The following is a 72,089-nucleotide window of genomic DNA, read 5'->3' on the forward strand; positions in this document are numbered from 1 at the left end:
ATCGACAGTCATCTGCTGAGCGGGTTTAGGAAGTCGTTTCTCGTCCACATAACACCTTTGTTTATTAGACACGCATGGATGGCGAGATATGTGCGAAATGCCACTTGACCCTTCAGCGTGAGAGTCAGTTTCACCGCACAGCGAACAGCAAACAAAATTAACGGTTTTCCTAACGTCATCCGCGATAGACTTTAATAGGGTCCAAATTGTACTTTTAAAATTCGTTCCAGGCTGTGTAGTTCTCTACTCACCACTGATTAGTTTTTCTTTTACTTCCCTTTTTCTTGACATGTGCTCCTTCTTCTGCAAACCACGTTTAGTTTTCCTCTCTCATTTTGTGTGTTACGAAAAAAATGAAGGAATCCCACCACTGCACCAAACACTGCTCCACTCACCCCTCGTAGCCCGTAGCTTACAACTGCGGTCAGTCCTATCAACAGCCAGTAAGCCGCAGCACACCGATGCTTGCGCAAGGCACTGGCGCAGTGACGTCACGGTCTCGTTCACTGTGGAGCAGTGAGGTTGCGGACCGTGGGCTCCGACTCTACGCGCAGCTCAGCTCAGTCCGTTGCATACGTGTTCTTTCGCAACAGCACTGCTCGGCCCTTGGCTGACGTCAGGGACTCGCTCGGCCCGCGGCTGCTCCAGCCCAGTGCTGCCGCAGCTCGTGGGCCGAGCCTCTTCGCACGACTCTCCCGGCGGACCTCGTTTTGGCTGCTCCTCCCGAACCGGCAGCGCGAGGCAAGGCTCGCACCCCTGCCCTGGCTACGGTCTTGGACGGACCGCGCATTGATTCCCGCCTCTGCTGCAAAGTGCACAACCAGAGCTCACACTCAGCCGGTTGTCACCGACCGATTAACGTCATACAAGTCAACTGCGAAGTCCCTCCAGCAGTGGCTGCATCAATTACCACGGGAAGACACGTCCCTCAACTGATCCCTCTTATCCTCAGAACATTGATACCTTTCAAATTTTAAGTTAGTGTATCTTGTACAAATATCTCACGTGCGAATGTAAATGATTTGTCAAACGGTTTATTTAAAACATGTCAAATAATGTATTGTTTTTCTTGTATACACCAGTCTTGTATTTTTGTTGTACACGACTTGAATGAGTAATCATGTAACGGCCAGTATAGTAGTCAAACGTATCGGAGACAAACGTAAGACATCAAGAAAATTTTTCTTTCTTTATGTTTATGATAATATGTGTTTACCAGAGAGTCCCCAAGTGTTGAAAAGTACATGTAATACTTTCTATGATGATAAAGAACACAGATACCTTCACATTTTTTCTGCAATCAGCTAAGGGATGCCTTCCTGTTTCGTATCGTCCTTTGTTCTTCCGCTTTCGCTGTGCAAGTATCTACACTACAGTCCATTAAAATTGCTACACCACGAAGATGATGTGCTACAGACGCGAAATTTAAATGACAGGAAGAGGATGCTGAGATATGTAAATTATTACGATTTCAGAGCATTCACGAAAGGTTGCTGCCGGTAGCGACACCTACAACCTGCTGACATGAGGAAAGTTTCCAACCGATTTCTCGTACACAAACAGCAGTTGATCAGCCTGGTGAAGCGTTGTTGTGATGCCTCGAGTAAGAAGGAGAAATGCGTACCGTCACGTTTCCGAATTATTTAAAAGTACGAGAGTAGCCTATCGCGTTTGCGGTTTATCGTATCGTGGCATTGCTGCGTTCGTCGAGATCCAATGGCTATTAGCAGAATAAGGAATCGGTGGGTTCAGGAGGGTAGTACGGAACGCCGTGCTCGATCACAACGCCCTCGTATCATTAGCAGTCGAGATGAGAGGCATGTTATCCGCTTGGCTGTAACGCAGTGTGCAGCCACGTATCGATCCCTGAGTCAACAGATGGGGACGTTTGCAAGACAACAAAAATCTGCACGAAGAGTTCGAAGACGTTTGCAGTAGCATGGACTATCAGCTCGGAGACCATATCTGCAGTTATCTTTGACGCTAATCACAGACAGGAGGCCTGCGATGGTATACTCAACGACGAACGTGGGTGCAAGAATGGCTATATGTCATTTTTTCGGATGTTTACAGCATCATGATGCTCGCATCTGTGTTTGGCGACATCGCGGTGAACGCACATTGGGAGCGTGTATTCCTCATCACCATACTGGCGTATCTACCAGCGTGATACTATGGGGTGCCATTGGTTACACGTCTCGGTCACCTCTTGTTCGCACTTTGAACAGTGGACGTTATATTTCAGATGCGTTACGACCCGTGGCTCTACCCTTCATTCATTCCCTGAAAAACCTTACATTTTAGCAGGATAATGCACGACCGCATGTTTCAGGACCTGTACGGGCCTTTCTGAATACAGAAAATGTCCGACAGATGCCCTGGCCAGCACATTCTCCAGATCCCTCACCAATTGAAAACGCCTGGCTCATGGTGGCCGAACAACTCGCTCGTCACAATACGCTAGTCACTACTCTTGATTAATTGTCGTATCGTGTTGAAGCTGCATGGGCAGCTGTACCTTTACACGCACGCACTCCAAGCTCTGTTTGACTCAATGCCCAGGTGGTTGTTCGGGTATTGATTTCTCACGATCTATATACCCAAATTGCCTAAAATGTAATCACATGTCAGTTCTAGTATAATAGATTTGTCTAATGAAACACTTTATCATCTGCATTTCTTCTTGGTGGAGCAATTTTAATTGCCAGTAGTGTATCTAGTAATCTCTTAAGAACCATGGATATATTTAAGTGTATTTAAATTAATAACATTCAGATGTATTAACTTAAGAAACTAAATATATCTCTTTGTGTAAAGCTATTCGTGAAAGAAATGCAAAACTGCTGACGTGGAGCCCGTCCGCCTTTGGTGTGATCCAAATACCAAGTAGCAATTTATCAGATCTTTTATGATGCCCCAACGAAACTGCAGTATGTCAGAAACGAAATTCGATACTCAATTTACTATACAGAATAATGAGATTGACCGATCGCATTATGTATTTGCCTTGTGGAATTTACATCGGAGACAAATCTGTAACTTTGTGTTTCTCTCGAACACCAACCTGAAGTAATAGGAAATCATAACAGGAATCAACAAGCACTGCTCGGTTAATTTCAGTTGACATTACTGAGCTGACTACCTGCTGGTAAGTGGTAGATGATCACGACTATTTTCTTTACGTTCTCTGTCTTCCTTCCACCTTCAGAAGCAGGCAAGGTAACAGTTATGGCTCACTTTCGTTTCTGTAAACCATGGCTTCGCCACAGGAACAGGCTTCGCTGTCCGATCTTGTACGTTTTCAGGCTCAGCAAATGACGCAGCTGCTTGCTGCCATAAATGGGCTCGTCACACTACAAACTGCAGCTACTTCGGAACCTCCTACACCACCGCCTGTACCGACGCTGTCGCCGATGGCGCCGCCATTTCGTGCCTTCAGTCCTGACGTTGAACGCTGGCCGGAATTCACCGTAGAAGCTCGAGGCACACTTCGCAGCTAACAACATACCAGGTACAGAGCGGCTTGCTTTTTTCATTGTCAACGCGTGTGTTGTGTTGTACCGTGTGCTCGTAAAATTGTTTCCCACTACCCGCCCAGAAACTAAAACTTACGACGAAGCGATTGATGCTCTGAATTCCCTCTTTTCGTGATAGTGTAAATGTGGTAGCTGGACGCTACAAATTCTTTCGCCACCGGCGTGGCTCTACTCAATCGAATAAAGCTTGGTTAGCAGGCCTTCAGAGACTAACTTCTGATTGTGACTTTAATTGCTCATGTGGACGCTCATATGCGGATGTAATGATTAGAGGCGCTATTGCACACAATGTGCGGATCACCGCATCCGCGAACAAATCATCAGATTTAAAAACCCGTCTTTGCAGAAACTAGTAGACTTGCTAGACACACAAGATACACTATACATGGCTACTTCTGCGTTCGACGTGACACCGGGTGTGTGTACTGTTAGCGCTGCACAACACGTGCCCTCCAACCAGCCAGCACGGCCAGCCACGCCGCGCAGCTCGATCGCAAATAAACGAATTTCACACCAGGCACCCACTAAGAAACTGAAATTACGTCCGAACTGCTTTCGTGCAAACCCACGGGACATTTGCCCATCCCGTCAAGCACTGTTATTTCTGTAATAAGGAAGGACATGTGCAAGCTTTGTGTAGTAAGAGAAACTCTAATTCACAACTTGTCTCCCGTCCTCGTAACTCATGTAGGCGTCACAGCAACGGCAACCGCCATGATCATGATTCACATCAGCCTATGGATGTTAATGAAAAATATTCAATGCCTTCTGCTTTGAGTGTTTCGACAGCTCGTCGTGTGAATCAAGTTTTGCCAGATATTTCCTCTCGCATTGAGCGCGATGCGAGGAAACTTTTTGTGACTTTGCTCATTTGTGGATGTGCTGATCACATGCAGCTGGACACTGGTGTGCCAAAAATATATTCAAATGTGTGTGAAATCTTATGGGACTTACCTGCTAAGGTCATCAGTCCCTAAGCTTACACACTACTTAACCTAAATTGACGTAAGGACAAACACACACACACACACACACACACACACACACACACACACACACACACACACACACCCATGCCCGAGGGAGGACTCGAACCTCCGCCTTAAAAAGCTACACAGTCCATGAATAGAGCGCCTGATACCTCTCGGCTAATCCCGCGTGGCTTGGTATGTCAGTTTCTTTACTGAACAAATTGACGTATGACTTGCTTTATTCACTCCCGCTTCATCGTTCACATTCCACCCTGAATACACTTGCTGGACAGGGAATCTCAGTCAGTGCTTGGCGTGTGTATTTTGCTAGCCACATATGGTGCCACGACGCGTACAGTTTCTTTCCATGCCCTCTGCTCTACTCATGCTAAGAATATTATTGGCGTGGACGCATTTGGCCTCGCTATTCAGGACAATGTACTTTGCATCAACGCCATTGACTATGCAGACAGTGTTGCCACACTAAGCGACGATTTTGGTGATCTCTTTTCTGATGGCCTTGGTTGTGCCACAGACTTTTCAGCGCATGTTGTAGTTAAAGATAAGCCTATTTTTCGGGGTGCACGCACGGTACTGCATGCACTGCGCGACACCGTAGCCTCTGAACTTAAGCATTTGCAAGACATTGGTGTCATTGAACCCTGTATCTGCTTCGCCATAGCCTTCGCATATAGTGTGTGTGTGAAGAAACCAAACGGTCGTCTCCGTATCTGTGCTGACCTTAAGTCTACAGTAAAACTCCGACAGTGGTAGCTACATTCCCCTTACTGCACCCTGAAGATACTTTTGACAAGCTTGGTGCGGGAAAATTCTTTTCAACGATTGACTTGTGCGTCGCATTCTTTCAGATTCCACTCGAAGAAAAGTCCCAATGCTAATTTGTGATCAACATCCACCTTGGATTGTTCAAGTTTCGCCGCCTTCCGTTCGGTTGTGCTTCGGCTCGTGCTATTTTTAAGTCTTGTTTGCAGCAGTTGTGTGCCTCTGTCCTTGGTTGCTCAAATTATCTGGATGATATAGTGGTATAAGGTCGCACCCCGGACGAACATTTGCAGAATTTCCGTATCTTATTGTACTTTTGCAGGCAGGACCAAAGTGTAACAGAAGCAAGTGCAATTTTTTTCAAACTGCGATTCAGTATTTGGGACATACGATTAACGATCAGTGTATCCAACCCTCGCCCTCACATCTTAGTGCAATTAGAGACTTGGAGGCACCGTGGAACCTGAATGAACGTCAGTCTGTGTTGGGCAAAATTTCATATTGTATTCGGTTTATACCAAATGCAGCGCAAATTGCAGCGCTTTTGCATCGCCTTCGGCGTAAGAACGTTCCTTTTGTTTGGTGTTCAGAATATGAGGCTGCTTTCGACAAGCTCAAATCTGCTTTGTTGAGTGATCGCTGTTTGATTCCTCTCGATCCCTACAAACCGGTTTTTTTGGCTATCGGTGCACCATCTCACGGCATCGGAGCGGTTCTCTCACACTGCGTTAAGTCTGTCAATCTGCCTACAGGTTTTGTGTCTAAGTTGCTCAATTCTGCCCAGAAAAACTATTCTCAAATCGAAAAAGAAACTTTAGCTATTGTACGGCATGCGATGTGACATGGTTCACAATTTCTTGTACGGTCGCAGTTTCTATTTGCTCACCGACCATATGCTTAGGATGTCGTTGTTCCACACGTCAAAGCCAGTTCCGGCCCGTACTGCACAAAAGTTGCGAAGTTGGTCTTTGTTTTTGTCTAACTACAAATACGAAATCTTGTTTCGGCCCACGGCCCAGCATGGGCTTAGTCTCTTATGCCTATCGGCTCTGACGAAGTGTCTCATTCTTCCGAATTGTCCTGCATGTTTATTGATTCACAAGATAAGGAATGAGCTGATGGTTTTCCGGTGGATTTTCGTCGCATTGCTTCCGCGACAGCCGCCGATGCTTCTTCGCAGATTCTTTCTCAGTATATTCGTACTCAATGGCCTCCATCTTCTACGCAGATTCGTGATCCGCTTGTCCGACGTTACTTTGCGCAACGTCACAACTTCTTGTACACCACGGTGTTATCTTGTTACGAACTGACAATGATCAGGTTTGTGTGGTTGCACCCCATTCGTTGCAGTCCGCTTGCTGGTCATTGTGGTATAGTGCGGATGAAGCAATTAGCGCATCGTCACTGCACTTGGGTCGGCATTGATAAACATATTGACAATTTGCTTGCTAATTGTCGCTCTTGCATGGAGCATCAATCTGCTCGCCACCAGCGCTTCTTTGTGTGGCCGACTCCTACTGCGCCTAGGCTGATTTTTCCAGTCCTTTCTGGGACACCCTCTGGTTAATAGTCATGATGCGTACAGATAGTTTCCTTTTGTTGTACCTATGTCTTCTACTACATCTGCCAGTAATATTCAGTCTTGGACGTATATTTTCTTCATTGAGGGCTTTCCTGAAGTTATTGTCTCCGACAAAGGCCCCAATTCATGTCCTTGGAGATTGAATAGTTCTGTGCTGCTAATGGCTTTCACCATCTGACCTCAGCCCCATTCCACTACCAGGTGAACGGCGGGGCTGAAGGCTTTGTACGTATGTTTAAGTCGCAGATGAGCAAGTTGCGCGCCACGCACTCTCGCGAGCACATGCTTTGGACTTCCCTTGCTACATATTGCTCACAGCCGTTCGGCATCCGTTCCCCAGCGGAACTGCTACATGGCTCGCCCAACGGTGGATCCTGCAGCTATTGCACCTGTAGCCCTGTGTTCCCGCTGCTTCGCCTCGTTCTGCCTTGGCGCCGCATGATTTAGTTTTCTGTTGCGTTTTCTCCGGCAAGCAGTGCTGGGAGCAGGGACACATACTTCGCCAGCTTGGCCGCGCCTTATTTGTTATTTCTGGTCCCTCTGGCGCTGAAAGTGACTTCGGAACCAGATCCATTTGTGCCGTCCTCGGTTTTCTGCCGCTGGTTGTTTTGCAGCAGAATTGGAGGCTTCACGGGTTCCACCGCCTCAGCCCATTTCTCCACCGCCAGCCCCTCCGCCGGTCACGCCCCGCCGTGGGCGCGCCTGCCGTCGTCGAATTCTCTGCTACCGGTCCGGTCACCTGCATGGGGTGGGCGCCTTCTGCCACCACCACAGCATCATCTCCAGCCGCCGTCGCCGTCGCCGCCGCCGACATGTTCCTCCACACAACCGGTACTTATGGACGCTGACGCTGCTGTCACGCCGCTGTGGCCATAGCCCATGGTGATGGCTGCTCCGACTCCTCATCCGAGCATATGCAGTGGCGGTGCGCGGCCTGAGCATGTTTTCCACGGGGCGTTTTCCTAGCCCCCTCACGAGCTATTCGGGGTCGTGTGTGGGCAGCATGACTTCTCAATTCCGCTGTCTACTCCCGGAGCTGCGCCCCCCTGGGTGCTCCACCTGTCGCCGGAACCCCTACTCAATGACAGTCCATCATTTCAGAGGGGAGGGATGTGGTATCGATAGCTACGATGCCACGGCGTTGGTAAAAGTTCCTAAGTTGGTGCTACAACAGACACCGATGACAGCGCCCTGTGAAGCTCTACGATCTCCGTGACAGCTTCTGCTCGTCTTGATCAAGAGCAGATGACGGGGAGACTTCGCTTGCTATAGAGATTATGTACTACTTACGATGGGTATAAGGCCTCACAGTGCAAAATTATGCATTAAGTTAATATTGTGATATAGTAAAACCATTACTAAGAGCAGTACGGAGTGATTTTCACCTTTTCCTGTTCCTGTTATCTTCCTTCATTCCGGGAATCTTTCAGTTTACAAGAACAGGCCCACGCACTGCCTTCCAGGTGGGATACAAAAGCTATTTTGCCATGGCTGTTGCAAAAGACTTTGTTAGTGGGCCAGCTCAGAGCCACCAAACAACATTACGTCAGATGCAGCAATGCCACTGGCAGATTTCCACATTGTACTCCAGGAAAGGGGCTGGCACTGTCAAAACGACGACGCTGCAGAAAGGCGTTTGTAGGCCAGTTATTACACATCCAATCAACAGACCTGCTATGGTCAACATGGTAACAAGCAGTGATTTGCAAAGCATAATAAATGATAATGAATGATGATAAATGCTAGTCAATGATAATCAATAAAAATGAATGATAATGAAGAAAAGTACAGTATTGCATGCATTATCCTCTTGGAATTTGAATTTGGGGCCTATTCTTTCTGTGGGCTTAGGTTAGTGGACATAGCCCAATTTGTCTATTATAATAATAATAAATGATAATGAATGTTAATAAATGATAATCAATAATAATGAATAATAATAAAGACAAGTACAGTTCTGCACGCATTAACCTGTTGGAATTGAAACTTCCTGCCATTTTTTTCCTCTGGAGGCTTAGGTTAGTGAACACAGCACAATTCGTCTGTTTTCACGCCAAAATTCAAACTTCCCGCCGTTTTTTTTGGAGATTGGGTTAGTGGACGTAAAACAATTGGCCTATTTTCCCTCCAAAAGCCTCCATCTTGGATGACGTCATACATTGTTACCAAGTCTACATGCCGATATCTTGGATGACGTTATTGCCGACATTTTGAATAAATTTGGCACCAATGCACTGTGTCGTCGTACATAGGATGCCCCACTACACACGTTATGGAATATCCATTGGTACTGCTAGGTTTAATTCGAATACATTCCATTGCCTTTCATTTAGTTCCATTGAGGGTTATCTTATAATCACTTTCCAGGCTATTCCATTCAACTGTTATTCCAAGTTCTTTGCTGTCTCTGACAGAAGTGCAGTGTCACTGGTAAACTTAAAAGTGTTTATTGCTTCTCCTTGATATTTAATTCTGTTTAAAAATTTATCCTTGTATACTTTACTGCTTGTTCAGTGTAGATGTTGAGTAACATCGAGTGTAGGCTAATTGAATGTCTCACTCCCATCTTCCCATTGCACAACTAGAAATTCAGCAGCTGGAGTAGCAGAATTTATGTACTTCAACAAGATTTGTTTTTTGATGTGGTGGGGCTCTGGAATACATGTCCAGTCTCATTACTCCTCTCTTCTTTATACTGGAGAACAGCAAAATTCATATTTCAATGCATGTACAGCAAAAATTCAATCTTTAATTCAGGACAACAAGGAGTCCCAAGGATTCATATGTTAACAGTTGTGGAGGAACATGTAGGAATGAGAATCTCTTCTATTTCAGAACATTCAGTGTTATTTTAGTAACTTTCAGTACAGCAGAGTGCGTTGAGATAACTATTTCTACATCGAAAGGTAAGCCAGTTCCGTTAGAACCGACTGGCGAAAACGAAGAGAAAAGATGGTTGGAGATGTAGTAAAGGGGAATGTCGTTACAGTGTATTCTGGGATTGGTGAAGTATGAGGAAGGATAACTGTTGTATCCTTTTCATGACTCTACGCCTCTTATCTTCAGATATCATTTTTAAATGACGAATGGTCGCCAGAGGATGGTTGCTACCTCACAGCATCTCTGGACAAATAGCTTTACATCTAAGTATAATTTTACGCGTTTACGTAAAAGTCCGAGTTCTGAAGCTTCTCTTTCTTGGGGCGACTGAATCAGATGCTTTACCATTGTCATCATCCATGTCAACAGAAGGTGCAGTGGAGGTACATTCTACAGCTCTAATACATTGGACGCCGCTTTGAACAGCTACAAAAACCCTTACGTTTTTAAGCTTTAAAATAAACGTTTGCGTAAAAGAACTACAGTAATAGAATAGCATGTTGTTGTTGTGGTCTTCAGTCCTGAGACTGGTTTGATGCAGCTCTCCATGCTACTCTATCGTGTGCAAGCTTCTTCATCTCCCAGTACCTACTGCAACCTAAATCCATCTGAATCTGTTTAGTGTATTCATCTCTTTGTCTCCGTCTACGATTTTTACCCTCCACGCTGCCCTCCAGTATTAAATTGGTGATCCCTCAATGTCGCAGAACATGTCCTACCAACAGATCCCTTCTTCTAGTCAAGTTGTGCCACAAGCTCCTTTTCTCCCCAATTCTATTCAATACCTCCTCATTAGCTATGAGATCAACACATCTAATCTTCAGCATTCTTCTGTAGCAGCACATTTCGAAAGCCTCTATTCTCTTCTTGTCTAAGCTATTTATCGTCCAGGTTTCACTTCCATACGTGGCTACACTCCATACCAATACTTTGAGAAACTACTTCCTGACACATAAATCAATACTCGATGTTAACAAATTTCTATTCTTCAGAAACGCTTTCCTCGCCATTGCCAGTCTACATTTTATATCCTCTCTACTTCGACAATCATCAGTTATTTTGCTCCCCAAATAGCAAAACTCCTTTACTAGTTTAAGTGTGTCATTTGCTAATCTAATTCCTTCAGCATCACCCGACTTAATTCGACTACATTCCATTAACCTCGTTTTGCTTTAGTTGATTTTCATCTTATATCCTCTTTTCAAGACACTGTCCATTCCGTTCAACTGCTCTTCCAAGTCCTTTGCTGTCTCTGACAGAATTACAATGTCATCGGCGAACCTCAGTTTTTTTTCTTCTCTATGGATTTTATTACCTACTAAGAACTTTTCTTTTGTTTCCTTTATTGCTTGCTCAATTAACAGACTGAATATCATCGGGGAGAAGCTAAAAACCTGTCTCACTCCCTTCCCAAACACTGCTTGCCTTTCATATCCCTCGACTCTTATGACTGCCATCTGGTTTCTGTACAAATTGTAAATAGCCCTTTGCTCTCCGTATTTTATCCCTGCCACCATTAGAATTTGAAAGAGAGTATTCCAATCAACAATGTCAAAAGCTTTCTCTAAGTCAACAAATGCTAGAAACATAGGTTTACCTTTCCTTAATCTTGCTTCTAAAATACGTCGTAGGGTCAGTATTGCCTCACGTGTTCCAACATCTCTACTGAATACAAACTGATCTGCCCCGAGGTCGGCGTCTATCAGTTTTTCCATTCGTCTGTAAAAAATTCCTGTTAGTATTTTGCAGCTGTGACTTATTAAACTGATAGTTCGGTAATTTTCACATCTTTCAACACCTGCTTTCTTTGCGATTGGGATTATTATTTTCTTCTTGAAGTCTTAGGATATTTCGCCTGTCTCATACATCTTGCTCACCAGATGGTAGACTTTTATCTGGACTGGCTCTCCCAAGGTTGTCAATAGTTCTAATGGAATGTTCTCTACTCCGGGAGCCTTGTTTCGATCAGGTATTTCAGTGCTCTGTCAAACTCTTCACGCAATATCATATCTCCATTTCATCTTTATCTAGATCCTCTTCCATATTGTCCTCAAGTACATCGCCCTTGTATAGACCCTCTATATACTCCTTCCACCATTCTGATTTCCCTTCTTTGCTTAGAACTGGTTTTCCATCAAAGCTCTTGATATTCATGCAAGTGCTTCTCCTTTCTCCAAAGGTCTCATTCATTTTCGTGTAGGCAGTATCTATCTTACCCCTGGTGAGATAAGCCTCTACATCCTTACATTTGTCCTCTAGCCATCCCTGCTTAGCCATTTTGCACTTCCTATCGATCTCTTTTTTGAGACGTTTGTATTCCTTTTTGCCTGCTTCATATACCGCATTTTTATATTTTCTCCTTTCATCAATTGAAGTCAATATTTCTTCTGTTACCCAAGGGTTTCTACTAGCCCTCATCGTTTAACCTATTTGATTCTCTGCTGCCTTCACTATTTCATCCCTTAAAGCTACACATTTTTCTTCTACTGCATTTCTTTCCCCCATTCCTGACAATTTTTCTCTTATGCTCTGTACAATCTCTGGTTCTTTCAGTTTATCCAGGTCCCATCTCCTTAAATTCCCACCCTTTTGCAGGTTTCTTCAGTTTAAATCTACAGTTCATAACCAATAGATTGTGGTCAGAGTCGACATCTGCCCCTGGAAATGTCTTACAATTTCAGACATGGTTGCTAAATCTCTGTCTTACCATTATATAATGTATCTGATACCGTTTAGTATCTCCATGGTTCTTCCAATTATACAACCTTTTTTATGATTCTTAAATCAAGTATTAGCTATGATTAAGTTATGCTCTAGGCAAAATTCTACCAGACGGCTTCCTCTTTCATTTCTTAGCCCCAATCCATATTCACCCACTATGTTTCCTTCTCTCTTTTCCTACTGATGAATTCCAGTCACTCATGGCTATTAAATTTTCGTCTCCCTTCACTACCTGAATAATTTCTTATATCTCATCATAAATTTCATCAATTTCTTCGTCATCTGCAGAGCTAGTTGGCATATAAACTTGTACTAATGTAGTAGGTGTGGGTTTCGTATCTATCTTGGCCACAATAATGAGTTCACTATGATGTTTGTAGTAGCTTGCCCGTACAACTATTTTTTTATTCACTATTAAACCCAATCCTGCATTACCTCTATTTGATTTTGTATTTATAACCCTGTCTTCACCTGACCAGAAGTCTTGTTCCTCCTGTCACCGAGCTTCACTGATTCCCATTATATCTAACTTTAACCTATCCATTTCCCTTTTTAAATTTTCTAACCTACCTGCCCAATTTCGGGATCTGACATTCCACCCTCCCATCGGTAGAACGCCAGTTTTCTTTCTCCTGATAACGACGTCCTCATCAATAGTCCTCACCCGGAGATCCAAAAGGGGGAGTATTTTACCTCTGAAATACTTTACCCAAGAGGAAGCCAACATCATTTAACCATACAGCAAAGCTTCATGTCCTAGGGAAAAATTACAGCTATAGTTTCCCCTTGCTTTCAGCCGTTCGCAGTACCAGAAGAGCAAGGCCATTTTGGTTAATGTTACAAGACCAGATCAGTCAGTCATCCAGACTGTTGCCCCTGCAACTACTAAGAAGGCTGCGGCCCCTCTTCAGGAACCACACGTTTGTCTGGCCTCTCAACAGATATCCCTCAGTTCTGGTAGCACCTATGGTACGGCTATATGTATCGCTGAGGCACGCTAGCCACCACACCAACGGCAAGGTCCATGGTTCTTGGTGGAAGACAGAATAGCATACATAAGGTAAAAATTTCTTTCATCAACATATTGTCAGTTCCTTCATTTTGGTCTATTTCTCTCTTCTTTGACAATGTTGACAAGCTTTTGATAATGTTGACTGGAATACTCTCTTTCAAATTCTAAAGGTGGCAAGGGTATAATACAGGGAGCGAAAGGCTATTTACAATTTGTACAGAAACCAGATGGCAGTCATAAGTGTCGAGGGGCATGAAAGGGAAGCAGTGGTTGGGAAGGGAGTGCGACAGGGTTGTAGCCTATCCCCGATGTTATGCAATCTGCATATTGAGCTAGCAGTAAAGGAAACAAAATAAAAATTCGGAGTAGGTATTAAAATCCATGGAGAAGAAATAAAAATTTTGACCTTCGCCGGACATTGTAATTCTGGCAGAGACAACAAAGGACTTGGAAGATTAGTTTAACGAAATGAACAGTGTCTTTAAAGGTGGATATAAGATGAACATCAACAAAAGCAAAACTAGGATAATGGAATGTAGTCGAATTAAGTCGGGTCATGCTGAAGGAATTAGATTAGCAAATGACACACTTAAAGTAGTAAAAGAGTTTTGCTATTTGGGGAGCAAAATAACTGATGATTGTCGAAGTAGAGAGGATATAAAATGTAGACTGGCAATGGCGAGGAAAGCGTTTCTGAAGAAGAGAAATTTGTTAACATCGAATATTGATTTAAGTGTGAGGAAGTCGTTTCTCAAAGTATTGGTATGGAGTGTAGCCATGTATAGAAATGAAACGTGGACGATAAATAGTTTGGACAGGAAGAGAATAGAAGCTTTCGAAATGTGGTGCTACAGGATAATGCTGAAGATTAGATGGTTTGATAACGTAACTAATGAGGAGATAGTGAATAGAATTGGGGAGAAGAACAGCTTGTGGATCAACTTGACTAGAAGGAGGGACCGGTTGGTAGGACATGTTCTGAGGCATCAGAGGATCACAAATTTAGGATGGGAGGGCAGCTTGGAGGGTAAAAATCGTAGATTGAGACCAAGAGATGAATACACTAAGCAGATTCAGAAGGATGTAGGTTGCAGTAGGTTCTGGGAGATGAAGAACCTTCCACAGGATAGAGTAGCATGGTGAGCTGCATCAAACCAGTCTTAGGACTGAAGACAACAACAACTCTCTTCTCAGGGAGCTTCTCGCACAAAGAGATTCTACCATTGCCAGTTGCTTATTGCAGCGAGTATCAATAGACTGACTCAGTGGTCTATCAAGAGCATTAAGAATACCACTTTTTTTACTTAAGTCACGCGTTCTTTCGCCGCAATCAAAACACCATGAACTTATGGACAATTGACGCATTTATACTCCACATAAAAATTATTTCGTAGCCATGTATTTAGCATAAGACAGGAACAATTCAGTCCTGACTAATCACGCTGTGTAACTACTATGTTTGAACCTTGATCAGTCGTGGGCATATGTCGTTCAAAGTAGAGTGGTGGACACCAAGAGACAATTCTCTTCGTATGTTACTGCCCGTTTTTTGTTCGTCTGGAAACTGAGTTGTAAACAAAACGCGAGATCTGAGATTCCAGTCAATAAAACAGGAGACAGTACATGTCAGATAATTATTTCTTCTCGCACAGGATGTCCACATGTCTGTATTCACCTTTTGTTAGATGAGCAATTACCTCAGGCATAATTATATGTCGTAGGCTTTTAACACTTTCTCCCATGTACCGCGACACAGTTGTGGGGTGAGACATAATGGCCGTTGCACTGTCGATGAACGTCCAAACAAGGTCCATAAGATCTTCACACTTATAGTTCCATACGTCCTTACGTCTCGTGCACACATAGCCACTCATTTATCGACGGTTATCTCCTCAGCTGGTTTAGAAAGTCGTTTCTCGTCCACATAAGACCCTTGTTTATTAGACAGGGGTTTGTGACTGGAAATGTGCGAAGTGGCACTTGACCTTTCAGCATGAGAATCAGTTTCACCGTACAGCGAAGAGCAAACAAAAATAACGGTTTTCCTAAAGTCATCCGCGATAGGCTTTACCATGGTCCGAACTGAACCTGTAAAATTCGTTTCAGGCGGTGTGGTTCTTTTCCTTTCACTTCCCGTTTTATTGTCATGTGCACCTTCTTCTGCAAACCACGTTACGTTCCACTCTCATTTTGTGCGTTACGAAAAAAAAAATGAAGAAATCCCACCACTCTTGCAGTTTAAGGCGCTGTAGTCATGGACTGTGCAGCTGGTCCCGGTGGAGATTCGAGTCCTCCCTGGGGCATCTACATCTACATCTACATCTACACGATTACTCTGAAAATCACATTTAAGTGCTTGACAGTAGGTTCATCGAACCACAATCATACACTCCTGGAAATGGAAAAAAGAACACATTGACACCGGTGTGTCAGACCCACCATACTTGCTCTGCACACTGCGAGAGGGCTGTACAAGCAATGATCACACGCACGGCACAGCGGACACACCAGGAACCGCGGTGTTGGCCGTCGAACGGCGCTAGCTGCGCAGCATTTGTGCACCGCCGACGTCAGTGTCAGCCAGTTTGCTGTGACATACGGAGCTCCATCGCAGTCTTTAACACTGGTAGCATGCCGCGACAGCGTGGACGTGAACCGTATGTGCAGTTGACGGACTTTGAGCGAGGGCGTATATTGGGCATGCGGGAGGCCGGGTGGACGTACCGCCGAATTGCTCAACACGTGGGGCGTGAGGTCTCCACAGTACATCGATGTTGTCGCCAGTGGTCGGCGGAAGGTGCACGTGCCCGTCGACCTGGGACCGGACCGCAACGACGCACGGATGCACGCCAAGACCTTAGGATCCTACGCAGTGCCGTAGGGAACCGCACCGCCACTTCCCAGCAAATTAGGGACACTGTTGCTCCTTTGGTATCGGCGAGGACCATTCGCAACCGTCTCCATGAAGCTGTGCTACAGTCCCGCACACCGTTAGGCCGTCTTCTCCTCACGCCCCAACACCGTGCAGCCCGCCTCCAGTGGTGTCGCGACAGGCGTGAATGGAGGGACGAATGGAGACGTGTCATCTTCAGCGATGAGAGTCGCTTCTGCCTTGGTGCCAATGATGGTCGTATGCGTGTTTGGCGCCGTGCAGGTGAGCGCCACAATCAGGACTGCATACGACCGAGGCACACAGGGCCAACACCCGGCATCATGGTGTGGGGAGCGATCTCCTACACTGGCCGTACACCTCTGGTGATCATCGAGGGGACACTGAATAGTGCACGCTACATCCAAACCGTCATCGAACCCATCGTTCTACCATTCCTAGATCGGCAAGGGAACTTGCTGTTCCAACAGGACAATGCACGTCCGCATGTATCCCGTGCCACCCAACGTGCTCTAGAAGGTATAAGTCAACTACCCTGGCCAGCAAGATCTCGGGATCTGTCCCCCATTGAGCATGTTTGGGACTGGATGAAGCGTCGTCTCACGCGGTCTGCACGTCCAGCACGAATGCTGGTCCAACTGAGGCGCCAGGTGGAAATGGCATGGCAAGCCGTTCCACAGGACTACATCCAGCATCTCTACGATCGTCTCCATGGGAGAATAGCAGCCTGCATTGCTACGAAAGGTGGATATACACTGTACTAGTGCCGAGATTGTGCATGCTCTGTTGCCTGTGTCTATGTGCCTGTGGTTCTGTCAGTGTGATCATGTGATGTATCTGACCCCAGGAATGTGTCAATAATGTTTCCCCTTCCTGGGACAATGAATTCACGGTGTTCTTATTTCAATTTCCAGGAGTGTAGTATCTCTCTACCATTCCACTCGAGAACAGCACTCGGGAAAAGCGAACACCTAAACCTTTGTGTTCGAGCTCTGATTTCTCCCATTTTTGTGATCATTCCTACCTATGTACGTTGCGCTCAACAAAATATTTTTGCATTCGGAAGAGAAAGTTGGTGACTAAAATTTCGTAAATAGATATTGCCGCGACGGAAAATGTCTTTGTTTTGATGACTTCCATCCCAACTCGCGTATCATATCTGCCACACTCTCTCGCCTATTACGTGATAATACAAAACGAGCTGCCGTTTCTTGCACCCTTCCGATGTCTTCTGTCAATCCCACCTGGTAAAGATCCAACACCGTGCAGCAATATTCTTACAGAGGGCGAACGAGTGTAGAGTACACTGTCTCTTTACTGGACTAGTTGCATCTTCTTAGTATCCTGCCAATGAAACGCAACCTTTGGCTCGCTTCCCCACAATATTATCTATGATGTCTTTCTCACTGAAGTTGCTTGTAATTTGAGCACCCAGGTACTTATGTGAATTTACAGCCTTGAGAATTGTACTATTTATTGAGTAATCGAATTGCAACGGATTTCTCTTGGAACTCATGTTGATCACCTCACACGTTTCGTTATTTAGCGTCAACTGTCACCTGACACACCATACAGCAATCTTTTCTAAATCGCTTTGCAACTGATACTGCTCTTCGGATGACAATACTAGACGGTAAATTACAGCAACTGCTGTGAAGAACCTAAGTTAGGCTTATAATACCACAATTCTTCCAACACAATAACAGCTGCAGAATAATTAATCTTGTTGCTGTAAGATTTTATAGCAAGTTCATCAATCCTCTATTGGTTGTTAGGAACAAGGAAGGCGAGGCGTAGATCGTCAGGGTAATTTCGGATATGGTCCCAGTTGGCATAAAAGAGTTATAACGCAGACATTAGCTGTAAACAAATACCTTTATTTAGAATGTAACATTACCTTTCCTCTTACAAAACGTCATATAGACTCTATTCCTTACAACAAACGTAACGTATTTTACTCTACTCTGAACATTATCGTTTTTCTCAGGTTCATCACAAGCAATTTGAAGTCCAATGTAAAATGGATTGGTACCTTCAAGAAGGCGATTCTTTGCTTTACATTCCTTCTCTAGATGTGTCCAGCTTTGTTCAGCTTTGTTCAGGCTTTGAGTACGTAACAAACTTAAATCTATTCCTCCTACTATATTTACGCCATGGTACGCCGGTTGACCTCTGAGGATTCAAATCAAATGCACCCATTTTATTACTACAAGTAATACGCACTTTTTCAAGTGCGCCCTGATCCTCAAATATTACTCTGTTACCTTTATCGTCCAACGCTAGTCGTTCAGTCCTAACATTAACCCTATAAACATTTGTTACAATTTTATTAATGATTACAGAACCATATTTATTACCAAGAAACATAAATTCTTCAGTAATATCATAATGCTGAAGAGTAGAAAAGTTCTTTGCTTTTTCGTCATGTTTCTCCAAAATCTTTTCGACCCATAGTCGTCAACAATCACAAGGTGATGAACATAACACAATTAATTCTTTGCCAGAGCACAGGAGAAGTGAAGACTCTTCACAATATCATTTTGACGACGGATGGGAAGCGCCACTGTCGTGCATGCCAACGTACCTATTCGGAGCTGCAGGGCCATCGTCTGCGAGTGAAAACCCTGGAGGTGTGTGTGTTTGTCCTTGGGATAATTTAAGTTAAGTAGTGTGTAAGCTTAGAGTCGAATGACCTTAGCAGTTAAGTCCCATAAGATTTCACACACATTTGACCATTTGAACTAAACTCTGCTCTGCATACCGCTCGCAGCCCGTAGCTCACAACTGCGGTCAGTCCTACCAACAGCTCGTAGGCCGCAGCACGCCAGCGCTTGCGCAAGGCACTAGCGCAGTGACGTCACAGACTCGCTCAGTGCAGAGCAGTGAGGCCGTGGCCTGTGGGCTGCGTCTCCATGCGAGAGTCTGTTGAGCGTGTGGCATACAAGTTGTTTCGCAACAGCACTGCTCGGCCCTAGGGGCGACGTCAGGAAGTCTCTCTGCCCGAGACTGCTGTAGCCCAGTGCGGCCACATGACTCTGCACCGTGCGGAACGCCGGACGCCCATGCGGCTGCCCCGGCTGAACCGGCAGCGCTAGGGAAGCCTCGCACCGCTGTCATAGCTACGCTCCTGGATGGGCCCCGCACCTCGATGCCCATCTCTGCTGCAAAGTGCACAACCAGATCTCGCTCTCAGCCGGTTGTCACCGTCGGACTGGCATCATACAAGCCAACTGCGACGTCACTCCAGCAGTGGCTGCATCAATTCCCACCGGCAGACACGTCCCTGAACTGTCTTAACCTTGCTGTACACGACTTGAATGACTACTCATGTAACAACCAGTATCGTAGTCAAATATTTCGTAGGAAAATGTAAGACACCAAGAAAATTTTCTTTTCTTTATGTTTATGAAATATGTTTGTACCAGAAAGCGCACAAATTTTAATAAGTACACGTAATACGGGCCGATAATGAAGAACGCAGAAGCCTTCACATTTTTTCTACGATCGGCTGGGAGATGCCTTCCTGTTTCGTATCGTCCTTTGTTCTTCAGCTTTCGCTATGTATACATCTATCCTGTTGGCTATTAAGAACCATGAATATACAAGGGGCGTTTGAAAAGTCCTTGTAAAATAAAAACTGCTTACATGTTTGTGGTAAACCTTTTTTATTTTTCAACATAGTCTCCTTTTAGACTTATACACTTCGTTCAACGTTGTTGTAATTCCTTGATCCCTACACACTAATAGGAATTGTCCAAGTCTGCAACATAGCAAATAGTTGGTACAATCACCTCCTCGTTTGAATAAAAAATGTGTCCCACCAGCCATTTCTTCAAATTCGGGAACATATAGTAGCCCGAGGGAGCCAGGTGTGGAGAGTATTGGGGGTAGAGGATGTGACACGAGATGGAATCCAATTTTCATTAATTTCGCGACCACAACTGCTGAGGTGTCTGCTGGTGCAGTGTCGTGATCGAAAAGGACGGTCCAATTACGATGAATAATATTCACAGAGTTTTACCCTTTTCCAGATAGTCGATGAGTATTGTTCCTTGAGAATCCCAAAACACTTCGCACAATTCCTTTTTTCGTCAAGCGTGAGTAATCGCGTTTGGCCTTTCATAAAGTAATGTTAAATCGCCACACGAAATACTTTTTCGGACATTTTTCGACAGTTACTCGACTTCCTTTTTTCGTCAAGCGTGAATAATCGCGTTTGGCCTTTCATAAAGTAATGTTAAATCACCACACGAAATACTTTTTCCGACATTTTTCGACAGTTACTCGACTTCCTTGATTCACAGGAATGCCAGACACAAAGAAATAGACCAATATGAGTGAAACTTGGTGTGCGTTCATTCCAAAGATGCTAATACATAAACATGACCTCGATAGGTGACATACCTCAGACTCTGCACAGACTTTTCAAACGCCCCTCGTATTTAAGTATATTTAATTTAATACCTTTCTGACGTTTTAATTTAACAAATTAAACTTATCTTTTTGTATTAATGTCTTTATCAGCTTTGTAAACAGCTATTCGTGAAAGAAATGCAGAACTGCTGACATGGAGACCGTCCGCGATTGGTGTGATCCAAATACTGATTAGCAGTTTATCAGACCACTTATTGTGCACCAAAGAACCTACAGTCTTTCAGAAACGAGGTACGATACTCAATTAAGTGTACACCATAATTCGATTGAACGATCGCGTTATGCACTTGCCTTATGAAAATTACGTTGGAGCCAAATCTGTAACTTCGCGTTTCTCTCGAACACCAACCTGGGGTAATAGGAATTAACAACAGAAATCAACAAGCACTGCTCAGTTAATTTCAGTTGACATTACTGAGCTAACTACCTGCTGGTAAGTGGTAAGTGATCACGACTATTTTCTTTACATTCTCTATTTTCCTTCTACCTTCGCAAGCAGGTAAGGTAACAGTTACAGATAGGGACCACTTATACTCTATGGTTTCAGTTTAACGCCATACCAGAGACACATCTGTTTACAACAACAAAATACACAAGAACCGCTACATAAGTTGGTTTCATCGCCCAACAGTGAGAGATAAATAGTTTTACTCATACGAGAATGAGCAACGCCATTAATTTAGAGCGATATAGAAACGTCTTTTGGGATGTCAACAGCCGAGGGCGCTGATCACACGAGATCAACCTTACTCATAAGGTCTCCCAGTAAACAACTTGCAAAGTTGTAGATCACAAGCCTACCTCTCCGTCCCACCCCCTTCCTCAATGCTGTTGTTGTGGTCTTCAGTCTAAAGACTGGTTTGATGCAGCTGCCCAAGCTAGTCTATTCTGTGCAAGTCTCTTCAGCACTGCACAGTTACTCAATGTGCATCAGTTTGAACCTGCTAACTGTATTCAAGACTTTGCCTCCCTATACAATTTTAACACCAACCCTCCACAACACCCATATATACACAGTTCTCACCATTACGAAACTGAGAAGTCCTTATTGCCTCAAGATATGCTCTATGAAACGAAGTTGTGCCAAAAATTACTTGTTTTCCCCAATTCGACTCGGTATCTTCTTATCAGTTATTCCATTTGCAGTGTCACCACTATTTCTAGGTGCTACTTAGTAAAATTTTGATGTTCCCATGGCTGTTGCAAAATATCTAGGGATTGGTCCAGCTCAGAGCCGACCAAACACCATTACGTCAGATGCAGCAATACAACTGGCAGATTCCCACATTGTGCTCCAGGAAAAGGGCTGGCACCACTATAATAACGACTCAGCAGAAAGGCGTTGGTATGCCAGTTACTACACATCCAATCAACAGACTTCTTATGGTCTACATGGGTACAAGCAGTGATTTGCAAACCAAGAACGCTCTGTGCCAATATAAATTACCATTATCAGTCAAAGGTGTCTCAGTCTGGTAGCTACTATTTAAGAAGAGAGGTGTTGCCGCTCAACGACGCGACATGACGCTAGAAGGAGCCACCGTGGGATTTGGCCTCCAGTAACTGTGGGCCCAGCTGCAGATTTTAAGATCAGTTTTGTTAGGTTAGCATCTTCCAGCCTGTGGGCCAACTACCAGGTGCAACTAGCCTTCAGCGATAGGATGCAGTCGTTTGAGACCATGGCCACCTGTTGCATAAGTATCTTAACACTCTCTCTCTTCAGCACTATGGAGGACGTTGGACCACAGAATGTTCTAGTATGTTCTTCAGTAAAATATAAGACCAACACTGAAGTTTTTTTGAGCAACCATGGATAATCATTCCGACAACAATACACCACCTCAACTCAGACGTTCACATATAGAGGTCATCCATCTTGGAACCCCACATTTTGATGTGAGAAGTGGCACCTCTAAATGTCAATGACAAGGGAACCTTACCAGCCACTCTCCCTGGAGAGGATGACACTCGACTACCTCAGTGTAGCTGTTTCGTCGATACACAGCATCATCGTGCAGTGGGTGTGTGCAGTTACAGTTCTGTTTTTTCCAGCGGTAGTATCATGTCGATCATTGCACCTTTTAGCAGCTTTTCAGTTCTGTTTTTACGTGTGACATGTGTCAAGTAGACTCAGAATGTATTCTGAGGATGTGTAAATATGAGGGTGGTTGTTTGTCTGGAAGTGTATAAGGTATTAACCATGCGTAGCGTCTTAGGAGGGGAAGATACGTTTTGTCGAAAAGTCAGAGTTTTGTGGTAGTTTTCGACGTTTTGAATGGGCAATGTATTTCATTTTGAGAGAATAATGTGGCTCACTGCGTTTAAGAGTGTAAAGTAGTTGTCATGAGTAGCCGCTCAAGCGGGGAAGTTAAGTTACAGTAAGTGTTATGATAGAATTCGATTAAGTGTCCTTGTGGTCGTCCTTTTTTGTTCTCCCCCTTTGTTGTTTTCATAATTAGTGAGTTATACCCTGGCGGAGAGGTTGCAGATTTCTGCAGCCTGGACCAGATGTGGAGGGAAGTGCATGTTCCGATGATTTTTTTTTTTTTTGTCTTGCAGAGTGTAAGACAGTGCAACTGCCGACAGTAATTTTGCTGTAGATACTTCGGAGGTGACACAGTAAGCTATCAATTAGGCTGATTGTATTGCAGGTGTTGTGGGTACTGAAATTGTACGGACGGATTTAGTATTTCCGATTGACGCAGATTCGCATAATCTTTGGCGGCACTGCCTCCTCATAATGTGGGAGGAGAAGGAAGAGGAAATGTGTTTGCGACGTTTATGATCGGGCCCACAAGGCATATGCCAGTGGGTCAGGAGATTGACAAAAGTGACAACACTTTCAGTGTAATGCGTGGTGCAGACGAAAATTGCTGAGCAGTCCCAGAGCAAGACTTCCTCATCAAGCATCATAACGAAACTGACTTTCGATGACTCGCTGCGGAACCCGGGGGGATAATGTTCAAGCTCGTGGAAGCTGTCACCAGTGAAATGCTGTCACAGCCTTCGTTTATCACGATAGGACAAATGTAGGCAAAAAAACTAAAGCTTAATTTGCATGATAAAGGCGCACAAGGCACTAGGAAGTTCCTTTAGGTGACCGAAGGTCTTGTTAACTTATTCGATTCTGGACTTCGCCTCTGGGTAGGGAATCGTCGTTGAGTACGCAGCGTTCAGTGATTGAGAGCACTTCTTCTGTCTATAGTGGCGTAGAAACGTTATCTGAATTCCGTCCGTGCGGCTGGGAGTTCACGTTTATCTGTAGAATACAGAGAGGAGAAGATAGTAATAGATTATACTGGTCAGAGGACAGCCTTCTGCCGTCCTAGTGTTAAATGACTTTTTTTTATTTTGTGACTGGAGTTCTCCCATCGTTCCAGACGTGCACGAGTACCATCACTCCGACGAACGGGACGCAGGACATTCGGTGATATTAGTAATTGCTTTGGCTTATTAGGGCTATAAAGCTGAACAGCTGTGATCACGTAAGTTTCATTTCCACTGTGGTTGCACACCACTGTCGATTATCTTTGAAAGTAGTGTCTTCTAGTGATTGGGACGTACATCACATCAGTCATCTCGCGTTATTAATTTTAGATTGCGTAGTCATAAAAAGTGGCAGATTTAGGCAGTTTATAAATAATATTAGTAAGGAAATTCCTTTGTATTTCTTTATGTTCATTGCATATTGACATACAACATTTATAATATACAAAGGGGTTTTAATTTTCAATAAATATATAAGCAGAAACAACATTTCTAGTTTAGTAGGTGCTAGTTCTCTATAGCACTCATTTAATTTATGTTGTAATTTATATGTCAAGGGCAAGGGGGAGGAAATAATGGATTCTAAGGCCTGCTTCAGGGGGTAGTCAGACTGGGCCAAAACTTTATTTTCGCGTTCAGTATTAACCATTGCGCACATTCATTGTTACATCCGACTGGAGCAGCATCTTAGAAACTATTCAAATACCTTCAAGACATACTTCCTAAGACTTAAATTTATATTCGATGCTAGCAAATCCCTTTTTTCATTAATACTTTTCTTGCTATAGTCTGTCTTCATTTTATATTCTCTCTACTTCAGCCATCATCAGTTACTTTGCTTCCCAATAGCAGTTTTAGTGCCTCATTTCGTAATCAGTTACTCTGAACACTTTCTGATTTAACCCTCACAATACCAAGGGAGAGGGAAGCGGTACTTTATGCCTAACTTTTCAGAATACTTTAATCTAGTAATGTACACTATATTTTAATTTTTGAAATTAAAATTTTCGTTCTTTAATGATTTCTTCTACCAGACACCATAAATGTTTTAAATTTTTCAGTAAAACTTAATGGAATAATTTACGTCTTGTCAGTGGATGTGAATTTGCAGAACAGGTGTCAAATTCATATTTTCAGGTTTAGGACCCTTCTTACACATAAATATATCTTTAAAAAGTATGTTGTGCGTTGAAACGTCCCCTTAGAACAATTATATACACGACTGTGCTTAAACTGACACACAATATTTTTTATCGCAACGCAATCTGACTTCCAAAAATCCTTACGAAAGAGTGGTCCTGATTAACATTAACCTATACGTTTCACAAATCACTTACCTCAAAAAAATCTTCGGTACTCAAGCTACTGCAATAAAGCGAGCGCCACTACTGCCAGCTAAATAAAAGATTCAAACTACTGAAGACACTAACTACTGATAGGCATAGTTAGCAAATGAAAGATTTTAATACAGAACAAACAATGTATTTACCTTAATAGTCATAATGTATATATCAGTTCGTGACACCAATTCTTACAAATTTCAAAGCTCCGCCATCTCTCTCCCCACGTCTACGACTGCTGGCGGCTCACCTCCAACTGCGCAACGCTACACGCTGTTAGCATCCAGCTGCCGCTGCCCGACACTACAATGGCAGACAACAATGCAAACTAAACACAGACTGCGCACAGCACAGCCAGTGATTTTTCATACCGAGCGCTAAGTGGCGTTACCAATAAGAAAACCTAAACAGCCTCCTTACATAGCCCCCATGCTCCCCACAAAAAATTTTTACAAATTGTTTTGGGCAGTGGCCAATAGTGATTTGATGAAATTTTTCGTAATTACTATGACAAAGAAATGAAATGCACACACTTATCGATACAATGTTGGTCAAATTTAAAATTTTCTCACAGTCCATAAAGACAGTCCTGATCATTCATCAAAGTAAAATTGCAGTGTTTTTCTCAAAGTCTGAGTAGTAAAAAAAATGCACACAGAAGTAGAGGATTTCCATGCAGTCTTGAAGAAGTAGTGTTGTCCTTCCAACAGAAAGACAGTGCTGACTCTTGACATGCTGACAGGTAATGGGCCACAACAGAGCAAACCCACAGCAGAGTGAGTCCAAGTTTTGAAGAATATTGGTAGGTAGGTCGTCACAGAATAGGCCCATTGTAGTCCTGGTAGAGATTACGGTATTGGTGGGCCACCAGAGGTGCAGACCCATTGCAGTCCTTGTAGAAATAATGGTATTGGTGGGTCGTCAAAGGTGTAGACCCACTGTAGTCCTTGTAGAGATGGCCAGCAGCCATCTGTTTGACTCTGCAGGTGCACAATCACCATTGAAGAGTCTTGCGGATAATATAGCAAGTCCATAACCACCACATGTGCACTCACAAAAATTGTTTTTGAAATGTCCTTACAACCAGCAATGCTGTTATCCAGTCCCTTACTGAATTATTAACACACGTGCAAACACTATCAGTCCCTACTTCTCACATATTGTCCATATACTATGACCAACAGAAAAGTGTGCAGTGAAATGTAATTTACAAGTTACTTAATTTGATGAACTGGTGTCAATTACAATTTTATAACATAAGAATACAATAACAAAGGTACAAAATACATCATTAAAGAACATAACAATACAGATAACATTAGCAGTAGTACAGGCTTTACAAAAGAATCGAAATAGCAAATACATCAGTGTTACAAAAATTACGACATAAGTACATACATCAAGTTCAGAATAACTTTTGAAACATCAACTTCACACATGATCATTAAAACAAAACACAATAAATAATGTCTGAACATATTTACAAAGAAAATAACACAGTATTTGAAAAATTCTACAATATAAATCTTATTAGCTAAACACATAAAGACAAGAAAAAGACAAATACACAAGGGTACACAAACACACAGAGGGATAATACGAAAGGAAAGGACAGGGTTTGTTTTACTGCAGTATTTTGCCTAGAGATCTCCCTTAGTTTATCATTATTCCCAAAAAGTCCTATCTAAACCGGCTTTCTGTATTCTGTTCACATCCTCTTTCAAAAATACTTTTTTGGCCAAACCATTTTCTTAAAGCTTCTCAATGCTTTTCTTCCAATTCATCATAGTTAGTTTCTTATATAGTCTACCCCCTCTTAAGCTAACGTAAATCTACTGAGCTCAGATGCTTAACTAAGGGACAAGGCAGCAGCAGCAGCAGCAGCACAAAACAATTAATACAAACAGCAATGACAAAAAAATGCAAGTAAGCATAGCGAGCAGCAATAAATGTGATAATTTATATCTAAACATGACAAAGCTGAAGCAGAAAAAATATTACAGTAAAAATGTTTAATACCTATGTCACATCTTAACACTAGAGTGATGCATCATGAGAACATACGCTAGCAGATAAGTTACCAAATCATAAAAAAAAATTATTTTTGCAATTCCCGTGAAGGGAAATGTCTATTTGTGCTCTCTTTTCCAAAAAAGTAAATCATAAAATGATTCTTTACTGGGTCTGTAGACAGAAGATAGTGATATTAGTACATCTATTAAATTTTATTTTAACCAATGCTGCAGTGCAGATAGAAACTGAATATTAAACAAAATGAGCAATCTCTCAGCTAGAAAGACAATAGATATAAAATGTTTCTCATCATTTCATTTCAGTAATATCATAAATTAAGAACTCTGCAGTGTAATCATGTTTTCAAGTTTGAGGGTGCGGTATTTACGATGCTTTCTACAAAGGAATGTCAATACCGAGGAAGGCTTTTTTTTTCACCTGTGTCTCTGACAGGCACACACTGGCTTTCTTTTGTCAGGTGGTTGTCGCGCAGCTGGCTGCCCACGACGCATTACGTGCAGGTGGTCACTTAACTGTCTTATCGAAATATTTACGACACCAGTTTCCGCTATGGTGGCAGTCTCATATAAAAAAATTTCACAGGTCAAGAATTTGCGTTACAAATCTGTAGAAATAAAATCATTTAAATATAATAGTGTCCAAAAAATTTTCACCAGCATTGTAATACATTACGCATTTACAAACATTTCATAACTCTTAAAGTACGATTCTTGGTTTCCAACATCCTTTTTCACAAACCAGAGTCCCTAACCACTACTCATTGCACATATACATATTCGTCGACACTTTTTCAATATTTCATCGTAACAGATATGTAGCATAACCAAATAACTCACATAGCATCAGCTTAAACATACCTCAGCAGCATAATTCACATCGTCGTCGTAATAATATCATAACACCTCAGTCAAATTCTCAAAATCTCCGTAGCTTCCTCCAATAATTTCAAAACCTAAAATAAAAATCTCTGCTCATGTCAAAAGTGTCATCTGCCTCATACGTACTTTAAAAATCCTGATCCCATACCAAATACATCATTCATAGCTCTCATAGTATCACAATGGTTCTGAAAAAATATGAACAGTTCACAAAGTACAGACAAAATACAATTTCGTAAGTGTGAAGTTATCCAACTGTGTAATTACGTAAACATCTGTCACTGATGTAGTATAATAAATGTTTGTTTCTCTCAGTTAAATGATCAGAGAGCTGTGTAATTTATGTGTTAGAGAAATGTGGTACCGATGTGTAAAGTTGTATAAGCAAATGTCATATTAGCTAGGGCTCCTTGTGCTTGCCAAACACATGGTACACAAAGTAGGCGTGTACCCCCCTGAGGATTAATGTAATTATACCCTCAGGTGTTACAGATTACAGCAATGGAATGAAATGTATCACAAAAAACTTTCTTTTTAATTCAACAATATTAATAAATAAATGGTTTAAGTAGGAAATTAATCACTCAAATGCGTGCCCTGTGTTGCTAAATGTGCGATTTGCTGTAAGATAATTCTGTGGAACTGTCGTAGTTATCGTCCTCTGTAAGCAAAGTTCTGCTGAAGTCAATGTACTTACCTCATCATAAACGAAGGTGAAATGCTTTCCGTATAGATATCGTAGTTATTACGTACCTTACCGTGATCAAGAAAGTACTATAATGTAACGTATTGTTGTGCTACGATAAAGGCTGTCTCATTGTAGCTATACCACAAAAGTTGCTACTAAAACATGTTTTACTTTCCAGAATAATACAGAAAAACTGTGCAGATATAAAACAGATACACCGCAAAAGCAACAATGTAAATCGTGTCACATATTAGTAGCGTCGTGATATAATCGTGTAGCTATTAGAGAAACCAAACGCTGAGTCATCTTTAATCTCACCGAATGAACTTCAAATAAAGAATGTGTTTTCAAGTAAACCAAAATGTTGCATTAAAGTCTCATTAGCAGTACTGGTAAATGTTCTAAGTATGTAAGCCTTATAGTCGTTACGTAATTGTGCAACTAACAAGCAAGAATGTACACACACAATAACACTGTGACGTCTGTTCACTATAACAATGTACTCGTAAATACTGTCTAAATAAGTTCTCTAAGTTCTAGACTGGATAGTTAACTTCAAAACATTGTTGCATGTTAACAGATTCTTAGTGTAACAAAGTATACTAGTGACGTGATGTGAACAGCTTTATGGCAAACACAAAGTTAAAAAGCAGATTATCTTTCAATAAATGGTTTTACATGTGAAATGTGGTGTAAACCTTTCTACCACTGCTGGCGGCTCACCTCCAACTGCGCAACGCTACGCGCTGTTAGCATCCAGCTGCCGCTGCCCGACACTACAATGGCAGACAACAATGCAAACTAAACACAGACTGCGCACAGCACAGCCAGTGATTTTTCATACCGAGCGCTAAGCGGCGTTACCAATAAGAAAACCTAAACAGCCTACTTACAGCGTAAAAGACAAGGAAAAGTGACGAAATGCGTGTACCTTTGTGTTGGTCATATATTACGCCCCCTTTTGTAGTACACGTTATTGGTAGTGCTGGGTTTAATTCGAATACGTTCCATTACCTTTCATTTAGTTCCATTGAGGGTTATTTTATAATCCCTTTCCAGGGCACTGTCTATTCCACTCAAATGTTCTTGTCTGTCTCTGACAGAATTGTAGTGTCACCGGGAAAATTCAGAATGTTTATTGCTCCTTCCTAATATTCAATACTGTTTACAAATTTATCCTTGTATGCTTTACTGCTTGTTCGGTGTAAATGTTGAATAAAATAGAGTGTAGGCTACCCGAATGTCTCACTCCCATCTTCAAATTGCACAACGAGAAATCCAGTGGCTGGAGTAGCAGAATGCATGTGCTTTAACAAGATATGTTATTTGATGTGATAGAGCTGTGAAATACATGTCCAGCTTCATTATTCCTCTCTTCTTTTTACCTGAGGAGTGCAAAATTCACATTGCACTGCATATATGGAAAAATAAAATCTTTCAATTAGGACAACATGGAATCCCAAGGATTCATGTGTTACCAGTAGTGGAGGAAAATGCAGGAGCGTGAACAAAGAGAAAAGACGGGTAGAGATGCACTAAAGGGAAATGTCGTTAGAGTGTATTGTGGGATTGGAGAAGTGTGAGGAAGGAAAACTATTGTATCCTTTTCATGACTTTACGATCTCTTATTTTCAAATATCATTTTAAATGACAAATGGTGGTCAGAGAAAAGTTGCTACCTCACAGTATCTCTGGACCAATATTTTTCATCTAAGTATAATTTGAGGTGTTTATGTAAATGTCCGATTTCAGAAGCTTCTCTGTGCTGGGGCGCCTGACTCAAATGCGTCAAAATTGTCATTGTCCATGTCAACAGAAGGTGCAGTGAAGGCGATTTCTCCAGTTCTAAATACTTGGACTCCGCTTTGAAGCGCTACAAAAACCCACATGTTTTAAAAGCTGTAATATAAACTACTGCGTATATAATTTACAGTAGGAATAGCATATATATCGTGAAAAGTTCTTTCATCAGCATGATATCAGTTCCTTCATTTCGGGCTATTTCTCCCTCCTCAGAGAGCTTCTCGCACAAAGACATTGTAAAATTGTCAGCTGCTTATTCCAACGACTATCGTTAGAATGGCTCAGCTATCTATCAAGATCTTTAGGAAGACCACTTTTCTTTATGTAAGGGAAGCGTTCTTTCACCGCAACCAAAAGACCATGAACTTATGGACAACTGACGTATATATCTCCGCATTAAAATTATTGGATACAAAGGGACATAAATCGTGTAAACTATTCTCTCAGAATGTTACAGTCCGTTTTTGGTTCATCTGGAAACAGGGTTGTAAAGGAAAAGCGAGATCTGAGAGTCAAGACAATAAATTAGGAGACAGTACATGGCAGATAATCGTTTCTTGTCGCACTGTTTGTCCACATGCCCGTCGTTGCAAAGTATGCGTCTTCTGTTATATGAGCAATTACCTCAGGCATAATTATATGTCGTAGGCTCTTAACACTGTCTGCCACTTACCGCGACACAGTTGTGGGGTGAGATACAATGCCCTTTGCAGTGTCGATTAACGTCTGAACAATATCCATAACACCTTTACCTCTTAGAGTTCCGTACGACCTTAAATTTCGTGCACAAATAGCCACGCAATTATCGACAGTTATCTCCTGAGCTGGTTTAGGAAGTCGTTTCTCGTCCACATAAGACCTTTGTTTGTTAGACACGCATGGATTTCGAGAAATGTACGAAGTGCCACTTGACACTTCGGCATAAGAGCAAATTTCACACAACAGCGAACAGCAAAGAAAATGAACGCTTTTCCTAACGCCATCCGCAACAGACTTTAATAATGTCCAAATTGTACTTTTAAAATTCGTTCCAGGCTGTGTGGTTCTCTACTCACCACTGATTAGTTTTTCTTTTATTTCCCTTTCTCGTGACATGCACTCCTTCTTCTGCGAACCGCGTTTAGTTTCCCGCTCTCATTTTGTGTGTTATGAAATAAATGAAGGAATCCCACCACTCCACTAAACACTGCTCTACTCTCCGCTCGCCTCCCGTAGCTTACAACTGCGGTCAGTGCTACCAACAGTTCGGAGGTGCACCACACCAGTGCTTGCGCAAGGCATTGGTGCAGTGACGTTACGGTCTCGCTCAGTGTGGAGCAGTGAGGTTGCGGCCCGTCGGCTGCGACTCTACGCGCAACTCGGCTCAGTCCGTGGCATACGTGTTCTTTCGCAACAGCACTGCTCGGCCCTTGGGGTGACGTCAGGGACTCGCTCTGCCCGAGACTGCTGCAGCCCAGTGCGATGCAGCTCGTGGGCCGAGCCTCTTCGAACGACTCTCCCAGCGGACCTCGATGCTGCTGCCCCTCCCCAACCGGCAGCGCAAAGGAAGGCTCGCACGTCTGCCCTGGCTACGGTCTTGGACGTGCCGCGCTTCGATGCCCGCCTCTGCTGCAACGTGCACAACCAGAGCTCACACTCAGCCGGTTGTCACCGACCGATTAACGTCATACAAGCCAACTGCGAAGCCCCTCCAGCAGTGGCTGCATCAATTACCACGGGAAGACACGTCCCTGAACTGACTTAACCTCTTATCCTCAGAACATTGATACCTTTCAAATTTTAAGTTAGTGTATCTTGTACAAATATCTCACGTGCGAATGTAAATGATTTGTCAAACAGTTCATTTAAAACATATCAAATATTGTATTGTTTTTCTTGTATACACCAGTCTTGTAATTTTTTTGTACACGACTTGAATGAGTACTAATGTAACGGCCAGTATAGTAGTCAAATGTATCGGAGCCAAACGTAAGACATCAAGAAAATTTTTCTTTCTTCATATTTATGAAATATGTGTTTACCAGAGAGTCCACAAGTGTTAAAAAGTATATGTAATACTTTCTATGATGATAAAGAACACAGATACCTTCACATTTTTTCTGCAATCAGCTAGGGGACGCCTTCCTGCTTCGTATCGTCCTTTGTTCTTCCGCTTTCGCTGTCTAAGTATCTACACTACAGTCCATTAAAATTGCTACACCACGAAGATGATGTGCTACAGACGCGAAATTTAAATGACAGGAAGAGGATGGTGAGATATGCAAATGATTACCTTTTCTGAGCATTCACGCAAGGTTGCTGCCGGTAGCAACACCTACAACGTGCTGACATGAGGAAAGTTTACATCCGATTTCTCATACACAAACAGCAGTTGATCGGCGTTGCCTGGTGAAACGTTGTTGTGATGCCTCGTGTAAGGAGGAGAAATGCGTACCGCCACGTTTCCAACTTTTTTTAAAGGTACGACTGTAGCCTATTGCGATTGGGGTTTATCGTATCGCGACATTGCTGCTCGCGTTGGTGGAGATCCAATGACTATTAGCAGAATAAGGAATCGGTGGGTTCAGGAGGGTAATACGGAACGCCGTGCTCGATCACAACGCCCTCGTATCATTAGCAGTCGAGATGAGAGGCATCTTATCCACTTGGCTGTAACGGAGAGTGCAGCGACGTATCGATCCCTGAGTCAACAGATGGGGACGTTTGCAAGACAACAAAAATCTGCACGAAGGGTTCGGAGACGTTTGCAGTAGCATGGACTATCAGCTCGGAGACCATGGCTGCAGTTATCTTTGACGCTGCATCACAGACAGGAGCGGCTGCGATGGTGTACTCAACGACGAACCTGGGTGCACGAATGGCAAAATGTAATTTTTTCGGATGTTTACAGCATCATGATGTTCATTTAAAACATGCCAAATTGTGTACTGTTTTTTCTTGTATACACCAATCTTGTAATTTTGTTGTACTGACGACTTCAATGACTAGTCATGTAAAAATGTTTCAGATATTTCGGAGCACTATGGAACTTAACATCTAAGGTCATCAGTCCCATAGAACTTAGAACTACTTAAACCTAACTAACCTAAGGACAACACACACAGCCATGCCCGAGGCAGGACTCCAACCTGCGAAAGTAGCGGCTGCTCGGTGCCAGACTGAAGCGCCTAAAACCTCTCGGCCACACCGACCGTCGCACTACTCATGTAACAGCCAGTATCGTAATAAAATATGTCGTAGAAAAATGTAAGAAACCAAGAAAATTTTTCTTTCTTTATGTTTTTGAAATATGTGTGTACCAGTAAGTCCAGCTACTGCAATGTGCATCAGTTTTAACCTGCTAACTGTATTCAAGACTTTGTCTCCCACTACAGTTTTAATAGGTCCCCTGTGCCCAACACTCACATATACACATTTCTCTCCATTACCAAACTGACAAGTCCTTGGTGCCTCAGAATATGCTCTATGGAACGAAGTCGTGCCATAAGTTTCTTGTTTTCCCCAGTTCGACTCAGTATCTTCATTTCAGTTATACTATATACAGCGCCACCACTAATTTTCGGCCCTACTGAGTACAACTGTGATTGCAGTTTCGATAGTTACGATGCCACGGCGTAGGTGGAAGCTCTTAAGTTGTCACTACGACAGACACCGACGACAGCGCCCTCTAGCCGGTGCTGTGGAATTCTGCGATCTCCACGACAGATTCTGGACATTTTCATCAAGAGCAGACGGCCAGAACACTTCGCTTGCTATTGAGACTATGTACTACTTACGACGGTTCTAAGGTTTCGCACATCAGCGCTAAGTTATATATTCAGTTAATATTGTGACACAGTAAAACCACTTCTAAGAGCAGTACCGAGAGATTTTCACCTTTTCCTGCTCCTAGTCACTTCCTTCATTCGGCCGACCTTTCAGTTTGCAGGAGAAAACCCACGCGCCGCCTTCCAAGCGGGATACAAAGCTTGGCGACGAACAAGGATTTAAATTTTTTTCCTCTTTTCTCATTTCCTTTTTTGATCGGTACTACTTTACGGCCGGCCGTGGTGGTCTCGCGGTTCTATGCGCGCATTCCGGAACCGTACGACTGCTACGGTCTCAGGTTGGAATCCTGACTCGGGCATGGGTGTGTGTGATGTCCTTAGGTTAGGTTTAAGTAGTTCTAAGTTCTAGGGGACTGATGACCACAGCAGTTGAGTCCCATAGTGCTCAGAGCCATTTGAACCATTTTAAATACTTTAGCTTTTTTGTGATATGCCTGTGAGGCTGGGTGACTGTCTTTAGGTGTTCCCACCATTTGCTATTAAGACTTTAAATTGTGTATATCATGGCTTCGCCACAGGAACAGGCTCTCCGATCTTGTACGTTTTCAGGCTCAGCAACTGACGCAGCTGCTTGCTGCGATAGATGGACTGGTCACACTACAAACTGCAGCTTCTTCGGTGCCTCCGACGCCACCGCCTGTACCGACGCCATCACCGACGGCACCGCCATTTCGTGCCATCAAGCATGACGTTGAACGCTGGCCAGAATACATCGCACAGCTCGAGTCACACTTTGCACCTTACAACATACCAGGTACAGAGCGGCATGCTTTTTTCATTGTCAACGCGGGTGTTGTGTTGCACCGTGTGCTCGTGAAATTGTTTCCCACCACCCGCCCAGAAACTACAACTTAGGATCAAGTAATTGATGCTTTGAACTCCCACTTTCGTGATAGTGTAAATTCTTTCGCCTCCGGCGTGGCTCGGTCTATTCAGTCGAATAAATCTTGGTTACCGGGCCTTCAGGGACTATCTTTTGATTGTGACTTTAATTACTCGTGTGGACGCTCATATGCGGATGTAATTATTAGAGGCACTATTGAGCAGAATGTGGCGTATCACTGCATCCGCGAGCAAATCCTCAGATTTAAAAATCCGTCTTCGCAGGAAGTGGACTTGATAGACAGAGAAGATACATTATACATGGCTACTTCCACGTTCAACCTGGCCCCGGGTGTGTGTACTGTTAGTGCTGCAGAACACGTGCCCTCCCCACCCGCCAGCACGCCCAGCCACGTCACGCCACTCACGCGCAAGTAGACAAATTTCACACCAGGTACCCACTAAGAAACTGAAATCATGTCCGAACTGCTTTCGTACCCACTCACGGGACAGTAGCCCATCCCGCCAAGCACTGTGTTATTTTTGTAATATGAAAGGACATGTCAAGCTGTGTGTAGTAAGAGAACCTCTCATTCACGAATTGTCTCCTGTTGGCGTGACTCGTGTGCGCGCCTCCGCAACGGCAACATCAGCCTATGGATGTTAGTGCCATTTATTCTTTACTGAAGAAATCGACGTATGACTAGCTTCATTCACTCCCGCTTCATCGTTTACATTCCACGCTGACTACACTCACTGGACAGGAAATCTCAGTGCTTGGCGTGTGTAGTTTGCTAGCAACGTATGGTGCCACGACACGTACAGTGTCTTTCCATGTGCTCTGCTCTAGTGATGGTACGAATATTTTTGGCATGGACGCATTTGAACTTTTTGGCCTCGCAATTCAGGACAATGTACTTTGCATCAACGCTATTGACCATGCAGACAGTGTTGCCGCACTATGCGGTGGTTTTGCTGAACTCTTTTGTGATGGCCTTGGTTGTGCCACAGACATTGCTGCGCTAATTGTAATTAAAGACAATGCCATGTCTATTTTCCAGCGTGCGCGCCCAGTACTGCACCCACTCCCCGATGCCGTAGCTTCTATACTTAAGCATTTGCAAGACATAGGTCTCATTAAACCTGTTTCTGCTCCACCATAGGCTTCTCCTATAATGTGTGTGAAGAAACCAAACGATCGTCTTCGTATATGTGCTGACTTTAAGTCTACAGTAAATCTCCAGACAGTGGTAGCTACATTACCCTTACTGCGTCCTGAAGATGTTTTTGATAAGGTTGATGAGGGAAAATTCTTTTCCACAATCGACTTGCGGGAAGCAAACCTTGATTCCGCTCGACGAACAGTCGCAGAGCTATTTTGTGATCAACACACACCTTGGATTGTTCAAGTTTCGCCGCCTTCCGTTCGGTTGTGCTTCGGCTCCTGCTGTTTCTCAGTCTTATTCGCAGCAGTTGTGTGCCAATGTCTCTGGTTGCTCAAATTATCTGGACGATATAGTGGTATAAGGTCGCCCCTCTGACGAACATTTCCAGAATTTGCATGCCTTATTTATTGTACTTTAGCAGGCAGGACTAAAGTGTAACAGGGGCAAGTGCAATTATTTTCAAACTGATATTCAGTATTTAGGACATATGATTAACGAACAGGGTATCCACCCCTCGCCCTCACGTCTCAATGCAATTAGGGACTTGCCAGTACCCAGTAACTTGAAAGAACTACAGTCTGTGTTGGGCAAAATTTCCGATTATATTCCGTATATACCAAATGCAGCGGAGATTGCAGCACCTTTGCATCGCCTTCGGCGTAGGAACGTTCCTTTTGTTTGGTCTTCGGAATGTGACGTTGCTTTCCACAACCTCTAATCTGCTTTGAGTGATCACTGTTTGATTCCCTTCGATCCCTCCAAACCAGATGTTTTGGCTGTCGATGCACCTTCTCACGGCATCGGAGCGGTTCTCTCTCTCCGCATTTAGTCTGTCGATTGCCCGATAGCTTTTGCCTCTAAGTTTTCAATTCTGCCCAGCAAAACTATTCTCAAATCGAGAAAGAAGGTTTAGCTATCGTCTATGGTGTGAGAAGTTTCATGATTTTTTCTACGGTCGCAAGTTCTATTTGGTCACCGACCATAAGCCTTTGACGTCGTTGATCCACTCATCAAAGCCAGTTCCGGACCATACTGCACAAAAGTTGCAAAGTTTGTCTATTTTTTTCTCTAACTGCACTTACGAAATTTTGTTTCGGTCCACATCGTAGCATGGCAATGCTGATGCTTTGTCTCGTCTGCCTATCGGTCCTGACGAAGTGTTTGATTCTTCCGAATTATCATGCATGTTTATTGATTCACAAGATAGGGAATAAGCTGACGGTCTTCCAGTGGATTTTCGTCGCATTGGTTCCGCGACAGCCGCCGATGCTTCTTTGCAGATTCTTTTGAAGTATATTCGTACTCAATGGCCTCCATATGCTACGCAGATTCGTGATCCACATGTTCGACATTACTTTGCGCAACGTCACAACTTGTCTGTACACCACGGTGTTATCTTGTTAGGAACTGACAATAATCAGGCTTGTGTGGCTTTACCTCGTTTGTTGCAGTCGGAAATTCTCCGCTTGCTACACGCTGGTCATTGGTTTACAGTGCGGATGAAGCAATTAGCGCGTCGTCACTCCACTTGGGTCGGTATTGATAAACGTATTGAGAATTTGCTTGCTCACTGTCGCTCTTTCGTTGAGCACCAATCTGCTCGCCGGCAGCGCTTCTTTGCGTGTCCGACTAATACTGCGCCTTGGCAGCAAGTTCATATTGATTTTGCGGGTCGTTTCTGCGACAGCCGCTTGATAGATGTTGGAGCGTATAGCAACTTTCCGTTTGTCCTACCTATGTCTTTTACTACATCTGCCAGTACTATTCGGGGTTTGACGACTATTTTCTGCATTGAGGGTTTCCCTGAAGTAATTGTCTGCGACAATGGACCCCCATTTCGTGTCCTCAGAGTTTGAGGCGTTCTGTGCTGCTAATGGCATTCGCCATCTGACCTCAGGCTCGTTTCACCGCCAGTCAAATGGCAAGGCTGATCGCTTAGTGCGTATATTTAAGTCGCAGATAAGCAAGTTGCGCGCCATACACTTACAAACACCCACCCTGGACTTTAGTTGCTTCATATTGTTCGCAGACACTCGACATCCAATCCCTAGTGGAACTGCTACATGGCGGCACCAATCTGTCGCTCCTGCAGCTATTGCGCCCGCCGCCTTGCGCTTCCGCTGCTTCGCCTCGTTTTGGCTTCGCCCCACATGATTTAGTGTTATATCGCGTTTTCTCTGGCAGGCAGCGCTGGGAACAGGGACGCATTCTTCGCCTGCTTGGCAGCTCCTTATTTGTCGTTTCTGGTCCCTCCAGCACTGACAAGTGACACCGGTACCAGATCCGTTCGTGCCGTCCTCGGTTTTTTGCCGTTGGTTGTTTTCCGGCAGAATTGGAGGCTTCACGGATTCCGCCGCCTCAGCCCACGTCTCCACTGACGGCGCCTCCGCTGGACGCGCCCCGCCGCTGTCGCGCCTACCGTCGTCGCCCATAGAGGTCGTTGCTCTCCCTCCTCATCCGAGCATACCCTGTGTTGGTGCGTGGCCTGGGCTGGTTTCTCACGGGGCGTTTTCCTCGCCCCTTCGCGAACAATTCGGGGTCGCGGGTTTACAGCACTCCTCGGCAGTTCCGCCGTCCACTGCGCTCCCCTGGGTCCCTCCAAGTGTCGTCGGAAGCCCTACTCAGCGACGGTGTGTCGTTTCAGGTGGGAGGGATGTGGTATCGATAGCTACGATATCACAGCGTAGGTAAAAGTTCTTAAGTTGGTACTACAACAGACAGCGATGACAGCGTCCTCTAGCTGGTCCTGTGGAGGTCTACGATCTCCGTGACAGATTCTGCCCATTTGGATGAAGAGAAGACGGCAGGGAGACTTTGCTACCTATTGAGACTATGTACTACCTACAATGAGTCTAAGGCTTCGCACCTCTGTGCAAAGTTATGTATTCAGTTAATATTGCGATATAGTAAAGCCATTTCTAAGAGCAGTACCGAGAGATTTCACCTTTCCCTGCTTCTACTCACTTCCTTCATTCGGCCAACCTTTCAGTTTTCAGGAGCAGACCCACTTGCTGCTTTCCAGGCGGGATAAAAAGTGATATTGCCATGGCTGTTTCAAAAGTCTTAGTTAGTGGGCCACCTCAGAGCCGACAAAGCACCATGACGTCAGATGCAGCAATGCCACTGGCAGAATCCCACATTGTATTCCAGGAAAGTCGCTGGCACTGCCATTACGAAGACACAACAGAAAGGAGCTTGTAGGCCAGTTACTACACGTCCAGTCAACAGACTTCTTATGGTTTACATGGCTGCGAGCTGTGATTTGCTAAGCAAGAACGCTCTGCCCCAACATAAATTACAATTATTTTCACTCAAAGGTGTCTCAGTCTGCTAGCTACTATTTACGAGGAGAGGTGTATGCCACTTCTCGAGGCGACATGATGCTCCAAGCAGCAACCATGAGATTTGGCTCCCACTAAGTGTGGGCCCCTGCTTCTGGTTTTAAGATCAGTGCTGTGGCTTAGCATCTTCCAGCCAGTGGGCCACATTCGGGCCAACTAACAGATGCAAACAGCCTTCCGCCATTGAAGGCAGTCGCCTGAGACCATGGACACTTGTTGCATCAGTTCGTTAACACTCGCTGTCTTCAGCACACGTTATGGACGACGTTGCAACACAGAATGTTCTCGTTTGGTTTTCAGTAAAATGTATGACTAATAGTGACATTTTTATGAGCAGCCACCTATCATTATTCCGACAACAGTCCACCACCTCAAATTAGACATCCACATCTACAACTACAACTTCATGGATACTCTGAAAATCACATGTAAGTGCCTGGCAGAGGCTGCATCGAACCATCTTCACAATTATAAATTATTCCAATATCGCATAGTGCGCGGAAAGAATCAACGCCTACATCTTTCCCTACGAGCTCTGATTCCCCTTATTTGATCGTGGTGATAATTCCTCCCTATGTAGGTCGGTGTCAACAAAATATTTTCGCATTCAGAGGGGACAGTTGGTGATTGGAATTTCGTGAAAAGATTCCATCGCAACGAAAAACGCCTTTCTTTTAATGATTTCCAGCCCAAATCCTGTATCATTTCTGTGACATTCTCTCCCATATTTCGTGATAATACAAAACGTGCTGCCTTTATTTGAACTTTTTCTGTGTACTCTCTCAGTCCTATCTGGTAAGGATCCCCACTATGCAGCAGTATTCTGAAAGAGGACAGACAAGTGTAGTATCCTCTTGTAGCGTAGTGTCCAGCTTAGTAGGTTTGTTACATTTGCTATGTGTCCTGCCAATAAAACGCAGCCTTTCTCTAGCCTTCCCCACAACATTTTCTATGTGCTCTTTTCATTTTAAGTTGTTCGTAATTGTAATACCTAGGTATTTATTTCAATATACTGCTTTTATATTAGTCTGATTTATCGTGTAACCGAACTTTGAAGAGTTCCTTTTATCACTCATGGGGATGACCTCATATTTTTCGTTATTTATGGTCAACTGCCACTTTTCGCACCATTCAGATATTTTTTCTAAATCGTTTTGCAGTTTGTTTTTATCTTCTGATGACTTTCTTAGTCGATAAACGACTGCGTCATCTGCAAACAACGGCTCCCAAATCGTTTATATCGATAAGGAACAGCAAAGGGCCTATAACACTACCTTGAGGAACGCCTGAAATCATTTCTGTATTACTTGATAACTTTACTTTAATTATTGCGAATTGTGACCTTTCTGACAGGAAATAGCAAATCCAGTCACGTAACTGAGACAACGTTCCATAAGCATGCAATTTCACTACGAGCAGCTTGTGTGGTACAGCGTCAAAAGCCTTCCAGAAATCCAGGAAAACGGAATCGATCTGAGATCCCTTGTCAATAGCACTAAGCACTTCGTGTGAATAAAGAACTAGTTGTGTTTCACGAGAACGATGTTTTCTAAATCCATGTTGACTGTGTGTTAATAGACGGTTTCCTTCGAGGTAATTCATAACGGTAGTGGTGGTTAGTGTTTATAACAATAGAGATAGTATCGAAGACAGTGCTGCCAAAGCAGAGTTACTAAACACAGCTTTCTGAAATGCCTTCACAAGGAAAGACTAGGTAAATATCCCAAAATTCGAATCGAGAACAGCTGCCAACATGAGTAACATAGAAGTAAATATACTCGAAGTAGTGAAGCAATTCAAATCACTTAATAAAAGCAAGTCTACTGGTCCAGACTGTATACCAATTAGGTTCCTTTCCAGTCTTTGGGTACGGAACTTTCGTCGAGCCAACGGCTGTATGTGATTAAGCATGGACCTAATGCATCAGCATACTCGGAAAGGAACCTAATTGGTATACAGTCTGGACCAGTAGACTTGCTTTTATTAAGTGATTTGAATTGCTTCACTATTTCGAGTATATTTACTTCTATGTTACTCATGTTGGCAGCTGTTCTCGATTCGAATTTTGGGATATTTACTTAGTCTTTCCTTGTGAAGGCATTTCAGAAAGCTGTGTTTAGTAACTCTGCTTTGGCAGCACTGTCTTCGATACTATCTCTATTGTTATCGCGGAGAGAAAGCGTTCATCGTTTCTTGTCGCTAAAGTACTTCGCATACGACCAGAATCATTTTGGATTTTCTGCCAGGTTTCGAGACAAAGTTTCGTTGTGGAAACTGTTATAGGTTTCTCGCATTGAACTCCGTGCTAAATTTCAAGCTCGTGTTAAGGATCGCCAATCTTGGGGATTTTGCGTCTGTTTCAATTTGATATGTTTGTTTCTTTGTTCCTGCAACAGTGTTCTAACCCGTTTTGTGTACCAAGGAGGATCGGCTCCATCGTTTATTTGGTATACATCTCTGAAATGCTGCCGATACTATTTCTTTGAATTTAAGCCATATCTACTGTACACTGACATTATTAATTTTGAATGAGTGGAGATTGTCTCAGGAAAGCGTGAAGTGAATTTTTTCTGCTTTTTTGAATAGGTATATTTTTCGAGGATTAGGGGATTACAATAGTCAATCTCGCTACGACAACCCTGTGTTCACTAATCAATATATCGGTTTTGATGCTCATTATTAACTCAGGATTATTTGTTGCTAAGAGGTCAAGTGTGTTTTCACAACCGTTAACTATTCGTGTGGGTCATTGAACTAACTGCTCGAAATAATTCTCAGAGAATGCGTTTAGCGAAATTTCGGATGATATTTTATGTTGAAAGGACTCTATTGGATTCCTTTCATGTTAATTTCTTATATTTGTTGTCATTTACAGCAAACGTTCCACTTCTAAATTTAGTGTGGTGTTTCTGACGCCATCTGGGAGGAAACTGAGCAGTGGAACATGTTACTTTTACACATAATCAAGAACAATGTGTCACACTATTACATTTTAAAACACTGTTTATATGTTATTCATGTCACACAGTCTCATACGGAACGTACATCCACTTTCTTTTATATATTGTATGTCATAAGATAATGTCATCCCCCTTCCCTTCTATGTGAAAGTATGAATAAGCAAATTTATTTCTAGTTGCATACTTGATGATAGCAGACAAGCCTGTGTGCTAGACAACAGTAGGACCAACGTCGGAACTGGTAGCTACGCTTTCTAAAAGCAAAGAGGTTTCTATTCTTAGTATGGTCCTGTCCGTCCCTTGTCATGTTGGTATAGGAAGCTGCCTCTCTGGTCACTTCCGTTTGTATCTGTGAAGCACCCTCGTTAGGGGCCCACGGCATTCTGTCTGCGGCGAGCGTCTGAAGCGATAAGATCTCCGGCTAAGTGTGTCTCTGCTCAAGTCCGTAGGACAATGGATTTCTTAAGTTCAGCCTAACTGAAAATTTAATCACATTTATTTCAGGTTTAAATCTAAAATATCTTATGTTATTTTAAATTGCAACACAGTGTAATACGAGTGTGAAGTTCAGAATATTTTCCAGTAGTTGCTTTGTCACTACATTGTGAGTAAAGTGGAACCAAATGTTGATGAGCCATAACTCTAACTAAGATCATCAATCTTAAAAGCGAATGTGCATGAGATTATAACGTCTCGTCTTGACAATATTTTTCAATATAGCAACGTTTCTTTATGTTCAACCTACGCGGGGTGTACTTTGTGAGACCTGTACCACGTGCTTATTCAATTGCTTGACCCATCAGGTTAACAGTAAGACGATAGTAACAAGTTTGAAGTTATTCTTTTGTAAATTGCGTTTCGATGTAATTTATTTTAATTATCAAAATCATTATGGAGTTACACTCTTTGTGTAAACAAAGTTTACCACGTGAAGCATGTGGTGTAATCATCAAAGTAGCCCTCAGCTATTCTTTTTGGGAAGAATTCACAGAGAGTTAGTATGAATTTGGTATACCAGTGTATGGATTGCGCTACGAACGTAACTTCTTTGGGTGAAAATTGAATAGGTTGGTTGTGGTAAATTTCCTCTTGCATATGTTTCAACATTCTTCACGTGCTATTTTATGAATGCAGTGTTGTATGCAGTCTCCAGATCTTGGCTCCATATTTGATGTGTTCCATAAGATTGCGAACCCACATTTACACAATCCTAAATATGGCACCAGTTAAGTTATGAATCAAGTTTAACATGCTGAAATTTTAACGGAACAATGATTAATGTTAAAATAAATGTCGAAATATAAACTTATTTGTTTCACCGATTGTCGTAAGATGACTATTAAAAGATTATAATTTATGTTGGTCTGCATGGGAATTAGGTAAGCTAGATTGGATACCTGGTGGAACACTTGCTCAGTAATGCAAGGTTAACTTCGCCAGATAGCTCACAGCTTTTAACCGGCTTTTATTGTCTTGAATATTAGCACCGCTTTCAGAAGAACTTAATGCATCCACATTACAATGTGTACTTCCTGAACGAAACATGTATTTTCGCCAACATATCGAGGGTAAATTAGTCACCACCACCTGTTACCGTATGAGTTTGGTACGTGTTTGAAATCAAACTCAAGTTTTATTTGAACCTTTCAGCAACTGTATCATCTGAACTGGAAGGTCAGTAAAAGGATACAATTATTATTTTATACCGGTTACTGCCCATACTAACTTACAGGAAGTACCTACTTCAATTTCCCGGCAAGTTAAACTAATTTTGAGAGCAACAAACACGCCACAGCCAACCGTGTTTATCCTATCTTTTCGGAACACCGTTAGGTTCAAAAATGGCTCTGAGCACTAGGGGGCTGTAAATCAGAGGTTATCAGTCCCCTATAACTTAGAACAACTTAAACCTAACTAATCTAAGGACATCATACAAAACCATGCTCGAGGCAGGATTCGAATCTATGAGCGTAGCAGTCTCCCTGTTCCAGACTGCATTACATGGAAACGATCGGCCACCGCGGCCGTCACACCGTTAGGTTCTTCACAAAAATTTCGACTGAGCTTATATCCAACTTCAGCCAGGTTTCAGTGTCTATACCGATCTGAGCATCAGTGCTTTGTATTAGCGCTTGAAGCTCTGGTACTTTCCGAACACAACTACGACAGTTTACAATTGTTATACCACTGGTTCCTGTATGTACGCTCTTCCTGCATTCAGCTTGCACGCTTTGTGACTGAAGACCACCTTGTGTTTTCCCGAGGCCCTCTAACCTAAAAAACCGCCCATTCCACGTCACACAGCCCCTGCTAGCCGTGTAGCCACCTCCTGCGTCTAGTGGACACCTGACCTATTCAGCGGAATCCGAAACCCAACCAAACGTCGGCGCAAGTCTAGGAATCAGCAGCCTACACGTCACAGAACCGTCTGAGCCTCTGATTCAGACCCAACACTCGGCTCTGTACCAGAGGTCCGCAATCGGTCCTGTCGACTATGCTGCAAATGGTCAGCTCTGCTTTCATCTTGGCAGCTTTTACCACTTCTGTTAACCGCAAGTAACCAGAGAGAATCCCTTCTGATCGAAAGTGACACACATCATTGGTACCGACGTGAGCATCCACCTGCAGTTGGCTGCATCCCGTGCTCTTCGTGGCATCTATGACTCCAACAGGTATGCACACGGCATACACATTGAATTTCTTACCCTCCTTGTTAGCAATGCCCTAAGGGACCCCATAACGCGCCTTAAGTTCGAGCTGCCAACTGCCAATAATACCACCCACTGCGATTGCGCGGATCTTGCAGTCAGGGTGGTTTCCTCTGAAACAGGACAGGCGATAGCATCCGCCTCAGCGACAGTGTCAGCCACAGACAGCACCTGGAACCTGTTTGTCAGATAAACCGGGGAATCCATACGTGCGGCCGCCTGGGAAGTCTTACCCGCCTGCTTCGTCCTGGGCCGACCTCTACATTTTGATGTCAGAACTGTGTGTTACCACTAAATTTCAGTGACAGGGGAACCTTTCCAGATAGCCTCCCTGGAGACGATGACTCTCGAGTACCGCAGAGTTGTAGTTTCGTCGACAAACAGCATTAGTATGGAGTGGGTGATTGCATTGACTGTTCTTTTTTTTCCCCCTGCGAGTCTCACGTAGGGTCAGTCCATCTTTTACCAGCTTTTAAGTTCTGTTTTCATGTGTGACATGTGACAAGTAAACTCAGACTGAGTTCTGAGGATGTGTAAATATGAACTTTTTTTTTTTTGCTTATCATCAGTGAGTGTGGCTCTTTGTCTGGAATTGTATAAGATGTTAGTTAACCATGCGTAGCTAGTTAGGTGGGGAAGATAAGTTTTGTCGAGAAGTCGGAGTTTTTTGGTAGTTTCCGCCGTTTTGAATGGGCAATTCATATCATTTTGAGGAATAAATGTGGCTCACAGCGTTTAGCTCGTAAAGTAGTAGTCATGAGTAGCCGCTCAAGTGGAGATTTAAGTTACAGTAAATGTTAGGATAGAATAGATTAAGTGCCCTTGTCATCATACTGTTTTGTTCCCTTCGTTTGTTGATACTTAGGAGGTGAGACAGAAAGTTATCAATAAGGCTGATTGTATTATAGATGTTTTGGGTATTGAAACGGTACGGACGCATTTAGTATTTCTAAAGCCCGAGGATTCGTCACAATCTGTGACGGCATTGCCTCCTCAGAAGGTGTGAGGAGGAGAAAGAGGATATGTGTTTGTAAGGATTATGATCAGGCCGATAAGGCTTGTGCCAGTGGATCAGGAGACTGACAAAAGTGACGACACTTACAGTGTAATGCGTGATGCAGACGAAGGCTGCTGTGCAATCCCAGGGCTACACTTTCTCATCAAGCGCAATGGCGAAACATACTTTCGATGATTCGCGGTGAAACTCAGGGACATAATGTTTAAGCTGGGTGAAGCTATCACCAGTGAAATACTGTCGTAAGTTTCGTTTATCATGATAGGACGAATGCGGGCATAATTACTAAGGCTTAATTTGCATGATATAGTGCCACAAGGCACTGGGAAGTTGCTTAAGGGAGCAGAAGTTGTTGCTAACTTATACTATTCTGAACTTCGCCTCCGGGTAGAGTGTCGTTGTAGAGTATGCAGCGTTCAGTGATTGAGAGCTTTTCATCTAAGTATAATTCGAGGCGTTTATGTAAAATTCCGATTTCAGAAGCTTCTCTGTCCTTTGGCGCCTGACTCAAATGCTTTAACATTGTAATTGTCCATGTCAACAGAAGGTGCAGTGGGTGTGATTTCTCCAGTTCTAATTCCTTGGACGCCGCTTTGAAGAGCTAAAAAAACACTTATATTTTAACTGCTATAAAATAAACGCATAAGAATTACAGTAATAGAATAGCATACATCTGTCGCATAGCATGAGGGGAGACTTTCAGAATTATTCTACCCTGTATTCTTGCTTAAAGAAGATGCGATAGTAATTCATACCAAAAATATAAACAACTTTCTACTAAGAGCACTAAATGTGCGAAGACATCAGTTTTGTAGGCCGCGCCGCCGCACCCCGAGTATTGGTGTATCTGCCTGCTTGAGACTCGACTGCTCTGTCGCCGCCTCCCTTCTCTTACCTGGCTGTGTGCGTCTGAGCGTTAGTGGCATTCTCGGTTCCCCTCCACATCCCCTCTTCCACGAAGGCCGGCGCGCTTCACTTGCTAGCAGGTATGGAGACTAGTCTCTGCCGCTTCTAAGCTGACTTTTAACACGGAAGTGAACAGTCGCGCGGTTTGTGTTCATTGTCTTTCTTGTGCGATTTTAGTGCATGTTTTCGTTGTGTCGCCAATATGAGTGAGCGAGCAACTGAAACACTTTACCGAATTTTTATTAAAAACGCCTTTTTCGACATTAACGTACGAAAAATGGGCAAATTGAAGGACAAACGACCTACTCCTATACTCAGTGTAGTTTTAAGTGAAGCCAAACAAAAACGCACTTTTCAGACAGCCTGGTACGAAAAGTATGCTTGGCTGACTGCGAATGCAGTTAATAATAGATTGTATTGTTATATATGTCTTGTGTTTTTTGTCAAAAGGAATGATGCAATAAGGGCATTTGTACAATAAAGAACTTTGAGAGGAAAGCACAAAAGCATCAGATATCAAAACGTCACCTGCAGAACAAAGAATAATTTCAGCTATGGGGTAAAAGTAGAACTGAGTACGCCCTTTCTGAAGCCGCTCATCTGACAGCAATAAAATACAACAAACAAGTTGCATCCAGCAGGAGAGTATTGGCTCGTCTTATTCAGGCAATTGTATTTCTCTGTGAACAAGAACTAGCCTTTTGCGGCCCTCGCGAAGATGATACCTCCAGCAACAAAGGTAACTATCTGGAATTGCTGGATTTACTAGCTCAAGGAGAGCAGTTAACCCGAGACCATCTGTCATCATCTTCAACCTTTAAAGAAACCTCTCCAGATATACAGAATGATGTAATAGAAATGATAACTTTGGCAGTTAATGAGAAAATAAAATCTGAAATTCAGAACTGCAATTTCATTTCGATTCAGGCTGATGAAGCATTAGACGTGTTATGCATGAGTCACATGAGTATAATATTCAGGTACTGCATTGCAGTCAAAATTGAGAAAAGATTCGCTGGATGTTACGATGTTTCTGGAGATAAAACTGCTGAAGGTTTGTCAAACATTATTCATGCAGTATTGAAAGAATGGAATGTGGAAGGAAAAGTTGTTAGTCAAACATATGATGGTGCTTCCGTAGTGGCGGGCGGAGAAAGAGGACTACAACAACTGGTGAAGCAGTTCTGTCCCTATGCGCTGTTTATTCATTGTTACGCACACCAACTGAATTTGGTACTGTTACATGCCTCCAAAATCATTCGACAAGTACGCTAGTTTGTAAGTAATCTTATTGCATTCCATTCGTTTTTCAGCAAATCATCAAAACGAACTGTATTGCTAACTGAGAAAGAATTTAAACTGCCACCTGCAAGCAACACTCGCTGGAACTTCAGTTCCAGGGCAGTTTCAAGAACCACTAGTCATTTCTCAGGGCTGTATAGTGTTTTTAATTATATATTTGATGACAGACTCTCAGTGGGACCCAGAACCTTTGAGCTGTGCTGTGGGAATGAAACGACGTATGGATGATCTTACGTTGGTTTACTTGCTTCAATTCCACCGAGGGTGCTTCATTTATGTTGAGCATCTCTTTAATGTTCTTCAGTCAAATTCTATCAGTATAACTGCTTGCCACGACGAAATAAGAACTGTTTTGAGAAACGTACGACAATTAAGAATGGAAACATTCGTTGATGAATGCATTAAATGCAGCTTGTGTTTGAATGGCAACTTACCACTCTGTGACAATCAAAAGACATCTCTCAGGGCACTAACTTACAAGATACTGGATACGTAAATTGTTCAGATGGAAAGAAGGTTTCCCCAAATTCAGTTTGTTGAACTTTTGAACGAAAAGTGTTTCCCGAACTATCAAAAGGAATTCCCAAAGTTGAAACTGCTTAAATTATTACAACAATATTCTTTTTTTCAAACAAGAACAACTTGAAAATGAACTGTGTAACGTAAACGCTGATGATAAAAACACTTATCTCCAAGAATTCTCTTAAAGTACATTGTCAACAATGATTTAGACTCCGTTTATGAAGAAACTTCGAAGTTCCTGCGTTTGGTTTTGACCTTACCCGCAACTACAGCAAGCACAGTACAAAGCATGAGTGCTCTTAAACGAATGAAGAGTTATTCATTACGCCATGAGAAGATGAAAATGCACATCGAGTGAAGAATTATTTAAGGAATTCAATGTCCAACATCCGGCTGTCGTTTTTAAGCACATTAGCCATAGAAAAGACACTACCTGGAGAGCTATCCAGTGATCAAATCTTTGTAGACCGAGTTCTAGACTTATTCGTTGAAAGAAAAGACAGGCGCATTGCACTTGTGTAGAAGAAAATGTAAGTGCTTCTTCTCTTGCTGCTGGGGTTCTTCGAATTTGTCAGCGTTTCTTGAAGAACTTAGTTATTATTATTATCATTATTTTAGTGGCGGTGGTAGTAGTAGTAGTAGTAGTTTTTTAATTTGATGCATTTTGTTGCATTTGTTTAAATTATGGTTTATTGTACTATTTTGTCTCCCTATAATAACTGCAGAGTTTCCCCAACCTTTACAACCACGCTACGCCACTGGTATACACACAGTGAAAAAATATGGTTCAAATGGCTCTTAGCACTATGGGACTTACCTTCTGAGGTCATCAGTCCCCTAGAACGTTGAAATACGTAAACCTAACTAAACTAATGACATCACACACATCCATGCCCGAAGCAGTATTGGAACCTGTGACCGTAGCGGTCGCGCGGTTCCAGACTGTAGCGCCTAGAACCGCTCGGCCATTCGGGCCGGTTACAGTGAAAAGTTCTTTCATCAGCGTGATATCAGTTCCTTCATTTCGGGCTATTTCTCCTTTCTAAGAGAACTTTTCGCACAAAGACATTCTAACATTGTCAACTGCTTATTCCAGGGAGTATCGTTAGACTGGCTCAGTCACCTTTCAAGGGCATTAAGAAGACCACTTTTCTTTACGTAAGTGACGCGTTCTTTCACCGCAATCAAAAGACCATGAACTTATGAACAATTGAGGCATTTATTGTCCACATTAAAATTATTTCGTAGCCCTGTATTTAGTATATGGCAATCGTGAGTATATCGCGCAGTGCAGCGACAGTTTTGGTACCTAGTTCAGTCTTGTATTACATGTCTTTCAAAGTAGAGTGGTGGATACCATGAGACAAAAATCGTTTAAACAATTCTCTTAGAATGTTACCGCCCGCTTTTGGTTCATTTGGAAACAAAATGCGAGATCTGAAACTCCAGTCAATGAAACAGGAGACAGTACATGTCAGATAATTGTTTCTTCTCGCGCTGGATGTCCACACATCTGTAGTTGCTGAGTATACACCTCCTGTTATAATGAGCAACTGCCTCAGGAATAATTCTATGTCATAGGCTTTCAGCACTTCCTGCCATGTACGACGACACAGTTGTGGGGTGAGACGTAATGGACTTTGCAGTGTCAACTAACGCCTGAAGAAGATCCATAAGATCTTCATCTCTTATAGTTCCGTACGACCTTACCGCTGGTGCACACATAGCAAGACATTTATCGACAGTTATCTCCTGAGCAAGTTTAGGAAGTGCTTTCTAGTCCACATACGACCCTTGTTTATTGGGCACGCATGGGTGGCGAGAAATGTGTGAAGTGCCATTTGAACCTTCAGTGTGATAGTAAATTCCACTGCAGAACGAACAGCAAACAATATGAACGCTTTTCCTAACGCCATCCACAATAGGCTTTAACACGGTCCAAGCTGAACATTAAGACTCGCTTCAGACTGTGTGGTTCTCTACTCACCACTGATTAGTTTTCCTTTTACTTCTCTATTTCTCCACATGCTCATCTTCTTCTCCAAACCACGTTTAGTTTCCGAGCTCATTTTGTGAGTTACAAAAAAAAAATAAAGAAATGCCACCACTCCACCACACTCTGCTCTACGCACCGCTCGTAGCCCGTGACTCGCTACCAACAGCCTGTAGGCTACAGCACACCAGTTTTTGAGCACGGCACTGGTGCAGTAACGTCACGGGGGCGAACAGTGTGGAGCAGCGAGACCGCGGCCCGTAAGCTGCGTCTATATGCGACGCTGCTGAGCCCTTGGCATACAGGTGCTTTCGCAACAGCACTGCTCGGCCCTTGGGGTGGCGTCAAGGACCCTCTCGGTCCGAGACTGCTATAGGCCAGAGAGGCCACAGATCGCGGGCCGCGCGTCTGTGAGTGACTCTGCACCGTGCGACACGCCGGACCACGATGCGGCTGCCCCGGCTGAACCAGCAGCGCGAGGCAAGGGTCGCACGTCCGACATGCCCACGGTCCTGGACGGACCAGACCTCGATGCCCACCTCTGCTGCGAAGTGCACAACCAGAGCACGCACCGACCGATTGACATCATACTATCCTCAGCCCACTACTCCACCGATGTGCCCTCCGCCGCTCGCACCCCGCCGGTCGCCCCGCCTGCCGTCGTCCAAGTCGCCGCTGCCAGTACGGTAACCTGTATGAGACAGGCACCTCTCGCCGCCACCAAGGCCCCACCTCAGCCCACTCTTGCCTCCGTTTTGCCGGTACCGATGGCCGCTGAGGCTACCGTCACGACGCCGCCGCCATTGCCCATGGAGGTTGTTGCTTTGCCTGCTCGTCCGAGCATACCCAGTGTCGGTGCAAGGCATGAACAGGTTTTCCACGTGCAATTCGGGGTCGCGAGTGGACAGCACGGCTTGGCAGTTTCGCTGTCCGCCCCCTCAGCTGCTTCCCCTGGGTGTCTCCACCTGTCGTCGGAAGCCCTACTCAATGACGGTGCATCGTTTCATGGGGGAGGGATGTGGTATCAATAGCTACTATGCCGCAGCGTAGGTGAATGTTCTTAAGTTGGTTCTACAACAGATACCGATGACAGCGCCCTCTAGCCGGTGCTGTGGAGGACTACAAGCTCCATGACAGATTCTGCCCATATTGATCAACAGCAGACGGCCGGGAGACTTTGCTTCCTATTCAGACTATGTACTACTTACGATGGGTCTAAAGCGTCGCCCCTCAGTCAAAAGTTATGTATTCAGTTAATATTGCGATATAGTAAAACCATCTCTAAGAGCAGTACCGAGAGATTTTCACCTTTTCCTGCTGCTACCCGCTTCCTTCATTCAGCCAACCTTTCAGTTTACAGGAACAGACCCACTCGTCGCCTTCCAGGTGGGATACAAAAGTGATATTGCCATGACTGTTGCAAAACACTTAGTTAGTGGGCCAGCTCACAGCCGACCAAACACCATTACGTCAGATGCATCAACGCCACTGGTAGATTCCCACACTCTGCTCCAGGAAAGGGACTGGCACTGACATAACGACAACACAGCAGAAAGGCGTTTGTAGGCCAGTTACTACACATACAATCAACACACTTCTTATGGTCTACGCTCTGTCCCAACATAAATTACAATTATTTTCAGTCAAAGGTGTCTCAGACTGGTAGCTCCTATTTACGAGGAGAGGTGTACGCTGCTCCTCGAGGCGACATGATGCTACAAGGAGCCACCACGAGATTTGGCGTCCACTAACTGTGGGCCCCTGCTTCTGGTTTTAAAATCAGTGCTGTGGCTTATCATATCCCACCCATCTTCGGACCAACTACTAGGTGCAAACAGCCCTCTGTCATAGAAGGCAGTCGTCTGAAACCATGGCCAACTGTTGCATCTGTTCCTTAACACTCGCTATCTTCAGAACACACTATGGAGGACGTTCCACCACAGAATGTTCTAGTTTGTTCATCAGTAAAATGTATGACTAACAGTGAAGTTTTTATGAGCAGCCATCGATCATCATACCGACAACAGTCCACCACCTCAACTCAGACCTCCACGTCTACATCTACATGGATACTCTGCAAATCACATTTAAGGGCCTGCCAGAAGGTTCGTAAAAACCACCTTCACAATTCTCCATTGTTCCAATGCCGTATAGCGCGCGGAAAGAATGAACGCCTCTATCTTTCTGTACAAGCTCTGATTCCCCTTTTTTTTATCGTGGTGATCGTTCTTCCCTATGTAGGACGGTGTCAACAAAATATTTTCGCATTGAGAGGAGAAAGATTGTGATTGGAATTTCGTAAGAAGTTTCAGTCGCAAAGAAAAACGCCTTTCTTTTAATGATTTCTGCCCTAAACACTGTATCATTTCTGTGACACACTCTCTGATATTTCGTGATAATACAAAACGTGGTGCCTTTCTTTGAACTTTTTCGATATACTCCATCAGTCCTATCTGGTAAGAATCCCACACTGTGCAGCAGTATTCTAAAAGAGGACGGACAAGCGTAGTAGCCTCTTGTGGCATAGTGTCCTCCTTAGTAGGTTCGTTTCCTAAGTGTCCTGACAATAAAACGCAGCATTTCTTTAACCTTCCCCACAAAACTGTCTATGCGCTCTTTCCAATTTAAGATGTTCGTAATTGTAATACCAAGGTATTTAGTTAAATTTATGGCTTTTATATTAGAGTGATTTATCGTATTACCAATGTTTAAAATGTTCCTTTTAGCACTCATGTGGATGACGTCACACTTTCCGTTATTTTGGGTCAACTCCCATTTTTCGCACCATTCAGGTATTTTTTCTAAATCGTTTTGAATTTTGTTTTGATCATCTGATGACTCTATTAGTCGATAAACGGCAGTGTCATCTGCAAACAACCGAAGACGGCTGCTCAGATTGTCTCCCAAATCGTTTGTATAGATAAGTAACAGCAAAGGGCCTATAACACTACCTTGGGGAACGCCTGAAATCACTTCTGTATTACTCGATGACTCCCCGTCAGTTACTACGAACTGTGACCTCTCTGAGAGGAAATGGCAAATCCAGTCACATAACTGAGACGATATTCCACAAGCACGCAATTTCGCTACGAGCAGATGATGTGGTACAGTGTCAAAAGCCTTCCGGAAATCCAGGAATACAGTATCGATCTGAAATCCCTTGTCAATGGCACTCAGAAAATCGTGTGAATAAAGAACTAGTTGTGTTTCACAGAAACGATGCCCTCAAAACCCGTGTTGACTGTGGGTCAATAGACCGTTTCCTTATAGGTAATTCACAATGTTCTAACCCAATATATTTTCTAAAATCCTGCTGCATATCGACGTTAATGGCATGGGTCTGTAATTTATTGGATTACTCTTACTAACTTTCTTGAATATTGGTGTGACCTGTGCAACTTTCCAGTCCTTGGGTACGGATCTTTCGTGGAGCGAATGGTTGTATATGATTGTTAAGTTTGGAGCTAATGCATCAGCGTACTCGGAATGGAATCTAATTGGTATAGTCTGCACCCAAAGACACGCTTTTATTAAGTGATTTGAGTTGCTTCACTACTTCGACGATATTTACTTCTACGTTACTCATGTTAACAGCTGATATCGATTCGATTTCTGGGATACTTTTGTGAAGGCATTTCGGAAGGCTGTGTTTAGTAACTCAATTGTTATCGCTCAGAGAAGGCATTGATAGTTCTTGCCGCTAACGTACTTCATATACGACCAGAATCTTTTTGGATTTTCTGCCAGGTTTTGAGACTAAGTTTCGTTGTGGATACTGGTATAGGGGTCTCGCATTGAACTCTGCGCTAAATTTCGAGCTCCTGTAAAGGATCGCCTATCTTTTGGATTTTGCGTCTGTGTCAATTTGGCATGTTTGTTTCGTTGTTTCTGCAACAGGGTTCTAACCCGTTTTCTGTACCAAGGAGGATCAGCTCCGTGGTTCGTTTGTTTATTTGGTATAAATCTCTCAATTGCTGGCGTTACCATTTCTTTGAATTTAAGACACATGTGGTCGACACGTATATTATTAATTTCGAATGGGTGGAGATTTTCTCTCAGGAATGCGTGAAGCGAATTTTTATCTGCTTTTTTGAATAGGTATATTTTTTGCTCATTTTTCGAGGATTTGGGGATCACGATATTCAGTCTCACTACGACAACCTTGTGTTCACCAATCCCTACATCGGTTTTGATGCTCATTATTAACTCGGGATTATTTGTTGCTAAGTGGTAAAGTGTGTTTTCACAACTGTTTACTATTCGTGTGGGCTCGAAATAATTTTCAGAGACTGCGTTTAGCACAATTACAGATGATTTTTATCCGTACTTCCGGAATTAAACATGTATTTTCGCCAACATATCGAGGGTAAATCAAAGTCACTACCAACCAACTATTATCGTACGAGTCAGGTCCGAGTTTGCTTTGAACCTTTTAGAAACTGTATCATCTAAACTGGGAGGTCAGTAAAAGGATCCAATTATTATTTTATTCTGGTTGCCAACAATGTCCTCTGCCCATACTAACTTACAGGAAATATCTACTTCAATTTCGCGACAATTTAAACTTCTTCTGACAGCGACAAACAGGCCCCCGCTAACGGTGTTTAGCCTATCTTTTCGGAACACTGTTAGGTTCCAAAATGGCTCTGAGCACTGTAGGACTTAACATCAGAGGTCATTAGTCCCCTAGAACTAAACTACTTAAACCTAACCACCCTAAGTGCTATGTCTGCGTAAGCAGAAGAAAATAACGATCAAAGTCCGAAAACAATTTATTGACCTGTTCATTAACCAATTCACATTCTCCAAATATAAAACCAACACAAAACAGTGATCCGTCTTTGAATCACAACTACATACAAGAATAATATAGAAAACAACTGAAATAATGTCCTACTAGTCTGCGCCAGAGACATCTCCGATATACCAAGCCTTATCCAGAGATCAGCGAGAAGCCGGGTTGCCAGGGCGGCAGCTATCCATGTCTGCTGGCGGTCGATGAACAGCCGATGTGCGGCCGAGCGCCTGCCTTTATAGCGCTTCGATGGATGAGTACCTCGGAACTATTTTTTTTTTCATGGGGTTTGACGTGTGAAAATAGTTCCGGGATCTGCAGCGACCTCTTCCTTATGTTTATGTGGGCCGATAGTGCCCCCTGGTGGCCGCTGGTGTTTTTGCTGTGGTGTTGTTGTTGTGGTTGTTGTTGTAGACGTTCATCAATATTGCCTGTCCGTTGTGTAGTTCTTCGGTGTACCTGCAAGGCGGGCAACCCGCGGCTGCAGGCTGCCAGTTTGGTTGCTGTTACTCTAGGTGCCGTGATGTATGGTGGAGAACGCCACAGCACTAAGGATATTCTAGCATTCTGCATGTCGTCTGTTTGTCCTATATCGTGTCTCCCTAAAACTTTCGCGCAACGACGCTCTGAGCATGTTTTATAGGGAACTGACTAGTTTGAACCTGGGACATGTTGCTGGTAAGGAGACGCCAGACCACATGTGACATGTAGAATTCAGAAGAGTTCAGTGAGACTAGCGATGATATAACCAAATACTTAATGATCTCAGCGTCAGCTCCACTGCACTCCCTGTAAAAGAATCTTAATACTAACTAAATTTAGTGGAAGGGGTTCAAGGCTTTCCTATTTTTAGTTACCTGGTAAAATAACGTCGAAAAAGCAGTTAAGTTTACCATTGGAAACTTTATTCTACTCACAAAACATTGTTTATAAGTTGCACTATTGATAAAAGGAAATGTTTTAATACAGGATGGTAAAAACCAACGGCGTTCAACAAAAATGTGAACGAATATTCCCGGAATGGGTTTCCAAGTTCTACAATGGATCGAAGGATGACCTATGCTATATCACATCTACAATCTAGGTTTAAATTAAGTTTCACAGAAGAGGAAACTAACAAAATGATCTACAGTGGCCCTCAATTATCTTTAATTACTTATCTAACTTGTCGTAAATTACAGTGCCTGATGTGGCTTCTCAATAACTACATAACAGAAAAATCATTGCGTTTCAGATTTTTACTTCAAGTGGCAAATGTGAACACCATGAGCTTTAATTGACGATCGACACTAGTATTACGAAAAAAGGGGGTGCAATAGATGAGACTTCTGCAGTTCTGAGTGAAGCTTTATGCACTGTTCTGTGGCATCGCGTGCGTTCATTACGTTGTCGGTGTTCGTCAGGGGGTGGCGGGCAGCACAGCTCCACTCACCTCGCCGTCTCGGAAGCAACTCTCCCCTAACTTCTCCTTACTACCATTTACCGAAGTTGGTTTATAAAACACTATCTGGCTGTGTTTTCATCTGACCAGTCAGGGTCTCAATGTTAACCTTAAGCTCTGCCTAGAAAAATTCTGTCTATCCAATGAGAAACGTTATACTTTTCGTGGTGGGGCAATGTTTTTAAAGTTTGCAATGCAACAGAGACGCGAAAAAGTCTCACGCTAAAACTTGGGGCTGGGGTAGCCCTTTCAGTGTTATCGTAAGATCTATGCTGTTCTTCTGGAGGACTCTAGCTTTTAACATGGGCTGGGGGGTGGTCTTTGACGTAACAGAGACGCGAAAAAGTCTCACGCTAAAACGTGCGGGTGGTGTGCCCTAGTGGTTAGCTGGCGACGTGGGTGTCCGTCCCTTATCGTGGGACCTTCTAGCTTCACATGGGTCTGTTCTCGGCTTCTGTTCTCGTTTCTCCCTTCAGAACTGCGTCTGTCTCACGGTGGGAAGGGATGACATGCATTTAGGCATTCTTGTGTTAGTCTGTGGTATTCCATTTGCACACTCGTTGCTCGTATTACTTTGGTTAATTTAATGTCACGATTTATTCGGAGCTATGTGAAATACTACTGGATTTGCTTATCATGTCAGGGTTTCCATGGAAGGTGTTTGATTTGCCTGACACCTTACAATATCACACATATCCATGTGCGAGGCTGGATTCAAACCTGCGACCGTAGCAGTCTCTCAGTTCCGTACTGAAAAGCCTAGAACCGCAATGCCACCTCGGCCAGCACACCGTTAGGTTCATCGCAAAAATGTCGGCTGAGCTTATATCCGATTTAAGCCAGCTTTCAGTGCCTATAACGATTTGAGCAGCAGTGCTTTCTATTAGCGTTTTGAGCTCAGGTACTTTCGAAACACAGATACAATAATTTACAACTGTTATACCAATGATTCCTGTATCTACGTTCTTCCTGTGTTCTGCTTGCATTCTTTGTGAGTGAAGCCCTTCTTTTCTGAGACCCTCCAACCAAAAAAAACGCCCAATCCACGCCACACAGCCCCTACTACCTGTGTAGCCGCCTCCTGCGTATAGTGGACCCCTGACCTACTCAGCGGAACCTGAAACCCAACCACCCATTGGCACAAGTTGAGCCTACACGCTCGCAGAACCGTCTGAGCATCAGACTCTGACCAACCACTCGGCTCTGTACCACAGGTACACAATCGGTCCTGTTGACTATGCTGCAAATGGTCAGCTCTGCTTTCATCTTGCAAACAATATTGGCAGCCTTTACCACTTCTGTTAGCTGCTCGAAACCAGAGAGAATCTCTTCTGATCCAAAGTGACACACATCACTGGTACTGATGTGAGCAACCACCTGCAGTTGGCTGCACCCTGTGCTCTTCATGGCATCAATGAGGACCCTTTCCACATCTGGAATGACCCCACCCGATATGCCTTTCGGAGTGCACATTGGATTTCTTATCCTTCTTGTCAGCCAAATCCCTAAGGGGCCCCTTAACACACCTAACGTTGGAGATCCCAACTGCCAATAATCACACCCTCTGTGATTGCCCAGATCTTGCAGGCTGAATGGTTTCCTCTGAAACAGGACAGGCGACAGCATCTGGCTTAGCGGCAGCGTCAGTCACAGTCAGTGCCTAGAACCTGTTTGTCAGACAAACCGGAGAGGCCTTACGTGCGAGCGTTCGGGAAGTCTTCTCCGCTTGCTTCGCCCTGGGGCGACCTCTACATTTTGATGTCAGAAGTATGTGTCACCACTAAGTTTCGACAGTTATCTCCTCAGCTGGTTTAGAAAGTCTTTTATCATCCATATAAGACCCTTGTTTATTACACACGCACGAATGGCGAGAAATGTGCGAAGTGCCACTTGACCCTTCAGAATGAGAGTAAATTTCACTGCACAGCAAACAGCAAAGAAATGCCATCCACGACACACTTTAACACAGTCCAAACTGAACCTCTGAAATTCGCTTCAGGCTGTGTAGTTCTCCACTCACCACTGATTTGTTTTAGTTTTACTTCCCTTTTTATTGATATGCGCACCTTCTTCTGCAAACTACATATAGCTTCCCTACTAATTTTTGTGTTATAAAAAAAATGAAGAAATCCCACTACTCCACTAAACTCTGGAGGTCTATGGCGCTGCAGTCATAGACTGTGCTTCTGTTCCCAGAGGACGTTCGAGTCCTCCCTCAGCCATGGGTTTGTGTGTTTGCCCTTAGGATTGTTTACGTTAAGTAGTGTGTAAGCATAGGGTTTGATGGCCTTAGCACTTAAGTCCAATAGATTTCACACACATTTGAACAAAATTATGCTCTACTCACCACTCGCAGACCATAGCTCACAACTGCAGTCAGTGCTACCAGCAGCCCATAGGCCGCAGTACGCCAGCGCTTGCGCAAGCCACTGGTTCAGTGACGTCACGGGGTCGCTGAGTGCGGAGCAGTAAGGCCACTGCCTGTGGGTTTCGACTCCATGCGCAACTCTGCTGGCATACTAGTTGTTTCGCAACAGCACTGCTCCGCCCTTAGGGTGACGTCAGGGACCCACTAGGCCCCAGACTGCTGTTGCCCAGTGCGTCCTGTCGGACCTCCATGTGGCTGCACCGGCTGAACTGGCAGCGGTAGGAAGGCTCGCACGGCTGTCATGGCTACGCTCCTGGACGGGCTGCACCTCGATGCCCACCTCTGCTGCAAACTGCAAAACTAGAGCTCGCTCTCAGTCGGTTGTCATCATCCAATTGACATCATACAAGCCAACTGCGACGTGACTCCAGCAGTGGCTGCATCAATTCCCACGGGCAGACACGTCCCTGAACTGACTTAACCTTGTTGTAGGAGACTTGCATGACTACTCATTTAACAGCCAGTATCGTATTCAAAATTATCGTAGGAAAATGTAAGAAACCAAGAAAATTTTTCTTTCTTTATGGTTATGAAATATGTGTACCAGAAAGTCCACCAATGTTAATAAGTACACGTAATACGGACCGATGATGAAGAACAGAGAAGCCTTTACATATTTTATGCGATCAGGAAGGTGATGCCTTCCTGTTTCATATCGTCCTTTTTTCTTCAGCTTTCGCTATGTATGCATCTATCGTGATAGCTCTTAAGAACCATGAATATACTAGGGGCATTTGAAAAGTCGGTGCAAAAATAAATACTGCTTACATGTTTGGGGTAAACCTTTTTTACTTTTAGACTTATACACTTCGTCCAACGCTGTTCTAATTTGTTGATCCCTTCCGAACAATAGGAATTGTCCAAGCCTGCAAAATAGCTAATAGTTGCTGCAATCACCTCCTCATTTGAATAAAATCTTTGTCCCACCAGCCATTTCCTCAAATTGGGGAACAAAAAGTAGTCCGAGGGAGCCAGGTCTGGAGAATGTGGGGGGTGGGGGATGTGAAACGAGTTTGAATCCTATTTCCATTAATTTTGCGACCACAACTGCTGAGGTGTGCTTGTGCATTGTAGTGATCGAAAATCTTTTTCGCCCATATTTTGACAATCACAGTACTTCGTAGATTCACACGAATAACAAACACAAATAAATAGACTAATATGACTAAAACTTGGTGTGCGTTCTTTCCAAAGATGCTACTAACTAAACATTACCTCGATGTGTGTGATGTCCTTAGGTTAGTTAGGTAGAAGTAGTTCTGAGTTCTAGCGGACTGAAGACCTCAGAAGTTAAGTCCCATAGTGCTCAGAGCCATTTTTGAAGAAAGAAATGCAAAACTGCTGACGTGGAGCCAGTCCGCCATTGGTGCGACCCAAATACTGATTAGTAGTTTATCAGATCTTTTATGGTGCACCAAAGAACCTACAGTCTTTCAGATACGAAGTCCGATACTCAATTAACTGTAGAGCACAATGAGACTGACCGATCATGCTATGCACTTGCCTTATGAAAATTACATTGGAGCCGCATATGTAACTTTGCGTTTCTCTCGAACACCAACCTGGGGTAATAGTAATTAGGCCCAGCAATCAACAAGCACTGTTCAGCTATATTCAGTTGACATTACTGATCTGATTACCTGCCGGAAAGTGGTTGGTGATCACGACTATTTTCTTTGCATTCTCTACCTTCCTTCCGCCTTCGTAAGCAGGCAAGGTAACAGTTACAGCTCACAACTTCCACTCGGTCATCTACCTTAGAGAGAGATTGTTTCTATGGTTGGATAGGGACCATTTATCCTGTGATAAGTCCATGAATATTTGCAGTTCTACCTCATACAAGACACAATTCAGTATACAACAACAAAATAATACAAGAACTGCTACATCAGTCGGTTGCATCGGCCAACACTGTGAGATGAATAGCTTTTCTCATACGAGAATGAGCAGCGCCTTTAATTTAGAGCAATATAGAAACGTCTTTTGCCATGTCAACAGCCGAGGTCGCGAATCACACGAAAACTACCTTACTCATGAGTTCTCCCAGTAAAGAATTTGCAAAATTGTGGACCAGACGCCTACCTCTTCCTCCCGCCCCACAATGTTGTTATTATGTTCTTCAGTCTGAAGACTGGGTTGATGTAGCTGCCCAAACTAGTCTATTCTGTGCAAGCCTCTTCAGCACTGCACGGGTAATGCCATGTGCATCAGTTTGAACCTGCTAACTGTATTCCAGACATTGTCTCCCTCTACAATTTTAACACCTCCCTCCCTCTCACCAATACCCACATGTACACATTTCTCTCAATTACCAAGCTGACAAGTCCTTGATGCCTAAGGATATGGCCTATGAAACAAAGTTGTGCCATCAATTTCTTGTTTTCCCCAGTTCGACTCAGTATCTTCTTACCAGTTATTCGATCTGCAGTCCCATCACTATTTTTCAGCGCTACTGAGTAAAATTGTGATGTTGCCATCGCTGCTGCAAAAGATCTTGAGAGAGGGCCAGCTCAGAGCCGACCAAATACCATTTCGTCCGATGCAGCAATGCCAGTGGCAGATTCCCACATTGTGCTCCAGGAAAGAGGCTGGCACCGCCTCAACGCCGACACAGCAGGAAGGCGTAGGTAGGCCAGTAACTATACATCCAACCAACAGACGTGTCTACATGGTTACAAGCTGTGATTTGCAAAGCAAGAACGTTCTGTCCCAGCATAAATTACCACTATTTTCAGTCAACGGTGTCTCGGTCTGGTAGCTACTATTTAAGAGGAGGGGTGCTGCCGCTCCATGAGGCGACATGATGCTACAAGCAGCCACCACAAGATTTGTCCTCCTCTAACTGTGGGCCCCTGCTGCTGGTTTTAAAATCAGTGCTGTAAGCTTAGCATCCTCCATCCTTGGGGCCAACTACCAGGTGCAACCAGCCTTCGGCCATAGAAGGAAGACCATGGCTACCTGTTACGTCATTTCCATAACACTCGCTGTCTTCAGGACGTTGCACCACAGAATGTTGTAGTTTGTTCTTCAGTAAAGTGTATGACTAATAGTGAAGCATTTATGAGTAGCAATCAGTCATCATCCCAACAATAATCCACCACCTCAACTCAGACCTCATAGTGTAGAGGTCAACCATCCTGGACGTGTACATTATGATGTCAGACGTGTGTGGCATGTCTAAATTTCAGTGAAAGGGGAACCTTAGGAGTCACCCTCCTTGGAGACATGACTCTCGACTACCTTAGGGTTGCAGTTTCGTCAACAGACAGCATCAGTGTGCAGTGGGCGAGTGCACTGATTGTTCTATTTCTTCCCCTTTGACTATCACGTCGAGTCACTGCACCTTTTAGAAGATTTTCAGTTCTGTTTTCATGTGTGACATGTGGCAAGTAAACTCAGACTGTGTTCTGAGGATGCGTAAATTTGAACATTATTTTTGCATATCATAAGTGAGTGTGGCTCATTGTCTGGAAGTGTATAAGATGTTAACCATGCGTAGCTAGTTAGGAGGGGAAGATGAGTTTTGTCGAGAAGTCGGAGTTTTGTGGTAGATTTCGGAGATTGTAATGGGCAATGTATTTCATTTTGAGCAATAAATGTGGCTCACTGCGTTTAAGCGCGTAAAGTAGTAGTCATGGGTCGCCGCTCAAGTGGAGAAGTTAAGTTACAGTAAGTGTTAGAATAGAATTAAATTGAGTGTCCTTGTGCTCATACAGTTTTGTTCTCCTCTTTTGTTGTTTGCATAATTAGTGGGGCTACCCTGGCAGCCTGGACCAGATGAGGAGCGAAGTGAATGTGCCGATGATTTTTTTTATCTTGCATAGTGCCAATAATTTTATTATAGATACTTAGGAGGTTGCACAGAAAGCTATCAATAAGGCTGATTGTATTGAAGATGTTTTCGGTACTAAACTGTTGCAGACACATTTAGTATTTCCGAAGGTCACAGATACGACACCATGTGTGACAGCCTCCTCAGAAGGTGGGAGGAGAAGAAAGAGGAAATGTGTTTGCAAGGTATATCATCAGTCCGACAAGGCTTGTGCCAGTGGATCAGAAGATTGACAAACGTAACAACATTTGCAGAGTAATACGTGATGCAGGCGAAGGATGCTGTGCAATCCCAGGGCTAGACTTTCTCATCAAGCATCATCCGATGAAGCGCGGTGGAACTCAGGGGATAAAGTTCAAGCTCTGGGAAGCTGTCACCAGTTAAATACTGTTTATCATGATAGGGAAAATTCGTGCAAAATCACTAAGGTTTAATTTGTGTGATATAATGCCACAAGGCACTGGGAAGTTGCTTTAGGTGACCGAAGATTTTGCTAACTTATACGATTCAGGACTTCGCCTCCAGGTAAGGAATCGTCGTTGAGTACGCAGCGTTCAGTGATTGAGAGCACTTCTCCTGTCTATACTCAGGTGGAGATGTTATCTCTGGTGTTGTATGTGCTTCTGTCTGGAACCGCGTTACCGCTACTGTCGAAGGTTCGAATCCTGCCTCGGGCGTGGATGTGTGTGATGTCCTTAGGTTAGTTAGGTTTAAGTAGTTCTACGTTCTAGGGGACTGATGACCACACGATGTTAAGTCCCATAGTGCTCAGAGCCATTTGAACCATTTGACCCTTCAGCATGAGAGTAAATTTCACCGCACAGTGAACAGCAAACAAAATGAACGTTTCTCATAACGCCATCCAAAATAGCCTTTAACACGGTCCAAACAGAACTTTTAAGTTTCGCTTCAGGCTGTGTGGTTCTCTACTCACCACTGATTAGTTTTTCTTTATCCCCCTTTTTCTTGATATGTGCACCTTCTTCTGCAAACCACGTTCAGTTTCCGCGCTCATTTTGTGCGTTAAGAAAGAAATGAAGAAATCCCACCTCTCCACTAAACACTGCTCTTCTCGCCGCTCGTAGCCCGTAGCTCACAACTGCGGTTAGTGCTACCAACAGACCATAGGACGCCACACAGCAGTGCTTGTGCTCGGCACTGGTACAGTGACGTCACGGGCTCGCCCAGTGCGGAGCAGTGAGGCCTCGGCCAGTGGAGTGCTTCTCCATACGCGACTATGCTTAGCCCGTGGCATACATACATAACTCTGCTGAGGCCGTGGCATACAGGTTCTTTCGCAACAGCACTGCTCAGCCCTTTGGGGTGACGCCAGGGACACGCTCGGCCCGATACTGATGCAGTCCAGTGTGGCCGCAGCTCGCGGGCAGGGGCCTCTATGCATGACTCTGCACCGTGCGGGCCGTCGGACCACGATGCGGGTTCCCCGGCAGTACCGGCAGCGCGAGGCAAGGCTCGCACGTCTGTCAAGGCTACGCTCCTGGACGGGACGCTACAAAGTGCACAACCATAGCTCACACTCAGCCGGTTGTCAACGACCGATTGACATCGTACAAGCCGACTGCGACGTCACTCCAACAATAGCTGCAATTTCCACGGGCATACAGTGATACCTCTCAAATTTTAAGTTAGTATATCTTGTACAAATATCTCCCATGCCAATACAAATGATTTGTCAAACTGTTTATTTAAAACATGTCAAATTACGTATTGTTTTTTTCTTGTATACACCAATCTTGTAATTTTGTTGTACTGCCGACTTGAATGTCTACTCATGTAACAGCCAGTATCAGTCAAATGTATCGTAGGAAAATGTAAGAAAACAAGAAAACTTTTCTTTCTTTATGTTTCTGAAATATGTATGTACCAGAAAGTGCACAAATGTTGATAAGTACTTGTGATACCTACTACGATAATGGAAAACAGAGAAGCCTTCACATTTTTTCAGCGATCAGCTAGGAGATGCCTTCCTGTTTCGTATCGTACTTTTTCTTCAGCTTTCGCAATGTATGCATCTATCTTGTTAGCTCTTGTTGTTGTTGTTGTTGTGGTCTTCAGTCCAAAGACTGATTTGATGCAGCTCTTTATACTACTATATCCTATGGAAGCTTTTTCATCTTCCAGTACCTATTGCAACCTACATCTTTCAGAATCTTATGATGTGGCCATGGCTGTTCCAAAAGATCTTGGGCGTGGGCCAGCTCAGCGCCGACCAAACACCATTACGTCAGATGCAGCAATACCTCTAACGGATTCCTGTATGTTGCTCCACCTTGCGCTCCAGGTTAATGTCTGGCATCGCCATAGCGACGACACAGCACAAAGGCGTCGGTAGGCCAGTAAATACACATCCAATCAGCTGACTTCTTATCGTCTACATGGTTGCAAGCTGTGATTTGCAAAGCAAGTGCGGTATGTCCCAACATAAATTGCCATTATTATCCGTCAAAGGTGTATCAGTCTGGTAGCTACTATGTAAGAGGAGAGATTTTGCCGCTCCACGAGGAGCCATGAGGGTACAAGCAGCCACCACGGCATTTGGTCTCCACTAACTGTGGGATCCTGCTGCTGGTTTTAAGATCAGTGGTGTAAGATTAGCAACTTCCAGCCTGTGGGCCAACTACCAATTGCAATCAGCCTTCGGCCATAGAAGGGAGTCGTCTGAGGCCATGCCCACCTGTTGCGTCAGTTCCATAACACTCGCTGTCTTGAGCACACACTACGGAGGATGTTGCACCACAGAATGTTCTAGTTTCTTCTTCAGTAAAGTGTATGCCTAATAGTGAAGTTTTTATGAGCAAACATCGATCATCATCCCAACTACAATCCGCCACCTCAACTCAGACCTCCACATCTAGAGGTCATCCATCCTGGACTTCCACATTTTGATGTCAGAAGTGTGTGTCACCTCAAACTTCCAGTGACCTTCCAGGAACCTTACTAGCCACTCTCCCTGGAGACGATGACTCTCGACTACCTCAGGGTACAGTTTCGTCGATACACAGCATCAGTATGCAGTGGGTGAGTTTTGTCGAGAAACCGGAGTTTTGTTAAGTACTAGTCATGAGTTGCCACTCAAGTGGAGAAGTTAAGTTATAGTAAGTCTTAGGATAAAATTAGATTGAGTGGCCTTGGCGTCATACTGTTTTGTTCTCCTCGTTTGTTGTTTGCATAATTAGTGGCGGGCTACCCTGGCGGAGAGGTTGCGAATTTTGCAGCCTGGACCAAATGTAGAGGCAAGTGCACGTGTCTTGTAGATTTCAACTGCCGACAGTAATTCTGTTGTAGATACTTAGGAGGTCACACAAAAAGCTATCAATAAGGCTGTTTTTATAGAAGATGTTTTGGGTACAGAAATGGTACAGACACCTTTGATATTTCCGAAGGTCGCAGATTCGGCACCATCTGTGACGGCACTGCCTCCTCAGCACGTTGGAGGAGAAGAAGGGGATATGTGTTTGCAAGGTTAATGATCGGGCCGACAAGGCCTGTGCCAGTGGATCAGGACATAGACAAAAGTGACAACATTTGCAGTGTAATGCATGATGCAGGCGGAGGCTGGTGTGGAATCGCAGGGCTAGACTTTCTCATCAAGCATCATACCGAAACTGGAACTCAGGAGGATAATATTCAAGCTGGGAGAAGCTGGCACCAGTGAGATTCACCCACAACCTTCGTTTGTCATGAAGGACAAACAGGTTCACAGGTATATGCCGTGTTTCCTGATTTCCGCAAGGCGTTTGATACAGTTCCCCACAGTCGTTTAATGAACAAAGTAAGAGCATATGGACTATCAGACCAACTGTGTGCTTGGATTGAGGAGTTCCTAGATAACAGAACGCAGCATGTCATTCTCAATGGAGAGAAGTCTTCAGAAGTAAGCATGTCATTCTCAATGGAGAGAAGTCTTCCGAAGTAAGAGTGATTTCAGGTGTGCCGCAGGGGAGTGTCATAGGACCGTTGCTATTCACAATATACATAAATAACCTGGTGGATGACATCGGAAGTTCACTGTGGCTTCTTGCAGGTGATGCTGTGGTGTATCGAGAGGTTGCAACAATGAAAAATTGCACTGAAATGCAGGAGGATCTGCAGCGAATTGACGCATGGTGCAGGGAATGGCAACTGAATCTCAATGTAGACCAGTGTAATGTGCTGCGAATACAAAGAAAGATAGATCCCTTATCATTTAGCTACAAAATAGCAGGTCAGCAACTGGAAGCAGTTAATTCCATAAATTATGTGGGAGTACGCATTAGGAGTGATTAAAAATGGAATCATCATATAAATTTGATCGTCGCTAAAGCAGATGCCAGACTAAGATTCATTGGAAGAATCCTAAGGAAATGCAATCCGAAAACAAAGGAAGTAGGTTACAGTACGCTTGTTCGCCTAGTTCTTGATTACTGCTCAACAGTGTGGGATCCGTACTATATAGGGTTGATAGAAGAGATAGAGAAGATCCAACGGAGAGCAGCGCACTTCGTTACAGGATCATTTAGTAATCGCGAAAGCGTTATGGAGATGATAGATAAACTCCTGTGGAAGACTCTGCAGGAGAGACGCTCAGTAGCTCGGTACAGGCTTTACTTAAAGTTTCGAGAACATACCTTCACCGAAGAGTCAAGGAGTATATTGCTCCCTCCTACGTATATCTCCCGAAGAGACCATGAGGATAAAATCAGAGAGATTAGAGCCCACACAGAAGCATATCGACAATCCTTCTTTCCACGAACAATACGAGACTGGAATAGAAGGGAGAACCGATAGAGGTACTCAGGGTACCCTCCGCCACACACCGTCAGGTAGCTGGCGGAGTATGGATGTAGATGTAGATGCGGGCAAAATCACTAAGGCTTAATTTGCATGACATGGTGCCAAAAGGCACTGGGAAGTTGCTTTAGGTGACCCAAGGTGTTGGTAACTTATACTATCCTCGACTTCGCCTCCGGGTAGGGTGTCGTGGTTGTGTACGCAGCGTTCAGTGATTGAGAGCACTTCTCCTGTCTATACCCACGTTGAGACGTTATCTGAATTCCGTCCTTTTGGCTGGGAGTTCGCGTTTCTTGTCCGTAGAACACAGAGAGGAGAAGATAGTTCTAGATTATACTAGCCAGAGGACCGCCTTCTGCCGTCCTAGTGTTTACTGAGTTTTTCATCTTGTGGATCGAGTTCTTCCATCGGCACAGACGTGTACGAGAAACATCACTTCGATTCACGGGACGCAGTACATTCGGTGATATTGCTAATTGTTTCGGCTTATTAGGGATATGAAGCTGAACAGCTTTGATCACTTAATTTTCATTTCCACTGAGGTTGCACACCACTGTAGACCATCTTTGAAAGTAGAGTCTTCTACTGTTTGACACGTAGATGATAGCAGTCATTTCGTGTTATTTATATTAGATCGCGTAGCCACTAAAAGGGGCACACTTGGGCAGTTGATCAATAATATTAGTCAGGAAATTCATCTGTATCTCTTTATGTCCATTGCACATCGACACATAATAATTTGTAATGTATAAAGAAATTTTAATCTACAGTAAATGTATAAGCAGAAACAACATTAATATTTAGTAGTTACTAGTTCCCTTAATCATTCATTTATTTTTATATTGTAATTTATATGTTATAGAGCAACAAGGAGGGAATAATATCACCGTTAAGAGATCCTACGATTTGCTTCAGGCATCAAATCTTCATTTTCGCGTTCAGTATTTTCCATTGCGCATTTTCATTTTCACACCCTATAGCGTCCCCAGTGAAATAATATGGAAAGACTTAAAAACAGTATTTATAAAGAAGAGACATTTAAAAATTGAATAATATATATATTTATCATGTACCCGTATTATAATAATTTCTCTGCGGAAGTATTGATGGCAAAGAAATATAACAAAATGATCTAAAGAGACAAGATACGCTGTTTTTTGTTAATCTTTTAGTCGTCTTCACTTCTTCGCTTGTCTTGGTTGCGTGTAGACGGACACTTGCGAGTGCTGGCAAATGTAAGCATATTTGTAGTAATTAAGCAAATAAAATATTGATTTAATATTATTGTTCGCTTTTGATTTATAAGATGTGATCCCGATTTGATGTTCGCCTTCCTTGAATTAGCTGCATTCGAGTAATCTATAGTGCAAAAATCGCAGCGGCCGATGCAGCCAACGACGCCATTACGTGGCGATATTAACTTACAAAATTTTAGCGGAAGCGGAAAACTCGCCCGCTATTAACATAATATACATTTTGCTCCATAGCCGGCCTAAGTTGCAGAAAATCCGTAGCTTTAAGATTCTTATTTTCAGTACAACAGCCGAAAGCCAGAGCCAGTACTCCGACTGCAATGCAATGGTTAATGGTGGTAAGAAGATATACTCTCGCTCGCGTGTGGGCCGCAATTGTAATTAATAACTAAAGATTATTTGATTTAAAGTGAGCTGACTAGCCGAGGAAATTAATCTGAAATGTTTATTCCATTGTTAAACTTACATGCTCATGTTTTAAGATACAGCGAGTCTAACGTTCATTAACGTAACAAATAATTTATAGTGAAGATTAATATTATTAAGAAAGAGAACTTCACATAAGCATTTAATTGTAAATCAAAATGAAATGAAATATCATTTTTATTAAGGCCTACCACGTAGGTCGGCAACAATCACCGTGAACAAGAAATTTTTGTGGTAAATAATATATTAAATTACGACGGCCGACGGACGCGAGAACCCGCCTGGACTAGCATCTTGGGAACCATACAAATACTTTCAAGAAATACTTCCTAAACTTAAATTTATATTCTATTCTAGCAAATCCCTCTTTTTCTTTAATACTCTTCTTGCTATAGTCAGTTTTCATTTTATATCCTTTCTACTTCGGCCATCATCAGATATTTTGGTGCCCAATAGTACTTTTAGTGTTGCATTTCGTAATCAGGTTCCCTTAACACTACCTGATTTAACTCACGCAATACCAAAGGGGTGGGAATGGGAGCTGTACGCCTACCTTTTCAGAATACTGTAATCTAGTCATGTACATTATATTTTAAAATTCTGAAAAAATATATTCCTGATGATTCCTTGTACCAGTTTCCGTAATTGTTTAAAATTTTTCAGTAAAACTTAACGCAAAAAGTTAGGTCTTTTCAGTGGATGTGAATATTCAGAACATGTGTCATATTCATATTTTCAGGTTTAGGACTCTTCTTACACATAAATATATCTTTAAACAGTATGTTGTGCGTAAAAGACAACGAAAATTAACGAAATCCGTATATCTTTGTGTTGGTCATGTATTATGCCCCTCTTTGGTAGTACACGTCACGGAAAATCCGTTGGTACTGCTAGGTTTAATTCGAATACGTTCCATTACCTTCATTTAGTTCCATTGAGGGTTAACGTATAATCCCTTTCCAGGACACTATCTATTCCATTCAACTGTTATTCCTAGTTCTTTGCCGTCTCTGACAGAACTGCAGTGTCACCGGTAAACTTCAAAATGTTTATTGCTTCTCCCTGATATTTAATTCTGTTTACAAATTTATCCTTGTATCCTTTACTGCTTGTTCAGTGTAGGTGTTGAATAACATCGAGTGTAGGCTACCCGAATGACTCACTCCCATATCCCCATTGTACAACTAGAAATCCACCGGATGGAGTAGCAGAATTTCTGTGCTTCAACAAGATCTGTTCTTTGATGGGGTGGGGCTCTGATATTCATGTCCAGTCTCATTATTCCTGTCTTCTTTTTACCGGAGGACAGCAAAATTCATATTTCAGTACATATACGGCAAAAATTCACACTTTCATTTAGGACAACATGGATTCCCTAGGATTCGCATGTTACAATTGAAACGTCACAGGTTTACGCTTCATTTAAGGAACTGATTTAATTCTACACGTTTTACTTTGAGAACGTCCATTCAATGTTTCGTCTAGCTAAGTAACCTCTGGATTCAGGAATGCTTCCGTGTATATTTTTTCTTCTGTTGGTGTCACACCTCCTCTCTCATCCTTTGATCCCGTGATGTATGTGGATGGATAAACGTAATTATGCATGGAATGTATAATAATCTGGGTTAATCAAAGATGGTAGCAGTAAGGTAGTTTAGCACCAACATAATAACGTGAGCAGATACGGCAGAAAGTTCGTGATTTCAAAGATAGTGGGGATGAGCAGAGGAGAGTTTGTGAGG

This window comes from Schistocerca gregaria, chromosome X, assembly GCF_023897955.1.
Source record: "Schistocerca gregaria isolate iqSchGreg1 chromosome X, iqSchGreg1.2, whole genome shotgun sequence".
NCBI lineage: Eukaryota > Metazoa > Arthropoda > Insecta > Orthoptera > Acrididae > Schistocerca > Schistocerca gregaria.